General features: G+C 40.3%; 2 protein-coding genes across 4 annotated transcripts; both read left to right on the forward strand.

The window, feature by feature from the left end:
* The first annotated feature begins 1766 nt into the window (after positions 1-1766).
* On the forward strand, positions 1767-10545 carry cdk1 (cyclin dependent kinase 1). 2 transcript variants are annotated; one of them, XM_071534955.1, is made up of 8 exons: positions 1767-1821; positions 2218-2261; positions 2976-3132; positions 4323-4446; positions 5598-5768; positions 7445-7608; positions 9304-9445; positions 10298-10545. In XM_071534955.1, the coding sequence occupies exons 2-8, from the start codon at positions 2225-2227 to the stop codon at positions 10409-10411; spliced, it is 909 nt and encodes a 302-aa protein (XP_071391056.1). In that variant the 5' UTR covers positions 1767-1821; positions 2218-2224; the 3' UTR covers positions 10412-10545. The 2 variants fall into 2 exon arrangements, with proteins under 2 accessions (XP_071391056.1, XP_071391057.1); XM_071534956.1 differs by lacking the exon at positions 1767-1821 and having other exon boundaries at positions 2225-2261; positions 2976-3051; positions 4320-4446; positions 7544-7608.
* Positions 10546-16221: 5676 nt separating this feature from the next.
* Positions 16222-42774, forward strand: tm9sf2 (transmembrane 9 superfamily member 2). 2 transcript variants are annotated; one of them, XM_071534959.1, is made up of 17 exons: positions 16222-16440; positions 21231-21298; positions 22703-22796; positions 23265-23392; positions 26587-26716; positions 27991-28115; positions 28608-28719; positions 29426-29505; positions 29595-29703; positions 31610-31787; positions 32756-32875; positions 35660-35717; positions 35819-35978; positions 36685-36836; positions 37801-37912; positions 39386-39557; positions 41239-42774. In XM_071534959.1, exons 1-17 carry the CDS (start codon positions 16324-16326, stop codon positions 41304-41306), a joined length of 1983 nt encoding a protein of 660 aa, XP_071391060.1. In that variant the 5' UTR covers positions 16222-16323; the 3' UTR covers positions 41307-42774. The 2 variants fall into 2 exon arrangements, with proteins under 2 accessions (XP_071391060.1, XP_071391061.1); XM_071534960.1 differs by having other exon boundaries at positions 31655-31787.
* Positions 42775-72089: the final 29315 nt, after the last annotated feature.

The following is a 72089-nucleotide window of genomic DNA, read 5'->3' on the forward strand; positions in this document are numbered from 1 at the left end:
GCTGACAGAAGCTTCGGATTTTAATATTAAAGTCCTTTATTCTCCAAGAGTAGCTGAACTCTTCATATACTGTACATTTCAATATATTATGTTTACTGTTTTTGTGCGATAGGTTTTTATATTCGGAATAATGTAGTAGTGTGTATATCTGACTTGGCAGTTTTCTTCCATTCTTCTATAAAACCTTGGGCTTACCTTCCACTACATCCCTGAATATCAGCTCAAAATAGTTAAAGACATTTCAGCGTGAGAGCCTCCATAGGTATAAGGCTTTGGATTTATCTGATTCTTGTATGAAGGAGCCTTTCTTTACAAAGGAGGTTCTTACCTGGTTACAGGTTTTATGGGGTTTTATAATGCCTCACTACAGGGTGAAGTGCAGTTTCTAGTACTCAGTGCGTCTGCAACTATTTTTATTTGCTGGTTTATTTAACAGGGACAGTGCACATTAATAGGAAACCAGCTAGGAAAGCAGCTGTCCCTCTTGTACTGCAGCAGCATTCACAACAGGAACTTTAGGAATTTGCAGCACATGATGGTCACGTTACTCACAGTGTGATAAAGTGTGGAAGAAAGGACTCACTCAGGACGAGAGAGTGGCAGTTTGACAGGTTCATTCAATCTACAGCTTGGGAGTATAAGTGAGTAAAAGTATAAGGTCACATGAACAAGAATGAACAATCAATGATAAGTTATAGTTCTAGCACTTAAAGGAGATGTGTAATAAGAGACGACCACCTTCTTCTAGAAGTTCTTTTGTTAGAAGTTATTTTTATTTTTGGGTTGAGAAAATTCTACCACCCCTGGGTTTATAAAACCTTTTCAAGCCCCACTGGATGAACTCAGAAATGCATAGTGGTAAAGCTGAAAAAGAAAATACCATAAAGTACAATAAGATCACAATGAACACACTTTTCATTTGGGATGACATTGGTCACACAATCTCATGATTATACTGAGATTACAGCTAACGCAATGTTGCTTGTTGTGTGATTGTGATTCCCAGGAAAACAACAGACATGTTGCTTTCAATGTCTCCTCATAAGATCCATAAATAAGTTCTCAGTTGGGAACTTGTAAATCCCACTTGTTGAACATTCAAGTGCGTTAGTGACAAATGACAAACGTTTAATTCATTTATCAGCCAAAAGTCGTTGTACAGTATGTGACGTTTATGATGTCTTCACGTACTGTCAGAAATACGTAGGAATGCAACAAATATGACTGTGAAAGTTCGGCTTTGTTATGATACGCAAGTTGGGGAGTTGTGACAGTTTATGTGCAGAGAGCATGGAAGCCGTATCAACAACTGATTATAAATGTAATGTTTACACCTTTTTTGTGATTTACAACCGAAAGCACTTAAATGTGCTTAAAGTCCTATTTACGACTTTCCACGTTGAAAGCAGGCGCTTACGAGGAGGACTTGAAGGCAACATAACACTTTTACCATCTTTGTACTCCGCCATTTTCCCCTCAAAACGTCACATCTCGTCAACTCGACTATCTTGTAGAAAATTCCAAACTTCATCAGTCATCGTATTTACTACTTTGTTGGGTCGTTCGTGTGTGTATTTTGTAATTGTTAACATTTTGACAACCCCTGAAGGCTGCAGTACACCCGACACGCCTCGGCGCGTTCTCTCCCGCTCAGCCCACAGGACAGCCTCCTCTTCCTGGATTGGTGCTTTTGAAATACACCAAGGGATCTGGTTGGTTGATTTTGAACCGCTGCTGCGCCGCGGCCAATTCAAAAGACTCCATCATTCCAGCGGCACTCTGCGGAGAGACAGTACAGAAAACACACAGCACTACAGTAAGGTAAATATGATTCGCTTTTTTTGTTTTATTGGTTGTAATATGAGTAAACAAGATTATCAGTTGTCTTGCAAACGTTGACAATTTAACTTTGAGCGGAAAGCGGACCAGATATCACTAGGAGCATGGGAAGCTACTTTAGCCAGTTAGCAGTAAGCTAACTGAGTTAGCTAGTTTAACAAGGGGGCAAAATCGTCAGGGAAACAGCTCGCTACTTAGTTTTAGAAACGTTAGGCAGCGGTTGTTTTTAGCGAGTTTAACGAACTGCGAAACGACCCAAATGTCATATGAATCAAGCGAATTCATCTAACTTGAACGTTAGCATGAAGTGAAGTTACTGTGGCCTGTCAGAGATAATGTTAGTCTTGACATGACATGACATGTTTTTTTCTGTTTCAGGGGATCAATGGAAGACTACTTGAAAATAGAGAAAATTGGAGAGGGTAAGTCCTAATGTGTTGCCTTATCTTAAACTTGACCAAAGTGGAGTTATGCTGCTGAAGTGCTAACTGTTAAAGGTTTAACCTAAGTTATAGCCTACATTCAAATTATTTTCAACATCCTTTAGCTAATGTCATGATAGCCACTTAAACATTTATAATCCCTTCCCCTGCTTTCCACTACTGTATGTTGTCACTTGCATTTAATTCAGCATTTTTGGAGAAATTTACTAATCTATAATGTCACACACACCGTGTGGCTAGATTTACACAGATAGAAAATAACCCAAATTGCCCAATGTAGTAGAAATCATGCCATTATATACCATTCTATTCATTATGTATTATGTATTAAACACAATCTCATTCCTCAGTTGAATGCTGTCTCTGCCTTCAGTAATTTTCCATTCTCCACTAGTTTGAGATAAACAAAGGTTCTGCACAAACTTCTTATCAGAAGAATCTAAGATAGGGCCAGGCTTTCTGGGGATTCAGCTGTATGAGACAGAGACAAAGGCTTGGTTTCTCGCCCTTTGCTAATCACACCTGTTGTGAATGCATCATGCCTTGTCTGCAGGCAGTAAAGACAACTCTACTCTCCAAGTCTCTTTTTATTACAGGAAACTTCCACCACACCCAATAGCCCCTATCTTTGTATCATGGACAAAATATGGATGAATTATCAAATCGGGAGCACATTGTTGGTGTGTTTTGCAGGCACCTATGGGGTGGTGTATAAGGGCAGACACAAGGCCACCGGTCAGATTGTAGCCATGAAGAAGATCCGTCTGGAGAGCGAGGAGGAGGGCGTTCCCAGCACCGCCGTCAGAGAGATCTCTCTGCTTAAAGAGCTGCAGCATCCCAATGTCGTACGGTGCGTTTACTGTCTGTGTAACAGACGTGTTAGAGACAAGGTGTCTGCAGGCCCTGGAATGTCTGAAAATGCTTTCAGATGCAATGTGTAGGGTTTTTACTGCCCTGTAGCACAAAATGACAGGCTGGTAAGTGAGTTTTGAAAGCCAGAAACAGTCTCAGTACCTGGACAAGTAATCGACGAGTCATTGTTATTGATTGTCAACCCCTTGCAGATATATTAGGGCTGAGCGATTTTGAAAAAATATCTAATTGTGATTATTTTGACTGATATTGCGATTTGATGATTTGCGATATAAGAGGGAATGATAATTTTTTTTTTTCATATTTCTAGCTTTTATGTTGTTGTAGAGCCACTTTGAGTCCACAGTTTTTGTTGATGTGAAGAATAATGTTCAGATAGAGGGACGCTCTTATTACCCAGCCGCTGTCAGCATGCATTATATCAAATACCCACCAAAATCAAATCCAGTCAAGAACATAGGGTCTGGGGAAAATCTGGAATTTTAAAATGGAAACCGTGTAGGAACCCTGCCAATCATCTCACATATTCTGATATTTGTGGCTGTGAAGAACAATCTTCATCTATACAGTGATATGACCTAGTTAGCAGGGGCAAGATGTCTATCTGTGTAAATCATATTGACCACCAGACAAAATCTTCAAAGCAAATCAAGGTCTGGAAAAAGTATGGAATGTTTTAATTGAAAATGTGTAGGAACCTTGGTTTACTGTTAGTTCTTCTTTTCGGGAAGTCAATCAGCCGTCTTCTTAGCATGGAAAAAAATATCCCTCTCGCCCGCGTAGACATCCTGTAAGTTCTAGTTCTGTGAGAGGAGGAGGGAAAACATCTGCACCAAGATTTCATGCAAATATCTGTAACATCTTATTAGATCCTCTAATGTTACAGGTATTTGCATGAAATCTTGGAACAGATGGGCCAGCAAGGGCTTTCAGAGTTTTAACCAAGCTGTTCTCTGATTTTTAAACTGGTCAGAGGGTTGCATACTGAACAGGTTGTTCTTGATGTGTACCTTTCCACCTTTTAATTAACTGGCAGTGAAAGTCAGAACTCCCCTCTGTAGAGAATTAGTGCATTACTCTACCAGATGGCCCAGCCAAGGGTCCGGCATCATCCCAGAAACGAGCACCAGTCCCAGAGTGTGAGGTGTGTCTGTGTGTGTGTCCCAGGCTCCTGGACGTCCTGATGCAGGAGTCTCGGCTTTACCTCATCTTCGAGTTCCTGTCCATGGACCTGAAGAAATACCTGGACTCCATCCCATCTGGGCAGTACATGGACCCTATGCTGGTCAAGGTAACTGTGTGTCTGTGTAATGAATCAGTCCCCTCTGGACAGTTTGCGTTATGGATCCATTGCTGGTTCTGGTAACTGTGTGACTGTCTATTCTATGATTACAATAGTTGACTTATATATTTCAAAGAAAATTCCACCCTAAAACACTCTTCACAGCTATTGCTCGATACACTTTGAATATATCGGTCCATTTTGTTGTTTGGCGCATTTTAATTATTCCTGTATATAAAATTCCTTTTTTATTGTGAAATGAAGATGTACGGCCTCTTGACTTCTTTAAACTAGAATTTAGAACCTCCTCCTCTCCTCTCCTTGTCGCCTCTACTTGTCTCCTCTCCTCTCCTCTCCTCTCTTCCTCTCCTTTCCACTCCTCCTCTCCTCTCCTCTACTTGTCTCCTCTCTACTCTCCTCTCCTCCTCGACTTGTCTCCTCTCCTCTTCTGTCCTTGTCCCTCTCCCCTCTCCTGTCCTTGTCTCCTGTCCTCCTCTCCTCTCCTTGTCTCCTCTCTCCTCTCCTGTCCTTGTCTCCTGTCCTCCTCTCCTCTCCTGTCCTTGTCTCCTCTCCTCTCCCCTCTCCTGTCCTCCTCTCCTCTCCTTGTCTCCTCTCCTGTCCTCCTCTCCTTGTCTCCTGTCCTGTCCTTGTCTCCTCTCCTCTCTCCTCTCCTGTCCTCCTCTCCTCTCCTGTCCTTGTCTCCTGTCCTCCTCTCCTCTCCTGTCCTTTTCTCCTCTCCTCTCCTTGTCTCCTCTCCTCTCCTCCATGGTGGGACACACAAACCGCTCTCCAATTATAGTAATGGGATAATTAATCAAGAAAAATGGCCTAGAAAGGGAAACACTAAAAATCATTATTTGGTGGTTTGCATTCCTTGACTTCATGTCCCTCAACTATTAATTTCCTTTACTTTCCTTCCTTTCTTGTTCTGCTTATAATTTCACAACTTTGATTAGCTATGTTAAATCAGAAATTGGCTGCTTTTGACAGCTTTATTTCTTTATTTTGGTTTTTCTTAATTTCAATTCCCAGGAACATTTAACAAGGTCTTTGGCTTTCTGCAACCTCCAGAAAGCTGCTTAGGGTTTTTTGTCTCCTTTTTTGACCGCTGGTGTGTTTGCATCCCTCATCTCTCTATCTCTCTTCCCCTCTTCCTTTAGAGCTACCTCTACCAGATCTTGGAGGGCATTCAGTTCTGTCATTGTCGTCGAGTCCTCCACCGAGACCTGAAACCCCAGAACCTCCTGATCGACAACAAGGGAGTCATCAAACTGGCAGACTTCGGCTTGGCCAGGGCCTTTGGCGTTCCTGTCAGGGTCTACACCCATGAGGTGAGGATCCGCTCCACATCACCGCCAGGGTCATGGAAAACCTGGTCAGACACGCCTCCCCTGGGAATTTTATAAAGTCTTTGATGGAAGTAGTTGAATATGAGGGAATTGAATCATTCCCCTGCAAACACTCTGCTCCTGAAGTGGAAATCAGACTATCTATCCTTTTGAGAAATTTCCAGATCTTACAAAAGCATGAACATGCCAGGAAGGAATCAAGTTTAATTCATGGGTATTCATGACATTTTATATTAAACCCAGAGTGGGAAACCTGTTCATTAGGGCTGGGTATCGCCACTGATTTCCCGAATCGATTTTGATTCGATTCAGTATCGATTTGGTTAGGGATATTTCAGTTACAATACCAATTTTGCTTGGATATGAAAGAGATTCTCAGAGAACTAATGCTGTAAATTGTACAAGGAACCCTCTAACCTGGTGCATTATTAAAAATATTAATGTTTACATTTAGAATTGACCCTAAAGCAGTTACATTAATGTACTTTTTCTTTAACATGACCAACACACTACAGCAGTCAACACAATATAGTGCAAGTTGTGCAACTCTACAAACTCTACAGTCAGTGAGAGTGACCAGATAAGTACTTTCTTTAGTGCAGTGTAGCTTCAAGCTTCAAGCATCCACTGGAAAAGGCATATATTAAAAGATCGATCTCAGGATTCAAATGAAGATCGATTTAAATCGGAAAATCGATTTTTTTTTTTTTTAAACCCAGCCCTACTGTTCATAGATTTTTAAATTTGTGTTTTTGAGCCTTGAAAAGGTTACGGACAACGGAGCATGATAAAGTTTAGAAATGTAATGGAAATGGGTTCATCTTTGGAGAGGTTTTTTTTTTTTTCCAGAATCCGACATTTCCCATGATACAGCAATGCTACTACAATTTCATGCCGACTTCCTTCATCCAATGTTTACAGTTTCACTTAAAGGCAGACAATGCTCACTCTTCAGAAAGCATTTTGAATGCGTGCATTATTAAATGTTCAAATGTATTTGGATAGGAACTACTTTTGATTCACAAAGCGATGGTTTAGGTAGGAAATTAGTCGCATGATTGTTTTTCTGATACTAACAGCATGTAAAAATCCATTGGAAATTTTTTTGGGGGCGGGGGATGAGGGTACACTGGAACACATACTTAACATTGACATGTTGACAGACGATCTCACACTGGAGATGACTATGCTTGTAAATTGTAAAACCTGTGAATAAAAAGCGCTGGCTTCTCACAGATAGCTGCTAATTTGAAGGAATAACATCAGCTTCAAAATCAAATTCAGAATGGAGTCTACTGCATAGGGATGCTGAATCTAAACAGCCTTCCAATATTTGCCAATTAAATAGCCAAGCTCACTAAATTTTCCTCTTTGTTTGGGTGGTTGGTAGGTTGAGACCTTGGTATTATTATATAATGATAATATATAATATGTTATCCGGTTTCCATTACTCTGTCAACTCTCTGCATAGTCAACCCACCTGACTCAGTAACAGAGTATCTAAAGACACAGAGGTTTTGTTTGGAGCAGCTCATTACTTCACTTCAGTGGATGTGTATATGTGTGTGTAAACACCGTTTGTGGCTGTGTGTGCTTTCGCATGGTACTTTTCGTCTTGTTGTTCTGGCCTAGCGGATGTGGTGTGTGTGTGTGCCCAGGTCGTAACTCTATGGTATCGAGCTCCTGAGGTCCTCCTGGGCGCCCCCCGATATTCAACACCCGTCGACGTCTGGAGCATCGGGACGATCTTCGCCGAGCTCGCCACCAAGAAACCTCTGTTCCACGGAGACTCCGAGATAGACCAGCTATTCAGGATCTTCAGGTAGACACGCGTGTTTGTGTGTGTGTGTGTATGCGTGCAGATTCATTAGGGCCCGTCCGATATGTGATTTTTGGGTTCAGTGCGGATAATTGCGAAATTAAATTTCCGCTAAACGATATATCTGCCAGTGTTTTTACCAAGACTGGTTCTCTCTTCTGAGTAAAGCATTTACTCATTAAAGGATAAGTTTGTCAATTTTGGACCTGTATATGATTTGACACTTGCATACCTGTAGTACTTTAGTTACTTAGTACTGTTAGCCTCTTGCTGCTAACAGTACTCCAAATTAGGGCTGAACAATTAATCGAAATTTTATCGAAATCGCAATATGGCCTACTGCAATTTTCAAATGGCAGGAGGCGCAATATTTGTTAAAGGTGAAATGTGTGTCAAAATACCATTTTAAATGAAATATTGTGGTGCTGCAGAGATGTCCTGGCCTACACATCATGTTCTACAGACTTAAGAAAACATCTTTGTTTGGTACAGATCCCCGCAAAAATCGCACCATAATCACTTTAATACGTTTTTCAATGAAAATGAGAATAATGATGTAAAAAATTATCATTCCCTCTAATATCGCAAATCATATCGCAATTGCAATATCAGTCAAAATAATCACAATTAGATATTTTTGCAAAATCGTTCAGCCCTACTCCAAATGGGAGATGTCAAAATATCCCCAAAAAAGCCATTTATAGGCTCCATAGGGGAGTTGAGACTAAAAATGACACAATTCCACCATTACGCGCATTTTCACTAATCGGGAAATCACAGAACTATTTTTCTCTGCTGCAGCAGGGACTGCTGTGGGGTGAAAGTGTGTTACTGTGTTACTAAGTTATTTTGATAAAGCCCATTTGGACTCCTTGTTATCAACAAGAGGCTAGCAAAGGGAGCTGTTTCAACCGACGGCCGACTCAGGAGTTGATATTCTCTGCGGGTCCAAGTGTTGCAGGAATGTAAAAGACAAATAATATCTAGGTCCAAAATCGGCAAACTTATCCTTTAACTGAAGGGAAAACTCAAAAATGATATCAGGTATCCACAGTTTTAAATGATTTAAATATAAGACCTTTAAAAAGTATTAAAATGCATCTTAAATCCAGTTATTAGAGGTCTTTTTTACCATGTAGTGAGAAGTGTTCTTGGTGTTGCAGTTCCTCCCTCAGATGAATCCAGAACAGTAGTACTACCTGCATCTTATCTGCTTTACTAAACATCTGGACTTGATGTCCCTTAAATATTAATATCCTGCTGTCCTAGTTTCTTATTCTGTCCATTTACAGTTTGCGTGTTCAATCAGAAATAGTCTGGTTTTTGAAAGCTTTGTTTCATAATTTTGTTCTTAGAGTCTTAATTTTACCCTGTCTATATGAACCACTCATTGTACAAGTATGTAGGTTAGTAACGAATGACTTCAGCCACATGAAAAAGGGCTTGGTCTAATGGGAGCTCTGCCAGTTGCTCTTTGCAATGTAGTGTGTGACATCAGTTCACCATCTGTAAAATGTAACCTATAGTCCTAATGTACCAGCAGACTGGCTGGTGGTAATTTTCAATCCTGACTATAACCTGTTATCCCTTTCTGCCTGGTTACAAGACTTTTACAGTTTAGAACTGTTAAACCTCCCTAGCTCTTCCTTCCCTGCCCTTCCCCTTTTTTTTTTAAATCCCTCTGCCTTTTCTTTCCAGGACTCTGGGAACTCCCAACAACGATGTCTGGCCTGACGTCGAGACCCTACCAGACTATAAAAACACCTTCCCTAAATGGAAGTCTGGCAACCTGTCCTCCATGGTGAAAAACCTGGATAAGAACGGCTTGGACCTACTGGCTGTAAGGACAAATCTGTTTTTTCTTCTTTTTGTCTTAAGTTTGCTTTATTATAGCTTATTGTAAATTGACCTGGATTGTGTGTCACTCAGATGCCATCAATGTAGAGCATAACACTAAAACTGATGCCTTAACCAGTGCTGGCAAACAAAAATATTGCATTCTTGTTTCCTAGATGGGTTTGTTTTTGTTTTTTTGGATGTAAGGTATACTGCAACTAAATTAATGTAGTGGAAACACTCTTGTGTATCCAAAATGTAATGTTTAAGATAGCCTTTGAAAACTTAAATTCTACCCTTCTTAAAAGCACCACAATACATAGCAAAAGTCTATATATCACCAACATATTTCTAAACCCATTTTGCAGACTGTATGTCATCACTGGAGTCATAACTGATAAATCTCTTTCCATATTTCCTTGTTGGTGAAACGCAGGTATTGAGAGATGTTTTTTTTTATTGGAAGAAGGCTTCAAAACAGCTATATAAACACAACAAAACCAATGGTTATCATTTTATTAGATTTTGAAGGTCTCTAAAAAACATTGTTACATCTGTGGTGTTCCGGGTCAAATCTGACCCGGCAGAGAATATTAAAGAGTCTGGGTGGTTCTGTGGATAAAATTTTACTCAAACTCTTGGGGGAACATCTTTTTCAGGTTCCCATTATGTGCTATATAGAGCTGGGGAACATAGGACCTTGGGAACTTAGGACCCTGGGGACATAGGACCCTGGGGGAGCACATATGTAGAACTGGGGAACATAGGACCCTGGGAACAAAGGAATGACTCTGCATTGGCCATTTGGACCTTGATTGACACTTTTTATTTTTTTCCTCTTTCCTTTCTGGTGTAGAAAATGCTGATCTACAATCCTCCCAAGAGGATCTCTGCACGTCAGGCCATGACCCATCCTTACTTTGATGACCTGGACAAATCCACCCTGCCCGCCAGCACCATCAAGATATGAAATGCATACAGAGAAAACAATCCTATTTGTACCTATGTTGAATAATTATTCTGTAAATACTTTTGTGTGGGAAAGTAGTACAATGTAGTCAAGTTTGTCTGTCAACAATTTTCAATAAAGCTGTACTTTTTGAAATCCCAGTTACTTTGGTTTGTGTTCTCTATTACTGCAGTAGCCTGCTCTGTGTCCCTACAGGAGCACGCAAATATAATCATAAGGGGTTTTTAAACTTTGTCATACTGACAACCCCTGATATACATTTTGACAAGGACTCCCAAATACATACATTTCCATTTCCTAATTGAATAAAATCAAATCAGTAGACTCCCGCACACTCTTCACTTAACAAGAATTTGTTAAATGACACGTTTTGGTCAAGCAACCTTTGTCAGGTATCTGAATAAACAATACAATGGGGCCTGTTTATATAGGGGAACAGGAAATAAGACGGTCCAATCATAGGGCCAAGTTTTTAATTGGGGCGTCTTTCTCATACTTATTCTAATGTTTTGGCACCCCTCTTGCTATTATGTAGGTTTCTACCATCAGTAATCAGTTCTCTGAGCCTGACCAACTCAGTCTGCTGCCACCAGCTAACAGGACCTCACTCCTGTCCTTTTCCCATCTCACTGAAGAGCAAGTCTCCAAACTACTACTTGACTCTCGTCCCACTACCTGTCCGTTGGACCCCATACCCTCCAACCTCCTGCAGGCCATCTCTCCCACACTTATCCCTGCAGTCACGCACATCATCAACTCCTCACTCTCAGCGGGTGTGTTCCCCACTGCTTTTAAGCAAGCCCGGGTTACCCCGCTACTAAAGAAACCTACACTCAACCCATCTCAGGTTGATAATTACAGGCCGGTTTCACTACTCACCTTTCTTTCCAAAACACTTGAGCGGGCGGTCTTTAATCAAGTCTCTGAATTCCTTTCTGAGAACAACCTGTATGATCCCAACCAGTCTGGCTTCAAACGCGGACACTCTACCGAGACTGCGCTCTTGTCTGTAGTAGAAACACTGCGATCAGCTAGAGCTGCCGGTCAGTCCTCTGTCCTACTGCTACTTGACCTATCGGCCGCCTTTGACACGGTGAACCACCAAATCCTCCTCTCCACACTCGCTGAGCTCGGCTTCTCAGGATCTACCCTCTGCTGGTTTGAGTCCTACCTCTCAGGGAGATCCTTCAGAGTGTCTTGGAGAGGGGAAGTGTCTAAATCCCACTACTTGTCCACAGGGGTACCTCAAGGGTCAGTGCTTGGACCCCTTCTTTTTTCATTATACACCACCTCATTGGGTGCAGTGATCCGCTCACATGGCTTCTCTTATCATTCATATGCTGACGATACCCAGCTCCTCCTGTCGTTCCCGCCAGACGACCCCACAGTCTCGGCGCGGACATCGGCCTCACGCCTCGCCGACATCTGGGCTTGGATGAAGGAACGCCACCTTCAGCTTAACTTGTCAAAGACTGAGCTCCTTGTCATCCCAGCCAGTCCCTCTATACAACAACAAATCAGTATCCAGCTCGAATCAACTGAGCTCATACCCACAAAGTCTGCCAGAAACTTGGGTGTCATGATTGATGACCAGCTAACCTTCAAGGAGCATGTGACTTCTGTTGCTCGGTCATGCCGATTTGCTCTATACAATATCAGGAAGATCAGACCCTACCTGTCTGAGCATGCAGCACAACTCCTGGTACAGGCTCTTGTAATATCATGCCTTGACTACTGCAACTCCTTACTGGCAGGGCTCCCGGCCTGCACTTTCAAACCTCTGCAGATGATCCAGAACGCGGCGGCGCGTCTGGTCTTCAACCAGCCCAAAAGAGCACATGTCACTCTGCTATTCATATCCCTCCACTGGCTCCCAGTTGCTGCCCGCATCAAGTTCAAGTCCTTGATGCTCGCCTACAAAACAATAACCAAAACGGCTCCGACCTACCTGAACTCCCTCATTCAGGTCTACGCTCCCTCCCGCTCACTACGCTCTGCCATGGAGCGGCGCTTGGTGCTGCCACCTCAGCAAGGCCCTAAGTCTCTAGCCAGACTCTTCTCTTCTGTGGTTCCCCGGTGGTGGAACGAGTTGCCAAACTCCATTCGATCCGCAGAATCCCTCTCTATCCTTAAGAAAAGGCTAAAGACCCAGCTCTTTAGCGAATACCTCCTTTCATAAAAAAAAAAAAAAAACTTAATGCACTCTATGTATTACCTCATAGCACTACCTTGTAGCACTCCCTCGTAGCACCTATGTCCTGTTGGACCAGAACTTAGCTTGTTGCACTGTCTCGTAGCACCTTTGTCCTGTTGGACCAGAACTTAGCTCTATAGCACTTACTCTCGTTGTTCTCTCCTATCTAGAAACTTGCTTGTGTTGTATGCAAATCTCATGTGTAAGTCGCTTTGGATAAAAGCGTCTGCCAAATGTGAAATTGTAATTGTAAATTGTATGTATGCTTTGTATTATGATGTGAGCATCTACCAATGTTCTCACATGGTCCACTTGACCAAAGATTATCCTAACCTACTATACGGCTTGGATCTGCCTATCTCCCATTGGGATTTGACTCCTATGTAGCTACATCTTTAGGTATGATTCAGTTGTGATTGACTCTCCTCCTTTTGTATAAACCCACATTTCTGTGGTCTTTGCTCCTTTTTGATATATGTTGTTTGTAGTCGTGATATTGGATGCTATTTATGGATGTAAAAAAACTTTTCTGATTGTTAATTAATTTTTTGATTCCCATACCTTGCCACCTGGTTGGACCCTTGTACCTCACTAGGCACTGATTTGTACCAGGAGGTTCCCTGAGTAACTTGGGTTAGGGTTACTGATTTTACTTTGTCCTGCTCCTCCGACGCACCTGGTGCATACGGTAGTGCAAAGATCTTTTTTCTTTTTTTTTATTGAGTGAGTTAGGGTCTGAATACAATACAATCAATATTTCAACATGTTACATAAACGTCATTTCTTAAAGAAATCAAATTTCATGATTTGACCCTGTTTGAGTTGCTCATTCACAAGTATCATACAGTCACATAAGGTTGTCATCACAGGTAATATAGCATCCCCACCCACACAAACATATACACACTTATCACACATACACACACACACCAAAACAACAAAAAAAAACAAAATGAAAACAGGGTTCCTTATAATTTATGGATGCTGGGTGATTGTGATTTTGCGGCTCCACTCTACAGAGCTTCGTAAATTGAGCTCCAATATCTTGTGAAATTGTTTCTCTTTGTTGCTGTCCTCCGACATTGTCCTTTCAATACTCAAGTAATTCATGTTTTCCATTTTTGAAGTGTAGGTGCTTCTTTATTTTTCCAGTTTTGCAATATTAGCTTCTTATAAACTAATGACGAAAATAGAATTTGCCATCCAGTTGGGTATCTTATTTTCCCGACATTTTGAAAGAGACAAATCATTGGTGAACATGCTACTTTACAATTACAAGTTCTTGAAATCCATCTTTCAATGTTCTCCCAAGACTTTCTAATTTTCTCACAATACGGTAATGCAAAGATCACCTTTTTGTCTAATTGAATCAAATGACATACTTGAATTGGTAACACTTTATAATAACCATCATTCATAAATGGTAAATTGATAGTTAATTAAACTTTAGTTAATAGTTATTTTACTGTCAACAAACAATGAAATGATCATTAATAATGTTTACTAATTATTAGTAATGCTATAATTTATGTTATTTTATCATTTGTTTGTGTAATATAAAATCATTTGTTTATAAATTATATATTGTATCATAGCTTTTTACCCTTTTTACCGTCTCTTATCAGCTATGATACAATATATAATTTATAAACAAATGATTTTATATTACACAAACTAATGATAAAATAACATAAATTATAGCATTACTAATAATTAGTAAACATTATGAATGATCATTTCATTGTTTGTTAACAGTAAAATAACTATTAACTAAAGTTTAATTAACTATCAATTTACCATTTATTAATGATGGTTATTATAAAGTGTTACCCTTGAATTTTACTAGAACTCATTCACGAGACAATCCTGGCCTGGTTTACTGTAAAAGCTTCCATCAGCCCTCTGACAAGGCAAACTGGGTCAACAGCAAGACATTTTGTTTCCATGAGAACCACTGATGCAAATGTAAAAACGACCACTAGGAGACCATGTGAGCTCAAACTAAAAGTTTTGATACCAAACCCTGCCACTACCAACACCACTCCTCTTGGTATGCACATTAAATAGTACCAAAATTGAACTTATACAATCATACAAATACCTTTTTTTAACAGGTTATCATTCAAGAGCCATGTAGAAAGCCAAAACAAAATGTGATTTTTTTTTTGTACAGAAACAAAGGTTGTTTCTCTTTTGATAATGGAGAGAAACCACTGTACAATCACAGTCGTGTCTGTATTTGATTGCGGAGACATATTGCTTTTGCTTTGAAGTCATTGCATGTACTTTATCACAGCGCCTTGTGTTTTATTATAGAAGATACATTTTGCTCCTTACATTAAAAAGTTGGCTGATCATTAACAAGAAATGAATGTTGATTTGTATTTATTTTTTGGGGGAATTTTTATGAATGTGTGTTTTGTTGTCAGGTCTTTCTTTAAAAAGGGATCCGAGTTCTCAGTGAGATTACCTGATAAAATAAAGGATAAATGGAAAAAAAAAGTTATGCAACCAAATATTCATTATCATCAGGGATGTAGTGGAGGGTAAACCCGGTTTACCCATCTTTTTATTTACAGGAATACTGTAGTTCACCACCATTTTAGGCTGATATGAATCTATACGAGGGAAATTCAATAGTAAGTAGTATAAAACGGATGTAAGATATTTGAGAATAGTGTTTTTCAAGGGGGAAAAAACAGGCATGCTCTTCTGAGAAAAGATCAGTGGTCAGTAAGGTCGGTACTGTTGGATGTTTGCCTTATAATGATCAATGAATGGAGGTCAGAGTTTACCCTTTATTTACCACTGACATCAGAATCAGAATGATCAGATGACATGACACGTATACCCATGGGTATTTAGAATATAAAATGTCAGGGCTGAAGCCCTTGATTCTTTCTATGGGAGATATTTAGCATCTCTAGTCTCATGTTGGTTGCAGTGTGAACAGAAACGTTCATGTCCTGATATTGATGATGTTCTAACAGTTATAATAAGATGTTACAACAGTTTTAAGGACATTGATGTGGACTGCTCATTTTGTCAACTGGTACCAGAAGATTTATGTCATTTATTTTGGTCTTCCCCACTCTTGTATTTTTTGTCTGTAAATTCATTTCCCAATATATCGATTCTGAATTTTCCCTTTCCTATGACAATGTATTGTTTGGCTTTTTTACTTACACTTCTACCAAAGCAAATCAATACTATATCATTGATTCTATTATTTGCAAAATCACATATTCATAAATCTAAGTTTTCCAATCATAAACCATCTTTTTTAATTTTTGAAAATGAAATCAAACAATACATTACAACAATCCTATATTCTAAAAATAGGAAAGCTATTAAAACCATAAATGTATGTACCCTGTATAACATTTTTTTTAACTGATTTATTATTTCTGTCAGTATTCTGATCCCCTGGCTTTATCTGTTTATGTGTTTTTCTATTTGTTTACCATGCTGTTTGTTAATAAATGAATAAAAAGTAAAAAAAAAAAAAAAAAAACAGTTTTAAGGGTTAATTTTAGCTGCCCTCCAGCATCCCACAATGCCCCTCTTCATGAAGCGCGACTTCCGGCAGGTGACGTGTCTGCCTGCTGCAGGACAGGACGGTATGCTGGCTGTCCAGCCTGCGGATGTCAGATGCAGTGTAAGCCGTGAAGACGAGTAGATATTCCGGGTAAATCAGCGGTGAAGAGTCGGTGTGAAGATGTTGCTGTGTCTGCTGGGAGCGGCGCTGCTGGCCGGAGCGGCGGGCTTCTACCTCCCGGGTCTGGCGCCCGTCAGCTTCTGTGAGCCTGGAAAAGACCAAGTACCAGACTGCAAGGTAAACACATCATATAACTGAGTAACTGCAGAACTAACAGATGCCATAACTCACCAACTATATTGCTAACATACAATATATCCAGTAAGTAAGCAGACGAGAGGCACTGAAATTGATTACTTCCTAAAAACAACCTTAAGAGCCAGCTAGCCTAGCAAGCAAAGCTAACGCGTCACAGTGGATAACTAAAGGGAATGACAGCGCTAGCTAGCTAGCTAGCTAGCTAACCGAGCCCAGAGCCAGCTGTTTCTCTTCAGAAAACAAAACGCCCTTCCAGTTGTTTTGCTGGACCCAGTCTGGATGCACAATATAACAGACTGTCTGCTGCCTGTCCACTTACTGTAGAGAAATGCTGTTCACATGGGACAATATGGGTATGGAGGGACTAGCCCCCCACCCCCCTTCCCCTCCCCAACAACTAGAACAGGCTAGGCTAGATTAAACTTTATTGACCCCTATGGGTAAACTGCATGGTCTGGTGCAGCATACAGCAAAGAAGAGCAGGATAAGAATACAACATATATATATATGTACAGCTCTGGAAAAAATTAAGAGACCACTGCAAAATTATCAAAATTATCAGTTTCTCTGGCTAGTAAAACCAGGTATATATATAGGTATGTGTTTGAATAAAATGAACATTTTGTTTTATTCTATAAACTACTGACAACATTTCTCCCAAATTAAAAAATAAAAAATAATGTCATTTAGATAAAATGTATAAAAAATATTGTCATTTAGAACATTTATTTGCAGAAAATGACAACTGGTCCAAATAACAAAAAAGATGCAGTGTTTTCAGACCTCGAATAATGCAAAGAAAACAAGTTCATATTCATTTTTAAACAACACAATACTAATGTTTTAATTTAGGAAGAGTTCAGAAATCAATATTTGGTGGAATAACCCTGATTTTCAATCACAGCTTTCCTGCATCTTGGCTCTCCACCAGTCTGTCACAGTGCTGTTGGGTGACTTTATGCCTCCTGGTGCAAAAATTCAAGCAGCTCGGCTTTGTTAGATGACATTCCAGAGGTTTTCAATGGGGTTCGGGTCTGGAGATTGGGCTGGCCATGACAGGGTCTTGATCTGGTGGTCCTCCATCCACACCTTGATTGACCTGGCTGTGTGGCATGGAGCGTTGTCCTGCTGGAAAAAACCGATCCTCAGAGTTGGGGAACATTGTCAGAGCAGAAGGAAGCGAGTTTTCTTCCAGGACGGCCTTGTACGTGTCTTGAGTCATGAGTCCTTCACAAAGACAAATCTGCCCCATTCCAGCCTTGCAGAAGCACCCCCAGATCATCACCGATCCTCCACCAAATTTCACAGTGGGTGCAACACACTGTGGCTCGTAGGCCTCTCCAGGTCTCCGTCTAACCATTAGACGACCAGGTGTTGGGCAAAGCTGAAAATTGGACTCATCAGAGAAGATGACCTTACTCTAGTCCTCTACGGTCCAATCCTTCTGGTCTTCTGCAAACCTCAGCCTGGCTCTTCTTTGCTTCTGAACTCTTCCTAAGTTAAAACATTAGTATTGTGTTGTTTAAAAATGAATATGAACTTGTTTTCTTTGCATTATTCGAGGTCTGAAAACACTGCATCTTTTTTGTTATTTTGACCAGTTGTCTTTTTCTGCAAATAAATGCTCTAAATGACAATGTTTTTATTTGGAATTTGGGAGAAATGTTGTCAGTAGTTTATAGAGTAAAACAAAAATGTTCATTTTACTCAAACACATACCTATAAATAGTAAAACCAGAGAAAGTCATAATTTTGCAGTGGTCTCTTAATTTTTTCCAGAGCTGTATATATTTGATAACAACAATATAGTTTTCTGTTAAAGCTGTTGCTAGCTAGCGAAGGAGCCATCAAATGCAGGACAGATAACATCAGGCCACCAACATTAGCCTTGTTGCTATTTGGAAGATGAATCCAAGTATTTGTTAAATCCATCACTCAATAAAATGAACACTCCTGAGTCCTGGACCCAAGATACTAAACCAGCTTCTACATGAAAGCCAGGGTCAACTTTCTGGTCCTGTTCCAAAGACACCAGGGCCCTCATTTATCAACAGCAACCTTCCATTTAAAGGAATAGTTCACCCAAAAATGAAACTTCTGTCATCATCTACTCACCCTCATGCCAAATGAAGCACAGGTGAAATTTGTTAGTCCATATAACACACAGGGAGGTTGCCAGCACAACTTGGTAGCAGCCTTCTCCAAAACAACTGAAGTCAATGGGGACCTGTTCTTTAGAGCTCCAAAACAAAAACAGCCAAACAATCACACTGTGAATAGAAAGATCTATACACCATTATTTGTTGCAAATCAATCAGCTGTAGTTAAGATTTGCACTAAATGATGGTGTAAATATACTGTAGGTCTTTTTGGAACTCTGAAGAACTGGTCCCCACTGACTTCAGTTGTTTTGGAGAAGGCTGCTATGGAGTTGTGCTGCAGCCTCCCTGTGTGTTATATGGACAAACTTCACCTGTGTTTCAACTGGCATGAGGGTGAAGGGGTAATAAAATAAAATGGGCAAAATGGGCAAAATAAAATGTAGCTAATATTGCGTTACGTATTGTCACATTTTTGTATTGCGATGTATCGTCCCATCCATAGCGGTTGATCATTCTGTCTCAGCAGTCCACAGTAGGCCAGCTCCTATGTGTTCTTACCTACTGCCGACGAGTGTGTTGATGTGATGCCCAGCATCTCCAACGCTGCTTTCTGCTCATGACAGATAAAGCTGTTGAGCCTCTGATTGTGAACAGCTCACAGGTGTGTCCAGGTGAACTGGCCAGTTGGTCCGAGTACCTCAGCTGGAAAATACCTCGCCTCCAGCATTCCCTCAAGGGAGTCATTCCTGTGTTCCCAGGGTCCTATGTTCCCCAGATTTATATGGCACATAATGGGAACATGACAAAGGGTCCTATGTTCCCCAGTTCTACATATGTGCTCTCCCAGGATCCTATGTTCCCAGGGTCCTATGTTCCCAAGGTCCTATGTTACCAGGGTCCTATGATCCCCAGCTCTATATAGCACATAATGGGAACCTGAAAAAGATGTTCCCCAGCTCTGTATTCGCTTAATATGGTTAGTTAGGGTTAGGGTTAAACATAGGACCCTGGGAACATAGGACCCTGGGAGAGCACATATGTAGAACTGGGGAACATAGGACCCTTTGTCATGTTCCCATTATGTGCCATATAAATCTGGGGAACATAGGACCCTGGGAACATGGATACATAGACATAGACATTCTTTCCTATTTTCAACTCAATGTGAGTGATAAAACAATGTGTTCAAGTGAATTTAACTTGTTTCTATGAAGTAGTTCCGTTATGAGTGAAGCTAGGCTGCTGTATTTCTGCCATCAATCCGTCAATTCTGTCCATTTTCCGACGGATCAGTGTAGGGCTGAATAATTAATCTAAATTTTATCGAAACCGCAATATGGCCTACTGCAATTTTCAAATTGCAGGAGGCGCAATATTTGTTGAAGGTGAAATGTGTGTCAAAATACCATTTTAAATTAAATATTGTCGTGCTGTAGAGATGTCCTGGCCCACACATCATATTCTACAGACTTAAGAAAACATCACCATAATCATTTTAATACGTTTTTCAATGAAAATGAGAATAATGATGTAAAAATGATCATTCCCTCTAATATTGCAAATCATATCGCAATTGCAATATCAGTCAAAATAAGAAATGGGTTGTGGTCCAGACAGAACCGTCACTGGGCCCGGATCCGGCCCGGAGTCCGCCAGTTAGTGAAGCCTATTCTAATGTGTTCATAGTGAGAGGAGTGGGGTGGTTGTGGGTGGCCAGTCTAGGTCAAAAGTCCAGGACAGTTTTTTTTTTTTTAGTCCGCTCATGCTCAGTACAGAAATACAGTCTGTGACTTTCAGTAGAAAACTGCTGCAGAGTACTAACTTTGACAGAACTGGGTTGCCGTATGCAGGATTACTGTTTTTAATTTTGTTTATTTGAGAATGAAAAGCAAGATGGACACGATAAACAAAATGCATCTCAGCTTAATTTGACAAGGATAACACAATGAAGTCAACAGATTTATTTCCATTGTGGTCCTTGATGTGTTAATGGTAAGATGGCACAGATAGAAAAATCAAGGCAGGCAGTGACCTCAACAACAAACCATTACAAACTAAAAGCACATATGGCAAAACAGCTTCAATTATCAATAACCCAATTAATACAACCAAACAACACAGTACCACAACAATTCAATCTGGGTTATTCCTAGGCTAACTATATTTCCAAATGGTGCACATACCAACTCCATCTCATATGAATGCATGGCTTCAATCCTCCTTGAGGATGTGGCAAGCGGTGGTCAGCTTTACATTATCTGACTGAAAATTTTAGATGGTGGTGCGGCACCACTCCTACACTGCTTGGGGAGAAACCCTGAAATACTGGAGAGTACCCTTCTTATTTCACTCAAGAAAGATTTAACTGTACACAGTTAAGAATTTCATCAAACCTTCATGACACTCGTCAGGTGGAAACTTGGGTTTTCTTCTTCAACTGGCCCTAGTGACTGGTTGAGTGAAACATTCAACAATTTACCAGCCACAGTAGACAAAAAATAGAATAAAATATGACAGAATAGAAACGGTGAAGGCTGGATGGAGGAGGTCAATGTCCTGACTCCTGACTGATGCTAAGCTTAAGAGTTTAATGGCAACTGGAATCAAGCACATCAAATCTGCTGCTCTGTCTTCCTAACAATTGTCTGTCCCTCTTTTGTCTTCTAGTCTACCATCGAACTGTTTGTGAACAGGCTGGATTCAGTGGAGTCAGTCCTGCCATACGAATACACTGCGTAAGTAGCAACGAGTAGCCTATGTGTTTGTTTGCTCTTGTATGTTTTTGTTGTAATATTTCATTTCATGTCCTCTTGTCAAAGGCATTTGAGTCAAATATTATGGACATTCTACTGTATATGCGCGAGCTCAAGCCACTCTTTGGGTCTCGTTCTGGGTTTACTAGCAATAACTGAAAAGATGATGAGTGGCGCTCCATGACTTTGAGCAGTGCTGGAAGTTGGAACTTCATTGTAAACAATGGTTTTGAATTTTTGGACGTTTTATGTCCTCCGGCAGACGTGTCCGGTATGCAACCCCCTTCAGTCTAAATCACAAAGTGGAGCTGCAACAGAGAAGAGCATCCCATCCCCAGTAATTGAGATGCCGTAGATTCACCCTGTTTGCCCAGATTAAATTCTGGTGTCAGCATGGTCACTGGTGGGAAATCTTCTCCACACAGTGACGAATCAAAACTTGATAATGAAATCCAAAAGTTTCACTTCAAGGAGAACAACCACAAAATATCAGAATTAAAGTTTTGTGGCATCCAAAGGATCACAGGTGATTTTGAGAAGAAACTCATACAATGTCAAACAAAGTGGATTTATTATCTTTGCACTGTTCAACCTGAGGGATACAATTTTAAAAATGCTTCTGTTTCTGCTTCTTATAAAAAAAAAGTGTGACAGAATTCATTTTCATTGTCAATTTTGATATTTATGTAACTATAATTTGCATTTGCTATATATAGTAGGGATGGGACGATATGCTTCTCTCACAATACGATTGGATACGCAATATGGGGTTCACGATTCAATACAACCACGATACGATGTAATAAATAAAAGTTCAATGCCAACAAAGTCTGACTGCAGAATTCTGTTTATTTCTGAGACACAAATCTTTCTAGCGATGGCATTGTCTTGCTAAAATGTAAACAACAATTTCAAAATGGCATTACAAAGTGCAAATAATAGAATTTCAATGGAGAGTTTGTGAAATTGTGATGGTCAAGCCGTCTCATTACTACAACTGATTACTACAGCAGAATAAAATGGAGCTAATATTGCGATTCATTTTTCTGACCCACGATATGCATTGTCACATTTTTGTATCACGATATATTGAATTTCGATATATCGTCCCATTCGTAATATATAGTATATAAACTATATTGATATTCATTGAGCAGTTGTGCCACGTGTGGAATATTTTCTGTGCCACAATCCAGCAATAAATTATCACATGTAATGATAAAAACTTACAAACATCAAATAATGAATATTCACGTCACGTCGTGTCAAGCAAATGATTTGTGCTTTGCCGAATATGGTATTTGAATTTGGGAACATCCCTACTCGTTTCATCTAAGTTCTGCTTGGGCAAAACCAGAGAATAATATTACATATCTGTCTGTCCAGGTTTGACTTTTGCTCAGACAAAGCGGAGAAACGTCCGTCAGAGAATCTGGGTCAGGTCCTGTTTGGAGAGAGGATTGAACCCTCGCCCTACAAGGTAATACACTATCTACAATCTACAACAACACACACACTAACACACACACACACTCTATACAGTGTGTAAAACTCATTATTCATACTGACTTAGCTGTAGAGCTTTTGCAGGGTGTCTGCAACTTCTGAAAACACCTTGTCCATAATAATAGTCTCTAAACTGCAGACCTTAAAAGGTCTTCAATAGAGTTAAATAAAGAAATCAGTCCAGTTAGACAGATCTATACTCCTGTCCGTCGATAACTGTTTTCATTTTCACATTTTGTGAAAAGGTCTTAAATTAAACATGATGGAACCTGTTTCAGAAGAGGGTTTTTTATGTTGAGTTGAATTTCTTTATTTTACATTAAATATTTGCAATATAGAGAAGACTTGGGCTTGTTAATATCAAAGATGACAAAAAATCATACAGCACCAACTGTGCCAGTGACAAAGCGCACACATGCTAACCATTTGTACTGTGTCTTAGTTTGAGTTTAAGACACCGGAGGTGTGTAAGACGGTGTGTACCAGGGCCTACAACACCAACAACCCACCAGACAAAGCCAGACTGGACTTTCTCAAGAAAGGCATGCTGCTCAACTACCAGCATCACTGGTATGTAGCACACACACACATTCATAGAGTGAATAAAAACACACCTAAATGAATGGATGCATTAGCGCTACAGCGATGCTATTGAATGTTGTAACGATTAATTGAGTAAACATTACAAATCCTTCATTGAAAATAAATCACTGCTGGTCATCGCCGCAGGTAGAAATGTCATCGCCGCAGGTAGAAATGTCGTCATCTCAGGTAGAATTGTTGTCACCACAGGTAGAAATGTCATCGCCACAGGTAGAAACGTCACCACCAAAGGCAGAAATGTCATAATTTCAGGTAGAAATGTCATTATTGCAGGTAGAAATGTCATCACCACAGGTAGAAATGTCATCACCACAGGTAGAAACGGCACCACCAAAGGCAGAAATGTCATCATTTCAGGTAGAAATGTCGTCACCACGGGTAGAAAATGTCATCATTGCAGGTAGAAATGTCATTATCACAGATAGAAATGTCATCATTGCAGGTAGAAATGTCATTATCACAGATAGAAATGTCATCATTGCAGGTAGAAATGTCATTATCACAGATAGAAATGTCATCATTGCAGGTAGAAATGTCATTATCACAGATAGAAATGTCATCATTGCAGGTAGAAATGTCATCATCACAGGTAGAAATGTCGTCACTGAACCTCCTACTAGAGAAGGAAAAGTAAATCCTGGCTGCCATGTTAGTTTTTGTTGCCTCCTCCCCACCCACTCACCTAGTTTGCCAAAAGTGAGATCCTATCACAGTGCGGAAAGAATGCACAACACAGTTGCCTGGGTCCAGACTTTTGAATCCGCCCACTCCACCGAGTTGACTGATTCTGGTCTGGCATCGTGACATGAAACAGCGGTTTCTCGGGTGAAAAATGATCGGTCCAATGAGCGCTGGGGGGGACTAATGATTAGCCAATCAGCGCCACGGGCGGGACTAACGCTGTTGTCAAGCTGTGCGCCGGAACCAAGGAGGAGTAATAACAACAATGGCGACCGCTAGACAAGATAGTCGCTGCTTAGATGGCATAGACGGCATGTCTTCTCGATATCGCCCGACATCGACATCGTTTTTACTTCGCTCCGTGTTGTCAAAGATGCTCTATACTTTCTTAACCGTCTCTGGTGTTGTCATGGCTACGCATCAGTGTCGACTTAGAATGACGTTAGAATCAGGTGGATACGTTGGTCTCTAGTGATTGGTTAGGGAAAATCGACTCCCCCTCCCCCACGGAAGTCGGTTAGAGTGGAGGCAATGTCAGACTGAAGATGGAAATGGAGTGTAACGAGTTGACAATTCTGTCTGATAACAGGCAAACAACACAGAGTAATACCAGGTGGGATTGTTGAGTATCCAGATAGCATATTCAGATGCAAATCACATTATGATACCAGATGAACATAAGCCCATTGCACAATAAGAAATGATAAAAACAGAGTATAAGGGCTAGGGATGTCAATGGTTAACCGTTAATCGGTTAACCACCGAGAATATTTTTGACCGGTTACACATGTCGGTCTGTAGGTTAATTTGCATACACACTCCGCTCAACTAAGTCTGAGCAGGGCTGCCAACTCTCACCGAGAGACTCACGCAATTGACACTTTTCACACGCTCTCACGCCACAAGTCCATTTTCTCATGCAGTGAAAAACAAATTCATAACTGATAACTGCACCCCACGAAAAGAGACACTGACAGCAGCACAGACAAGACAGAGCAGCACCGTGCAACAGAGAGTTATTCAGACCATCGGGGGAAAGTGAGAAATATACACAAATCTATTATATTGTACATTATTACCATGCATGCTACTCAGAGTAATCTCAGTCAGCGGCTATGGTTACGGGGACGCTCTGTGTCTCTGTCGCTCTGAAACTTTCTCGCTGCTCCCAATAATAGGTTTTTAGGTTAGTATGCTTATGCAAAATCATGAATGTAAGTACCTCAATCTGAAGCTGAAATCTAGTAATATAATATAATATAAAAAGCTCATCGAGTCAATGGAGCGCCGGACTAAAAGGAAAGCGCCACTTTCTTGTATTTCACGTCATTAAGTGTTTTTTCTTAAAAATGAACCGGTTAGTTACCGGTTAATGGGTGTCGGCCTATCGAAAGCAAAATTCACCGAAACTGACATCCCTAATAAGGGCTAAAGCCTGGCTACTAAGATTGAGCTGCTACTTAGAATGTAAGACAGCAAGTTTTGCCCCTCTTTCTGCTCTCAACAAAAAGATATCTCACATTAGTCTAATAACCTATTTCAAGGTGAGAAATCCTACGCTAGAAATAAACAAAACTGAAGCTAGACTTTCTGAATTAGACCTAGAAATATCTTGTATGTCAGTATGGCCACTTAAGGCAGTGTTAGCAACACTCAGTCGATGCTTGAGGCTTATGCTGCTGCTATGCAACTATTGAAAACCCGGAGTTGAAAATGGCTACAAAAGACAAAAATGAAGACAAGCAGGAAAATTCAAATCAGGATTTTTGAGTAACTTGAGGAATCATTTCAAAACTAGAACACATCATAGTCTCAAACACACAGAGTTCCACACACATACACTTTGTAACAGTCAAAAAACACACATACGTGTGACCACTAGATGGCAGTCCTCACCTGTCACAGCCCTCCTCAAGACCTCTCCATTCCTAACTCTTTCTGTTGAGTGTGTTGGGTTTTGAGTTTGTAGAACTATAGACCCATGTTGGGCAATTTGTGTCGTTTGCAAATCATTAAATTCCCTATTCTTTGCTTTCATTTTCGCAAGAAATACTGGCTTCATGCACCCACGTTTTCACGAAATATCGCGCCTGTCTTGATAACCGGGTGTGTCGTTTTCGTTCACAACAGAGCTTTGATTGACAAGTTGATGGCCAAGCATACACTGGAAGTGACCACGCATGTAAATTCTGAACAGTGCTGTACGTGTTGGACAGACGCTAGCAAACGAGAAAAAAAACAACTTGATGATTTATAATATATCTGTCAGTGTTTCCGGTCCATAGTACCATCACAGCAAAACTTAAGCCGCTGATAAATGGCAATATGGTAACAGGTTTATTTACAACAGAAGCAAATTACCAGCAATTAAGGCTTTACTTAGGATCGGCATGGCCTCACCTATAAGTGGACAAAATAATGAGATTTACATACAAACAGGCTTTATTTTTTGTGTATTTTATTATTTTGTGTGTGTGCAGGATTGTGGACAACATGCCCGTCACCTGGTGCTATGATGTTGAAGAAGGACAGAAGTTCTGTAATCCTGGCTTCCCTATTGGCTGTTACGTTACAGAGCAGGGACGACCCAAAGACGCCTGCGTGGTTAATGTGAGTGGGACACACACACACATACACACACACACAACTGAGAAAGTTACCGGCTCAATATAATTTGGTATAGATTACAAATTGAAGCAGGTAAATGGTAATCAATTACAATGATCGGATTCCTTGGTTACATGATCACTGCAGATTCATGAAGAACTTACACACATCAACCCCATACACGCACATACATTCTACACATCTAATACACACACACACACACACACACACGCCATTTTCCTCTATTTATATTCATATATGATCAAAGATGTTTAATGAAGACATCGAGAAAATTTGATTTTATTTGAGTGGTTCAATTTAAAGTTATGGCATTTTCCAGGCAGTTTGAGACTAACTCCAGCAAACGCATCACAACTGGACTTGGTCCTGATTGGCTCCCTCACTAAAGAATTCCTGAAATCTTTCCAATCAGGCCAGTTTGCACTATTTGAAGTTGAAGTTTGCAGTTGTCAGCCAATCAGCATCCATTATTGTGAAGACTTAGTCTTAAACTTCATTTAATAAATACCCTTTTAACTGAACTACATTTATTTATGTAACATCATGAAGAACATTATTCTCATTCTGAGCCATAATATAATTGAAAACAAAATCATGAAAAACTGAATAATATGAGACCTTTAACAAACCAGAAGAAAGAACATTTTTAGATCATGGAAGCGCTCTGACATAGTTATGGAAAAGTCATGGAATTTTATGTCAGGGCCATGGTGGGAATCCTCAATATCTTTTTACAGTATATTTGTCGTGTAGATGGTCTGCCAGTTCTTCCTCTGGCAGAATGGAAACTTTAAGATTTGATTTATCAGCTGTAGAGAAGAAATTCCTTGTTCAAAGTAAGCACAGTACACAAATCTGTGTTCTTTTCAGCAGCTGATAAAATGTGCAGACTTGGAACCTGATATGAGTACATGTAAGGAAGACTGGCCTCTAGAAAGGTGAATATGTAGTCAAGCGCTCAAGACACTAGAAAGAATGTTGATCACCATACACCAAACTTGCTCTTACTCTAGATCAGCCGTCTTATCAGTCTAAATGTGGCTGCAAAAGAGAAGAGCGTTCCATTTCCACTAACTGAGGGGTGTAACTATTCTCAAAATTCACGATTCGATTTGACTTTCGATTTTGAGGGCATGATTAAATTTTCGATTCTTTACGCTCCACACTAACAGCTATACTATCAGCCTTGAACTTTAAAGAAGAACAACTGTTTGTAAACACAGAAAATATTGTGTGTGTTGGGTTTTATTTTTCAGTCTGACTTTAATGAAAAGGACACTTTCTACATCTTCAACCATGTGGACATCACCATCCACTACCACGTGGTTGAGAACGAACAACTTGGAGCACGACTGGTCGCTGCCAAGATGGAACCCAAGAGGTAACCAATGAAATTGCTAGCTGGTACTGAGCTATCCTGCCAAAACATGTTCCTGACAATCCTCTGACTTTTACCCCTTTTCCACCAACATGGATCGGGTTCCGTTCCGGTTCGCGCACCTGATTTTGAACCGTTTGGAGCATTTCGACCAAAAATAAATTGGTTAGGAACCCGAAAAGGTGGTTCCCAGCTGGAACCAAAAAATAGCAGGTTTTCAAGTGCAAACGGTGACGACATCACATCCTTGATTACAATGGTTCCGCTCAAAACTGGTGGAAACCCGGGCCGGTTCGCTAGATAGCACCAAGGTTCCAAGAATCCTGAATGGAACCGGTTGAAGAACCAGAGCTAATTTGGTGGAAAAGGAGCATGAGAGGACAAGTGCATATTGACCATGTTTCATCCACATAATTTTTTTTCTTCTTGTTTTACTTTGTTGTGAATAAAGTTTTCTCTCCCTCTGCTCCATCTCGTCCCCTTCTCTCCGTCCAGCTATAAACACACCAATGTAGATACTCCAGATTGTTCCGGGGGTCCGATGTTCCTCAACAACAAACACAATGGAGAGTTCAAGATATCATACACCTACTCTGTCAGCTTTGTGGTACGTACACTAGTGTGTGTGTGTGTGTGTGTGTGGGTGGGTGTGTGGGTGGATGGGTGGGTATCTTAGTGTGTTTGCTGTGTTTGTCTTTTCCTTCTCTGTTTGTGTTTTGTGTGGCTCTGAAGAGCAAGTAACACTAATTAAAGTGTTTGAATTGAATAAGACAAGTGTATGTGTATACCGTATTCTAATAGTGGCCGGTAGTCAATTAAAAGCCGGGTCTCCGATAATGGCCGGGGCCGTGGTCGACACAAACAAATAAAGGCCGGCCCCAAATACAGGCCGGGGAAAAAAAACAGAGGAAAAAACAACGGTGGATACCGGTAAACTCCTGGTGCCTGTTATATAATGTAACTGTAGTTTGTAGTAACGTACAAGTGCCACAAGATGGCAGTATGCCACAAGACGGCTCGGCCGGCGGAAGTCTCTGGAGCGTGCCGTCCTCGATTACCGTAATTATCGGTAATGCATTGCGGTAACAAAAAAACGGCTACCTAACGAACCCCAACAGAAGCAAATCAGAAAACAAGGAGGCTTCGTACTAAAATATGAGCAAATATACAGAGGGAATTAGAAATAAAGGCCTGTCTCTAATATAAGCCTGCTTCCGATAAAGGCCTGGTACCCTCTGCAGCTGAGGTAAATAAAGGCCTGGGCCAATATTAGAGGGAATACGGTATTGACATTTCTGTGTGTGTGTTTACAGGAGGATAAGAATATTCGCTGGGCGTCTCGGTGGGACTACATCCTAGAGTCCATGCCTCACACCAACATCCAGTGGTTCAGGTGAGACTCAGACACACACACACTCTCATACTCTCTCTCACACACTCACACACACACTGCTAACTACGTTGTCTCTCCTATGTTCCCAGTATAATGAACTCGTTGGTGATCGTGTTGTTCCTGTCTGGTATGGTGGCCATGATCATGCTGAGGACTCTGCATAAAGACATAGCCAGATACAACCAGATGGACTCTGTGGTAAGAACCTGTCTGCCTGCCTGTATGTCAGTATGCCATTTGCTCTGATCAAGAGCAGGGTTCAACCAATTGAAGGCAGATAGTGATATTATTGGATTTAAGCTATTGACCATTTTCATGCCAAAAAAATTCAATTTTCCAAGTATTCCTCCAGAATTACATTATTGTCATGGTAGGGCTGCACAATTAATCGTATATTAATCGAGATTACAATTACATTCCATTTAATAGGCTACTCCCGCTGTGTCTAAATCAAGTTCTTCAAACTTAGTTTCAAAGTGCTCTAAACCAGTGGTTCTCAATGTGGGGTCCAGATACCACCAGGGGTCCCCAACCAATCGATGAAATGTTAAACTTAAGCATTATTTCAAGTATTATTTCATTAGTTAAGTTAACACAATTAGAGAATGCAGAAGAATGACTATTTCACTGTTATCTCTCTATCAACAATACAGACAGTGAAATCTGGACAAAATCATATCTAACAATAAAAATATTCTCAGATTTGGGTCTGAGAGAAAAAATCTCATCAAATGGGGGTCCATGGCCCTAAAGTGCACAAAATTAGTGGTCCTTGATATAAAAAAGGTTGAGAATCACTGCTCTAAACCACCGCTCTAAACAGTAAATGAGCGTTGTAACCAATCACAGACATATCCGTTGAGCTTGTTGACTGCACTGGCGAATCAGAGGCATCCAAGTATGGATTCCTCCTCCGTTTGCAGTAGCCTCCAGAACAATTTGAGAGGTAGGCCTCGAAACATATTCACGTTGATTTATTGATGTTTAAAAGTGCAACTAAGTAATTTCAGTGGCGCACCGCTAGGGCTGGGCGATATGGTTGAAATTAATATCATGATAATCATAAGGATTTTTCTCGATATCAATATATATCACGATATGGTTCATGTATGCAAAATCACGTTAAATAAGCAAATTAATGTTCATCTCATTGAACCGAATGGTGATGTTAGGTGTGATGTCAAACAAAACAGAAATATTCAAATAATATTCCTAGCATACCTCATTTTATGGGAGTTTTTTTTTTTTTAAACACTATATTTATAGATTTTCAGTTTACAAAATAAAAACAAACATTGGCAGCATAGAAAAACCACCCCCGCACCCACCCACCCCAAGGCTTTATGAGAGTTTTTAAGTAAAATTTGCTTGTGATCATCAATTTAGACAGCAGAAATGTGTGTCACGATAATTAAAATATCTTCATATCATCACAATATGATTCCACTGAAAGAAGATAAACAATAATATTGAATTATCGCCCAGCCCTACGCACCGCCACAATATCGACACGGCCACCACAAAACCAGAAGTTGGTCAATGTATAGAAAGTTATCTTAATCGATCCCTATTGCGACTAATGTGCACATCACATCATGTGTGTTATTTGCTGATACACAGACCAGCAGCATTGTACTCAATCTGACCGTCTCCTGTTGTGAAAACAAAAGTGAAACTTCAAATTCCACAATTTGCTCCAAACCCGCATGTGTTTGTAACGGTATTTCTAAACAGTAATCGGAGATGTGTCAAACCGCTCAACACAAGATAGAGAGTTAACATGAGTGCAGAGCAGAGACTGGCATGGAATATGGTATGGTATATATTAGTATATGGATAGAATCATAAAATATTCAGTATCATCTTGTCATATCTCCTCCCACTGATATTTTGGAGGGATCTGTAGGCCTATAAATGTCAATGCTTTTCATGTAAACATGGATTGAGAGCTTTTGCATTTGTGACTCCATGTCACAAAACTAGTGATTGTGGCTGAAATCAAGACAAAGTGACCAGAACAACTAGCCAGATTTCTGTCAAGATCTCAAATGTCCATCTGTGGTTAGTTTTCTGGGATGAGGCTGGTAGATGGAGGTGTGTTGAGCCTGTCGTTTACCTCCACCCATCTGTTGATTCCGGTGTTTTCCAGGAGGATGCCCAAGAGGAGTTTGGGTGGAAGTTGGTCCACGGAGACGTGTTCCGACCTCCCAGGAAGGGAATGCTGCTGTCGGTTTTCCTCGGCTCAGGAACTCAGATCTTCATCATGACCTTCGTCACCCTCTGTACGTCTTTCTGTCTGTATGTCTGTCTGTCTGTCTGTCTGGTACAAGAAGGGAATAGTCACCTAGTAGAAACAGTGTTTGATAGATTTGTTACCTCATCACATGTTCTTACCATGCCATTAATTTAATTGAATGTCTTGTTGTGCTTCCCTCTCTATCCACTAATGCAGTGGTTCTCAACTTGGGGTCCGGGGACCACCAGGGGTCCTTGAGGGCATTCCAGGGGGTCCCCAGCAAATTGATGAATTGTTAAACTTCATTATTTTGTAATTTTAGAATGATTATTTTGATCATAGTTTCACTGTTATCTCTCTACCTACAATACAGATAGTCATGGAATTCTGGACAAAATCATATCTGACAATAAAAATATTGTCAGGTTTGGGTCCGAGAGACTAAATCTCATCAAATGGGGGTCCATGGCCCTAATGTGGACTAGATTAGGGGTCCTTGATATGAAAAAGGTTGAGAATCACTGCACTAATGCATTAATACTCTCTGTTTCTGTCTTTGCAAATAAGCAAAACAAGGTGAATCAAGACCCCCTACGCAAAGTGATTGTTCACTGTACATAATTCTGCTTATTGCAAAGCTACTTCTGAAATACTGGTTTAAAATTACTTTAATACAAGCTTAAGTGACTTACAGGCTTTCCACCAAAAACCTAATCCAGCAGTCTGCAGCAACCAAGGAGTAACTTCTTTTTGCCACAAGGTGGCGCCAGTTAATTTGATGAGAAATCAACAAGATGGAGCAGACTTCCTGACATGCTTATATGTGAAGGTGGTTTGTAATTCAGAGATAAGACCTCAGAATGCCTTCATTGGCCAAGCAGAGCTGAATATTCAACAAGGCTGTTTTTGTTGTGCTAGTACATCAATTATTGTGATTTATTATGTACAACATGTAATATAAAATCATCTCCCTTCTGTCTCTCTCTCTCTTTACCCCCCTCTCTCTCTCTCCAGTCTTTGCCTGTCTCGGGTTCCTCTCCCCGGCGAACCGCGGGGCGCTGATGACCTGTGCCGTGGTTCTCTGGGTTCTGCTGGGAACTCCTGCCGGATACGTCGCCGCACGCTTCTACAAATGTAAATGAGAACGAAAACAATACAATGACCCCACTTAGAAAGAAAGAAAGAAAGAAAGAAAGAAAGGAATGGGGGGGATTACAACTGATACTGCTGATTTGTTAAGGTCTGTAGCAATTGATAATGTAATAATTTGATGTACTGATGTAATAACCTCCCTGAAAATAATAATGATATCCCTCTAAATTAGTCAAAAATGTAATAACGGGTATTATCGCTCGATAATGTAATAGGGCTGAACAATTAATCGAAATTTTATCGAAATCACAATATGGCCTACTGCAATTTTCAAATCGCAGGAGGCGCAATATTTGTTAAAGGCGAAATGTGTCAAAATACCATTTTAAATGAAATATTGTGGTGCTGCAGAGATGTCCTGGCCTACACATCATATTCTACAGACTTAAGAAAACATCTTTGTTTGGTACAGATCCCCGCAAAAATCACACCTCAATAATCATTTTAATACGTTTTTCAGTGAAAATGAGAATAATGATGTAAAAATTCTCATTCCCTCTAATATCGCAAATCATATTGCAATTGCAATTGCAGTATCAGTCAAAATAATCGCATTAGATATTTTCTCAAAATCGTTCAGCCCTATAATGTAATAACAAAAGTTTAAAGAGTTTTGTATTTGCCACTTAATGTAATACTGTATTGCATTATCAGGAAACAAAATATTATAATATCAGGTTTTATTACATGTTTCCTCCTTTTACATGGATAGTTTTTTCCTGATAATGTAATACATTATTACATTAACTGGCAAATAATTGTAAGGGGTGTAACCTTTTTCATTATTGCAATGTCACTCTGAAGATATTACGTTATCTGGCAATTTATTACATTAACAGGTTGAATTGCATTTTATATGCATTAAGGGGAATATTTTATTGCATTTTGACAAGCTATTACATTATCCAACATTATCAGTTGCTACAGGGTCCAGTCTGCAAAGTTTAGAAATCATAACGGACAACATCGAACAAATCAACAGTGATGAGTTTGAAACTCAAAGAAAATCCGGAGTGAGTTTGAAAAAAAAAAAGAAGAGACAGAGGAGGAAAATGAAAGAGAAGAGTGGTGGAGATAAAGGACAAGAGAGGTCATGATCTGGTAACCTACCGGGTCAGTAACCAGACCGCTGGGTTCGTTAGCTCCAATCAGTGTCAGCATGGAGTTGGACTAGCATGACACACACACACACACACAGTCACTATGCAAGGGTCCCTTGACACTGACGCACAGGTCAGGGTTACCCCAACACACACACACACACACACACACACTCACACACCTGCCAGGCCCATCTGTCCTGTTGTATTTCCAGGAATCCACAGTGGGACCAGCAGCAGTCAGTGAAGCATGGCTCCAAAACTGGGCTGGCTTCACCCAAAGCAACTTTTTTTGTGTCAAAGGAGTTGCCTCCACACTGCTGCTTTACTCACATAAGGACAAAGAAACATTTAAAGCTGCACTAGGCAACATTTTGCAGCTGCTGTATTATCAGTCGATATCAGCTGATCAGTTGACGGAGCTGCAACAGCGAAGAGTGTCTCATGCCCACTAATGGAGACACCATAGAATCACCCTGTTTACTCAGATTAAATTCTGGTGTCGGTGGTGTGGTCACCGGTGGAAATTCTCTCCGCACAGGAAGAGACGGATCGAAACTTAACGGTGAATTCCAAAACTGCTTCTCACCAACGATGACTGAACCCCTTCACCTCCACCCTACCACACACTGAGACATTTAGTTACCTCAAACTGTTTCCTCTCGCTGCTATTTAGAGCAACATGATAGATTGACCTAGTACAGTTTTAACCAGTTATTTGAGGCAGTTACTCAGAGTTTTGTTACCTTGCTGAGAGTCCTGCCCATCTACATTGTCCAAAACATCGGTTATACAGAGTATACAAAGGCCCTGATACATATGTAATATTATGATATTATTATATATATTATTATGATAAAAGTTGCCTTTAGCAGGTACAATATTAGGCAAAGGCAATAAAGTCAGTGTGGATAACATATGTCCCATATGAAAAGGTCTGGACTGGACTTGAGCACACTCATGCTCCCTTGGCTTTCTATGGAAGCCCATTTCCGCCAGTGTGATGAAAAAAACGGTTCTGTAAGTCATTAAAATGAGAAACTTTCTCAAAATAATGAGTTAGTATCTCAAAATAATGCCTTAGTATCTCAAAATAATGAGTTAGTTTCTCATTATTCTGAGATACTTTCTCAAAATAATGACTTAGTATCTCAAAATAATGACTTAATATCTCAAAATAGTGAGAAACTCAAAATAATGAGTTAGTATCTCAAAACAATGAGTATCTCAAAATAATGAGTTAGTATCTCAAAATAATGAGAAACTTTCTCAAAATAATGACTTAGTATCTCAAAATAATGAGAAACTTTCTCAAAATAATGAGTTCATTATTTTGAGATACTAACTCATTATTTTGAGAACGTTTCTCATTATAATGACTTACAGGATATTTTTTTTTTTCATCACACTGGCGGAAATGGGCTTCCATAGCTTTCAATGAAACATGATCTGAGGGTGAAAAAAAAAAAGTCAAACCAATTAAATCATCAGTGAAGCAAATGTGTCTCCTCCCACCTGATGTGGAAGAGATCTGTAGCCATGGAAACACAGAGCTCGGTTAGATTCCAAGCTTGATTTTTCACATGTACATGGGGAAAAAATGCTTTGCCGTTTAATTTGACGTCTTTTCTGACAAACCCTCTCCTCCTTTCTCTTTGAATCTCAGCATTCGGCGGAGAGAAGTGGAAGACCAACGTTCTGCTGACAGCCTTCCTCTGCCCCGGGTGAGAGAGACACTCGCACTCAACCTCTCTCTACCACTCTCTCACTCATCTGCTCGCTCAACCTTCTCACTCTCTCTCTCTCCGTCTGTCTGTCTGTGCAGGGTGGTGTTCGCAGATTTCTTTGTGATGAACCTGATCCTGTGGGGTGAAGGCTCCTCGGCGGCCATGCCCTTTGGCACCCTGGTAGCCATCTTGGCCCTTTGGTTCTGCATCTCGGTGCCCCTCACCTTCATAGGCGCTTACTTTGGCTTCAAGAAGACCGTGAGTAAACACACATACATACAGGGACACAGCGCTTCACATATATGAGGCATTCTCTAATTCTCTAAACGTATCCTGTTACCTTCTGTTATAATGATTTCACTCTAAGTTGTCTGAAAATTGATTGAAATTCTGAGATAAACTAAATTACCACACACAGGAATATATAGATATTCATACATTTTCCACATAACCCAACTTAACTTAATTGTATAAGTGTATTGTTTAATCTATTTTTTGTTTTTTGAGTGACTGATTAGATAAACTGTAGTATTGTCTATTCAGTCACCGTATTGTATTGTCACAAAAATGTGACAATACATATCGTGGGGTAGGGCTGAACAATTTTGAAAAAATATCTAATTGCGATTATTTTGACTGATATTGCAATTGCGATATGATTTGTGATATTAGAAGGAATGATAATTTTTATATCATTATTCTCATTTTCATTGAAAAACGTATTAAAATGATTATGGTGTGATTTTTACGGGATCTGTACCAAACAAAGATGTTTTCTTAAGTCTGTAGAATATGATGTGTAGGCCAGGACATCTCTGCAGCACAACAATATTTCATTTAAAATGGTATTTTGACACACATTTCGCCTTTAACAAATATTGTCCCATCCCTAACAAACTGTTTCCATGTTATCCATTTATTTGTTTGACTCCCTCGCTCTCTCCTCTGTGATTGGCTGTTTCAGGGTATTGAGCACCCAGTGCGGACTAATCAGATTCCTCGTCAGATCCCGGAGCAGTCGTTCTATACGAAGCCCCTCCCTGGTATCATCATGGGAGGAATACTGCCTTTTGGATGCATATTCATTCAGCTGTTCTTCATACTCAACTCTATCTGGTGAGAATGATCATCAGGTTTGTCTGAAGGAATGAATTATTCGTCTTTCCAGGAACTTGGGTCTGCAAGAGCAAGAGCTCTTGCAGGGGTTAGGGTTTTTCTGTTATAAAATTCAGTAACAGAAAAAAGTATTCATTCCCTTTATTCACTTGAAAAAAATATGTTGGAATGTCTGTAACAATGAAAGGATATGTTGTATTTCTGAATAATTTAACCTAGTGGAAGCATGTACAGAGAAAACAAGAGGGGGCCTAAGATTGAACCCTGAGGAACCCCGCAAGGAGTATAGGCAGGTGTGGAGGATGAGTTGCTAATGAGTTCCTATTGGAAATATAAGAGTCGAGCCAATTGAGAGCTGACCCAGAGATGCCTACCCAAAGATGGGTAGCAGTCGATAAGGATCGTGTGATCAACAGTATGGAAGGCATGTTGGCATGTTGAAACAAGACGGGACGGAGGCGGTAGCCAGGGAGCTGTTTATGATAGCCAGTACGCTGGGGCTAATGGCTTCAAAAGCGTCCTTCAAGAGCCTAGCCAGGATGAAGTCAAGGCAGCTGGAAGTGCCGGAAACCCCGAAATATTGGCCGTCGCCCCCAGAGTCTATCAGACCGATAGACGATGGGTTCAGAGATTGTGTTCAATCTAATGTCGTCAATCTTGTTTAGGAGGCGGAATCGGGAGATGGATTAATTACAGAATGAAATGACACTGAAAAGGTCTCCGGAGTTATGACAGCTTCTGGAGATAACATCTGAGAAATATTTTGCTCTCGCATCCTCAACTGACAACTGATATTTAACTAAAAGATCTTTAAAAATGCTGTAGGAAACTTGGAGTTAGTCTTTTTTCCCTTTACGTTCGGGTATACGTTACATTTATGTTCTTACGAAGTTACCTTCTAATGGACCGTGTAAGATCAGCGGTCCTCACAAAGACTCAGACACGCCTCTCTCTTTTTGTCCAGGTCCCATCAGATGTACTACATGTTTGGCTTCCTCTTCCTCGTCTTCATCATCCTGGTCATCACCTGCTCTGAGGCCACCATCCTCCTCTGCTACTTCCACCTCTGTGCCGAGGTAAACAGCACAAAACCTCTAACATCATCGTAGAAAAGAATATCAGCATCATCGAACAAATATCAACACTAATTATTCATATATGCAGGAATTCCAAATAATAACTTGTAATAATAAAACATAGGCTATCACTTTTTCCATCAGTTGCTGCTTCACCCTCTAAACGTCACGTCTCAACTCTGCTACCATAGAAAAGTAGTAACAAACTGACAAGTAGGGCTTATACTCATGTTCATCTCATATCTGAGTGTTGGGCAATTTTACACATCTAAGACTAAAATGTGTCATATTATTGTCTAACATACATCGTTGCAAATGCATAGAGTCTGTCACCAGTGGAAAGTTAGTTAAGTGTGGAAAACACTATGTCTCAGGAGGGGGATTTGATTTTAGCGGATTAGAAAAAAAAAAAAGTTGATGTTTGACTGGCTAGAACAGAAAAGACTCAAAAACAAGTTGCACCAAGTATGATTTATAGTATGATTTATATCTTGCAAGCAGTACTACTTTGTTAAGATATTGAAAAATCTTAGATCTCCAACTTTACCTCCAACCTTCTCTGTCTTCAGCACTACAGTTGGCAGTGGCCTTCCTTCCTGACCAGTCAGTTAGGTGTAAAAATCCGGAACAGTGGATTTCCTGCTCAGTGAAGACATTTCTAAACTCCCAGGGGCCGGATTCACCAGTGTGTTCTTAAGATAGATCTTAAGAAATGACATAAGAGGAAAATTTAGGAAGTTCTTAAGAAGGCTCTTAAGTGCAATTCCTCAATATTTTCTTAGTAACAGTCTCATTTCTTACGAATATCTTTAATTTTCCTACTTGAGAACTTCTCAAAATAGGGCCTGAATTAATTCTGGTTAATAAACTTTAGGCTTACTGCCACTGAGGCTAGGAGACAAGGCTAGGAGGCTAGGAGACAAGGCTAGGAGGCTAGGAGACAAGGCTAGGAGGGAAACTAGAGCAAAGATTTAAACATTGGTTGCTGTTGGTAACTGTAAAATTTGCAGCTTATTTCCAACAGACATGAGACAGAGGCCTACCTGGCCCTACACCAAATAAAGCTTTACAATAAATGTTCCTCTTAATGTTAGGTGTAGGGGAACCTATGAAGACTTTGAACTATAACCTACTTGTCTAAAATGTGTTCAAATATATGATATTAGAGGCTTACCTTTTCACTGTAGGAGTTTTAAGACAGGTGAAGGGCCGTCTTAAAGTTAAGAAAAAAATCAAGATCTTTCATTTCAAGAAGACCATTTATTCGTAAGTTCTTTCTTAGGAAGAAACATAAGAAGAAAGTTACGAAAATATATAAGAACTGTTTTTGAGAATAGCATTTTTTCCTTTTTTTTTTTTTCTTAAGACTAAAGTTAAGAAAAAAATGGCACTTAGAAGATTTTTTTTTCTTAAGAGGGTTTTGTAAATCCGGCCCCAGATCTCCAACTCTGGCTGTGCTTGTGCCCCCTGCAGGACTACCATTGGCAGTGGCGTTCCTTCCTGACCAGCGGCTTCACTGCTGTGTATTTCCTGGTCTACGCCATCCATTACTTCTTCTCCAAGCTGCAGATAACCGGACTGGCCAGCACCATACTCTACTTCGGATACACCACCATCATGGCTCTCATCTTTTTCCTATTCACCGGTAGGTATATAAGGAAGGAAGGGAGAGAGCAGAAGCCTTGTGTTTGGAGGTTTAAAAAAAAAAAAAAAAAAAAAAAAAAAGCTGAAGGGTTTTTGAAAGCCAATGCCGATATTTTTGTGAAGCAGTGTCTTTAAACAATTTTCATGCCGACTGATATGTGATATTTAGTAATATGAGGCCAATATCTGCAAATATCTGGGAATATCTGGGAATTTTGCACATGTGCGACTTTACAGGAATATAGCAAATTATTTTCCAACCTCATTGAAACAATTGGAGCGGAAACCAGACTGAAAAACCATATTAACAAACCAGCAACAATTCCAGGCGAGTTCTCCGTGGGTTGTTGAAAGGCATTCTGGGAAATGTAGGAAATCACAAAACTGAAGTAGAAGTAGACGAGGGAGGTTGAGGGAAAGCGGTACACCAAAAGTCGCAGCGCTTCATCTGAACATCACAGACTTACGATATAGAACGGGATCTGAGGGTGGAATTTTACTTTAAGTTAGTCAAGTTTATTTGTGTAAGCCTTAACACCGCATTATGTAATAACTCGAGAAAATGTAATACATTTTCACTTCATTATGTAATAACACCCGCATTTTGTAATAATCTGCCGCATTTTGTAATACACAGCCTGAACGCAATATGTAATAAATTTCCCCGTATTTTGTAATAAATGATTACATATTGCGGTGGTTATTACAAAATACGGGAGTTGCACTTTTTTTTTTATGAAAATGTAATAATATGGTGCATTATGTAATAACCAACCAAAATGGATGTCTTCATTCATAAAAATAGTTATAACATTATAACAACAATGTTTATTTTATGCATTATAGCATGAATCATACTGACTCAAAATTCATTTTAAAAAGATACTATTAGTTCAGTAGATTAGTATCTTTCATTGGTCAAAACTACATTAAGTGTCACTGTATTCCTTAGCTTCATAGAAACTGTACTTGAGGGTTCATAGAATTTAAATTAAGTGAAAAACAATCACAGCATAAAGCCTAACAACACACTGACCTGCAGTGGATTTCTAATATACAAACAGTTCAGTTTTAACTTGCAAAAACTACTTATCAAGTAGCCACGATAGAAAGAACCATAGATGGTTATTAAATAATGCACTGTATTATTACATTTTCATCATAAAAAAAGTGCAACTCCCGCATTTTGTAATAACCACCACAATATGTAATAATTTATTACAAAATGCGGGGAAATTTATTACACATTGTGTTCAGGCTGTGTATTACAAAATGCGGCAGATTATTACATAATGAAGTGAAAATGTATTACATTTTGTTGAGTTATTACATAATGCGGTGTTATTACATAATGCTTTGTTACAAGCCTTAATCACAGTTACAGTCTCAAAGGACTTCACAGTGCCAACATTATGAAATGATAAATGAATTAGGAGTGGTCTTGAAAAGTCCAATGGGCCGGGGGAGATTTTGTTCCAAAACGGAGTACAGGCCGAAAGTGAGTTTTGAAAGCCAGAAATCTCCGCACCTGGCCAAATAATTGTTAATAATTGTTGAGTTATTGGTATTGATCAACAACCCTATCAACCCCGAGCAGATATATTATGGTCACTATGTGCTACGGGCAGGATGAAACTTAACGAATGTGCCTTTAAGTAACTGTAGATTCTCTCTGTTCTCAGGTACGATCGGCTTCTTTGCCTGTTTCTGGTTTGTTACCAAGATCTACAGTGTCGTCAAGGTGGACTGAAGACTTCAGACACACTACAGACCCCCCCCCCCCCACACACACACACCACCACCCCCACCACCACCACCACCTCCAGCATACAACACCGAACTGAAATATTGCAACCCGAAGACAAACTTTGCTCTTCGCCTCCCCTCCGTCTCCTCAGCCCAGACTGAAATCTCTCTCCCCCCCTCCTCCTCTCTGACAAACACTATACGACGTTCCTTTCGTTTTTTTTTTTTTTTCTTCCTTTCGCGTGCCTGACGTCTGCATATAATCAGAATGACACGTATCAAGAGAGGCAGGGTCAAATGCCGCCAGAGTCTCATAGCATTTTGCTTTGCGGTCGCTCCAGCAGTTTGCGATGCGTTTGTGTGCTCGAAATTTCCGAGGAATAAAGCTGCGAGGATCTGCTTGTTAACAGCTCCTTTTTTCCCCAGACCATTTGTGTTCAAAAATGTGCTCATTTGTAAAAAAAAAAAAACGTACAGTCCTTGTCACTGTTTTAAATGATAAGAGGTTTTTATGCAATTTGTTTGTATGCGGGCAGATTGCTGGAGCAGCTTTAGCTTTCCTACAGCTTGAGACGGTCTGACGGTCTCCATCATGCCAGGCGAGGTGAATCCATTTCAGGAAGAAAGTAGCCGAATCCTGATCCGATTGTCATTTGACCCAGTTCTGTTGTCGAACACAGCAGCGAAGGAGTGCTGTGCATTTAAAGGGGCATCTGTAACCTCCATTGAGCTCTAGTGACGACTAGTAGGAATTGCAACAACATTGATGGAACGCTCCTACACAGGTCTCTGGCATAGCTCCCCCTCCCATCCTGTCTTCTTGAGTTGCGGTATGGTGCCTGTAATGGACAGAAACAATAAAGTTTATGTGAAACTCCACTGGATGGGAACATTTTATTTCAAAACTGAGTGAATTTCGAACGGCAGAAATCTCAGCCGTTATGGTAATGGTTGAGCCATTGGTGTAGATCAGCAACCCTATCAACCCCCTGAGATGTACTATGGTCATTTTGTACAAGAAAAATCTTACTTATTGCTCCTTTAATACACAGTAGCGGCCAGAAACAAATGCATTGCATCACTTTGCTGTGAATTAAAAGCAGCGAAAATCATTTTTGTTAGAGTCTACGTTAAATCGATGTTCTCAGTGTTGAAGCTCTGCTGTCATCTTGTATTTGGCAATTGAGATAGGAGATGTTTTCAGGCCAGCTAACTGACGGACTGATATTATTTTTCAGCTGGTATTTCTTTGGTTTGTACGAAAGAGGATTAGGGCCACGTGTGAAACATTTATCTGAGTTCTGAGTTTAAAGACAGAATTCTGAGATTGAAGTCAGAATTCCGATTTTTTTTCTCAAAATTCCGACTTCAATCTGAGAAAAAAGTCGGGATTCTTACTTAAATCTCAGAATTCTGATTTAAATTTCAGAATTCTGAGATTTAAGTCTGAATTCTGACTTTTTTCTCAGAACTCTGACTATAATCTGAGAAAAAAGTTGTAATTCTTACTTAAATCTCAGAATTCAGATTTAAATTTCAGAATTCTGAGATTTAAGTACGAATTCCGACTTTTTTTCTCAGAATTCTGACTATAATCTGAGAAAAAAAGTCGTAATTCTTACTTAAATCTTAGAATTCTGATTTAAATTTCAGAATTCTGAGATTTAAGTCCGAATTCTGACTTTTTTCTCAGAATTCCGACTTTAATCTAAGAAAAAAGTCGGAATTCTCACTTAAATCTCAGAGTTCTTACTTAAATCTCAGAATTCCGACTTTAAACTCAAAATTCAGACTTTCATCTCAGAATTCGGACTTTATTCTCAGACCTCGGACTTTAAACTCAGAACTCAAATACATTTTTCACATGTGGCCCTAATCCTTCCGTAGGCTTGCTCTCACTGTCGGAGCAGCAGTTTGGCATCCCGCCCGCTGAGCTCTCTGTAGAACTGAATCAGGTTTGTGAAGTGGCTCAGCGAAGCAGCCCACTCATTAGAGGCTTTACCTTGACTTTAAAACTACGGTGTTGGAAACCTTGATTTGTAAATAGCTAACTTTTTTCTAATGTTAAAAAGTTTTGTGGAACTGGGGGCGGGAAAAAATGTAAACGATGTGAATGAACGGACTTGTACCTGTTACCATGGAGACACTCTTCTAATGTTCATGTGTTTATGGGACTTTTTGGTTTGTGGTTTTCTCTTTTTTTTTTTTTTTGCTTGTTGGCGGATTATTAACCAGCTTGGTTTCTGTTATTTATCTGAAATTTTCATGTTTGTTTTTTCATGTGATTTCTTGGCCTGGATTCTGGTGCCTCATTCTGAGCGGCTTTAGAAAACGATTTCTCCTTCCTGCCTTCTTTCCCTTAGTCCTCATTATCTTGGAGTACTTATTGATTGTACATGGCTTCATATGTGAAAGGCATGAAAAGGAAAGGAAAACGGATTCAAGACGGCATAAAACTAGTCCCTGATCAGCAGTATTACTGTTCCTAAAAAAAACAAGAGGAAGGAAAAGACTTGTAAAAACATCTAAACCGAGGTGGTTGAGTTTTTATCAATTACCATTCATCTCTCCATCCATCCATTTATTCACCCTTTCAGTTTGTGGGATGTTGGCATCCTGTGTCTATGTATATACCTGTCTATCATAAGTTATCCTAGAGTGATCTTTAGACTGTTTTTTTTTTTTCTCCCTTTTCGCTGAGTTTGTTGAAGTAATAGAATTTAAGATGAAAATGGTAGGGGAAAAAAAATAAATTAAACAATTTTCCAACAGAACAAAAAGGTGTTTTGTGTTAATTTTGTCCCATCCAAGGTTATTATAGTTTTGCATTTTTCATTAGTTTTTATTTTTATTTCGTTTTGACTTTTTGTTTTCAATTTCAGTTTAGTTTTAATTAGCTTTTAAAGCGGGTTTGCTAGTTTAGTTTTTATTAGTTTCAGTGTTAGTTTTAGTCTTTTTTTTGTAATATGGGGTATTTGTCAGGAGCAAGATTCAAAAATTCAAAATACTAGGCTTATGTATGAAATAAATTGACAAAGACGAAAACTAAAGACATTTTCTCTATAATTTTAGTTTATTTTAGTTAGTTTTGTAAACACACAATACAGTTTCAGTTATCGTTTTTTTGTAAAGCCTAGTTTCAGTTAACGAAAATGTTTTTTCACACCTAGTTTTCGTTATTTTGTTAGTTTTTGTTAACGATAATAACCTTGGTCCCAGCTGATTATAGTGTAAGCTCCTTGAATTTGGACACTACACAAAGTCGCGCTCTTTTCTTCGTCTGTTCAGCCATGGCGGCTCTCGCTGCTCATGCGAACTACCCAGTTCTTCTTCTACTGATTCCAAACACACCGGAAAGGTAAAACACCGCATCACTTCCTGTGCAGCAGAGGATTTTTCCCAGGAAAGAGCGACCTGACACCGGCTGTTTAGAACAGTAAATGGAAAAGTTTTTTTGTTACTGCAATGCATTACCGATAATTACGGTAATCAACGACGGCACGCTCCAGAGACTTCCGCCGGCTGAGCCATCTTGTGACATACTGCCATCTTGTGGCACTTGTACGTTACTACAAACTACAGTTACATTATATAACAGGCACCAGGAGTTTACCGGTATCCACCGTTGTTTTTTCCTTTGTTTTTTTCCCCGGCCTGTATTTGGGGCCGGCCTTTATTTGTTCGTGTCGACCATGGCCCCGGACATTATCGGAGACTCGGCTTTTAATTGACTACCGGCCACTATTAGAGGAAATACGGTAGTTAAATGGACATTTATTTATATGAAAATGTCACAAAAATGTTGGATTGTTGCTTTTATAGAGTCAGAGTGATGAATATACATTCTGCATATATGCACAGACACTTTTGGTGTAAGACTTGTGGATGGTAAATAAGCTTTTTCATTTAAAGCAATGCAAGGAGCCTCAGTGCTTCATCATGTCTGACTGACAACAGAGGTCAGGGCTGAAGCTCCCATCATGCTCTGCTCCACAGGAACCAGCAGGATTTATTACTATTGACACAATTCTCCTTCCGCTCTATTGACCTGGCCCAGGCAGGGGTGTGTGTGTTTGTGTGTGTGTGTGTGTGTGTGTGTGTGTGTGTGTGTATTTCGGGGTCTGGAAATGTCAGCCAATCTGGTGTAAAGTCTTGAAGGCCACGACCTTTTGGCCATCCTGAGCAACCCAGCAAGACCATCACACACACACACACACACACACACACACACACACACACACTCCCTGCCAAGTGGTGTGTGGGTCATGGACATCACATCATCATCATCACAGTATCATCATTGGATTCTTTTATCAGTGAAATCCTGCATAGATTGATGATCCTGGGTTCATCATAGTAAAATCATAATGCATCATAAAAAAAACAAATCAATCAGGAAAGGGGGAGGGGCTTAAATTATGTCACAATTATTCTGTCCTAAGTAAATGCATGCTCATACATGCATACACTATTTATGGATATACTTTAAATGAACAAAATGAATCAAAAACAATAACACAAAATCTACATTACGGTTTGCTAGTTAATGCTAATTCTGTTAATTATGTTGTTAATGAATCATTAATTAACTACTAACTGATATATTAGTTAACTACTCACTACCTCTTAGCCACTATTAAGTAATACGCTTCTAAGTGATTAAACACTAATGAATGAAGAATGACATCATTAACTTTATTAATTTATCATTACATCACAGTTTATGTATTCATTACCTCTCTAATTATAATGCTCATGAATTATGTAGTATGTAAAGAAGTAGCATGGGAACATACCAGTAGTTAGTTCCGCTAATTACACTAATCATATGTGGCTGCATTTGCTCCTCCATGTGGAAGACAGTCCTGCCTACCTGGTTAATCTTTCTCTCTCTCTGTCTCTCTCTCTCTCCTTGTCTGTCTGTCTCCATCTCTCTCTCTCTCTCTCTCTCTCTCTCTCTCTCTCTCTCTCTTTCTATCTCTCTCCATATGGCCTTTTCTCCTGCTACGTTGTCGTAAACATGTCAGCGAGGGGAATACAATCAGCCTTTGTTTCTCTCTCTCTCTTTCTCTCTCTCTCTCTCCACACACACACACACACACACACACACACAGGGTTAACGAATGAGGTGGACAGTCTTTTGGTGTGCTTTGTGTCTTTTAAAGTGCCAGTTGTCTGTGGCAGACTGATACACTGATCCTATTTCACGCTTCCAGTGTTTTCATGCCTCTTACTGACTGATCTATTGATCTATCTATCTATCTATCTATCTATCTATCTATCATCTATCTATCTATCTAGCTTTATTGATTACATTTACTACATTCCATTCTTCGAACCAGTGATGTAGTGGAGGGTAAACCCACCTACACTCAGGTTCCTGCCTTTTTATTATTTATGTGCTGTTTACTTACCTTTACTCGCCTTTTTAGGCTTCATTTACTCAAGTACTGTACTTAAGTGTTTTGAGATACATTTGATGCTACTTTATACTTCCACTCCACTACATTTCAGAGGGAAATATTGTACTTTCTACTCCACTACATTTATTTGACAGCTTTAGTTACTTTTCAGATGGAGATTTGACACAATGGATAATATAACAAGCTTTTAAAATACAACACATTGTTAAAGATGAAACCAGTGGTTTCCAACCTTTTTGGCTTTTGACGTCTTACAGAAAGCAGAGTGTAGTCGGGTCACATTTCAGATGTCTATGAGTTGTTAACAGCTCCACCAAATAGTGATTTTTCCCTCTAAACCTCACATGGTTTCATTTCAATAAATGTTAAAAAAAAAAGCAAAGATTAGAGAAAAAGTCCAAAAACTGAAAACAGATTTGTGTGTCAGAACTTTGTTTTTTCTTCTTTCCTCTCCCATTAATCATCTCACGACCCCTCAGATTTATCTGGTGACCCTTTGGAGGGGCCCGACCCCTAGGTTGGGAACCACTGGACTAAACTAGCTAACTGTATATAAAGTAGTTCAAACTAGCTCCACCTCCAGCAGCTACAACAGTAACATGCTGCTTACACACTGATGCTTCAGTATTAATAATCTAATGATGTCATATATAATAAAATATCAGTCAGAGGGACCAAACCACTACTTTTACTTTCATACTTTAACTACATTTTGCTGCTAATACTTATGTACTTTTACTTAAGTAGGATTTTTCATGCAGGACTTTTACTTGTAATGGAGTATTTTTACATTGCTGTATTGGTACTTTTACTTAAGTAAAGGATCAGAGTACTTCTTCCACCACTGGCAATCAGTAACAAATACTGTATGTCACCTTGCTTTGACCCATAATTACAGCACCCCCGTTAGGCCGATCAGTAGAATTTAGAACATGCTGGAACACGGTGGTGAGATGCATCATTCCCCCCCAAGTTTCATCAGAATTGGTGGGTAACTGAAATATCAAGCATGAACGAACAAATGAACGAACGAACAAATGGATGAACGGATGGAGACTGAGCCGTAGGAATGCCAACTTGATAATCACCTCATCTCTTAGGCCGGGTTCATTTTAAACGAATAGTTCACGCAAAAATGAAAATTCAGTCATTATCTACTCACCCCCATGGTAGTTGAAACTCTGGTGAAGTTTGTTTGTCCATGAAACACACCTGGAGCTTGCCAGTAGCAGCATTCTCCAAAACAACTGAAGTCAATAGGGTCTGATATTTAGAATTCCGAAAAGAGCAAAAAATGACCAGAAATTGACTCCATACAGCTTGTGTAGCATAATCTAAGTCTCCTATCTTCTTTTAAAAGCAGACTAAAAACACATCTCTTTTCGCAAGCTTTTAGTTAGGTTTAGAGTGGGTGGTTAATGGGAAAACTTTTATTTTAGAATCAGTATTATTACTATTATTCCCCTTTTAATAATAATAATAATACCTTCTTATCTTATTCCTTTTTATTGTAATACCTTTTTGTTTTTCTTTTTTTTATATGTTTTTATTTATGTAATATCTTCTTATCTTATATGTTCCTATCTTATATGTTTTTGTCATGTATGATCTTTTTGCTTTTTATTTTGAAGCACATTGAGTCTACGCCTGTCGTATGAAATGTGCTGTATAAATAAACTTGACTTGACTTGACTAAAGCCAACGGTCACACAGTGAGTGGAAAAGACTGATATTTATGCCATTATCAAGTGCAAATCTTCACTACAGCCAGATGTTTTCAGAAAGCGGTCGTGAAACTCCTCCACTTCCTGTTTACAGTCCTACAGATAATGATTGAATTGAACTAGTCCTTTAATGTTATTTCATGTGACTCCGAAACTAGAACAGCCAAGGGCATGTTCAGTCAATTCATTCCTTCACAAGGAATCAGCTGAGTGTAATGCACCAAGCAGCTCATTTTAGGGTTTTAAAGTCATATCCGACAGTTTCACAAGGTTCCTTTGTTGAAGAGATGTAGCTTTACTATTGCTACTTGTGGTGGTAAAATAGGCTAATACGTCTGGCTTTATTAAACCAAAAAATCTATATTCCAGCGCACACCAGGATACTAGGATTGACACTTTTTTAATTAACAGTGTCTTTAAATAATCAGGTGCTGATTAGCGGAGAATCCAACAGCTTCACATTCCCCAATGCAAATGCACTTCAAAAAGTCAACAATAATAGGCAATAGCAAATATAATTCTACCGTACAAAATTAGATATAAATATTACATTAACATTAATTGTATCTCATTATCTTATGGAAATGGAAGAGTACAAAATACATAGTCTGGCTATTTCATTACTACAGAGGATATAGATCCAGAATGCATACATTTCCATAAGATAGAGTGCAAAGTAATATATCGAAAATAGAAAAAAGTAGAAAATTATATATAAGATTGAAGAAAGAGGGTACTATACAAAATACATAATACATTTCACCATGATACATTACAAAAGTCGGAAAAGGTGATTACTATTACAGAGTAGATATTAAATATACCTGTCTTAATGAGGGAGGGGAGGGAAAGGGGCTGTGCCAGAAGGGGTTTAGTTAAATTTACCGGACTTCTTTCTGCGGATTGATATGATTGGACGTGGTCCTCCAGAGTCTATGATCAGAACTGCGTCCATAGCAACGGTCTGTTATTCATAGCAGCGGCCTGCTATTCAGAAATAACAGACCATAGAATGCCGTAATTGACCAATCAGAATCGAGTATTCAACAAAGCCGTGTAATAAATGTAGTTAAGAGGAGACGATGAGGTGAATCATGGCGTACTGTAACAACAATAAAGACCTGATGTTCACACGCTGTTTGTTTTCCAGTCCCAGTGAACCTGATCTAAAGATGCTGCATGTAGAGATTTTTCATTAATTTTGAGATGAGGTGTGATGTCCCATTTAATTCAGACCTAAAATGTTTACAGAGAGTAGTCCAAATGATCTGCTTTGTACTTTCATTTGGTTAGGAGCTTCTGCCGATGAGTTAGGCATCAAAAGCAGCACTGAGGGAACTAGCCTTTTCACTCTATTCACATGGTTTAGTATAAACTAATCCAGTATTTGGACAAAAACTTTAAAATAAACACAAAAAATATCCATCAGCATCGTCAACTACAGCAACTGTACTGATATTAATCCATAATGTTAGCTAATCATATTGTTAACGATATATGTTATAAGGATGGGACAATATGCTTATCTCATGATACAATGCGATATGGGATTCACGATTTGATACAACCATGATACCATGTTATAAATAAAAGTTCAATGACAACAGTCTAACTGTGCAGAATTCTGTTTATTTCTGAGACGCAAATCTTTCTAGCATTAGCATTAGCTTGCTAGAGTGTAAATAATGTAAAAATGTCTTTTCCAAAGTGCAAAAAATATCATTTTGATGGAGAACCTGTGAAACTGTGATGGGTAAGACATCTCATTTGTGATTACTACAGCAGAATAAAATGTAGCTGTTTTTCTGCCCCACAATATGTATGATATTGTCACATTTTTGTATTGCGATATATTGAAGTTCGATATATCGTACCATCCCTGATATACTATATATCTAATTGTGTAAGTTGCAGATGACAAGTCAATTTAAGGTTGTTTAACTGTAACAGTTTTAACAGGCAAATGTCACCTAAAGCTAGTGTGAGCTAGCAGACGAAGCTAACATAAACAATTTGAAGTGTCACTCAGGATATGAAGCATAATGTTTGCATATTACGAATACTAAAAGTAATTCTGACAATTAAAAATACCTAGTTGGTTTGGAGATAAATATAACTTTAGCTTAACTATAATTTTAGCTTTATCTAAAAACATGAAGTAGCCGATATTAGCTAAAACAGCTAATAGCTTATCTCAGCGCAAAATCACCTGTGTTTGCCTCTTCCATCTGCTTTGCTGTCTTCCAGGTAGGTGAGTATGAAAATCAAACATGGCCGCCATGTGAATAAAGTTTTTTTTTTTTTTTTTTTTTGAGTCTTCAAAAAATACAACAAATTGGCAATGACAGTTCTTTCTATAACACCAGAGTAAGATAATAAAAAATTCTAATAATAAATTAATTAATTAATGAAAAAAACAAAAAGAAAAAGAAGAAATGAACAATACTGTGTAAATATACTGTAATATACTGTCATTTTTCATACATTTTAGAGATTTGGAAAATGTTGCCAATTCTGTCAGAGTTGTGTTTTGCGGTATTTATTATTATATTTGTGCATAAAATATTTTGCCAAGATAATTAAATTATTCAAAAATTATATATTTCTATCTTCTATAAACATTACAAATTTAACATTTTCGAACGGAAATGGTGGTAAATTTGTATGTTCAAATTAGAGTCTATATGGGAATTTTGAGTCTATATTAAATTTTAATCTTGGAAATTCTCTGGAGGGATAAATTTCATTAAGAAGAAAACTTTAAGCCTCTGCATACAAACACTCAGTCACACAGAAAATGATGAAGCTCTACATTCCTGTCATTCTGTGACATTTTAGGGTTTTTCCCATAAACCCCTTCTGTCACCAGCGGACTGATGGGGGGACAGAATGAGTGTGTCGCACACACACACACACACACACACACACACAGAGGCACACAGGCATCCCGGGGAGGTGCATTGTTAGGAATAAAGAGCGTGTGGGAGTCCTTTATGTGTGTGTGTGTGTGTGTGTGTGTGTGTGTGCGAGGGAGAGAGAGAGAGAGGGAGAGGGAGAGGGAGAGAGAGGGAGAGTGGGTGTGCGTCCCATTGTATGTTTGACTGTCCCGTCTTTGATGAGGCCTGTTGCCTTGGGGCTATCCTGTCTCTCTCTCTCTCTCTCTCTCTCTCTCTCTCTCTCTCTCTCTCTCTCTCTCTCTCTCTCTCTCTGTTTAAGTCCTTTGTTTCTTGGAGTCTTTATTGCAGCTCAGCCTTTGGTCTTTAACTCCTGTCTCTCTCTCTCTCCTCTCTCTCTCTCGCTTAATCAATTACACACAGCTAGAAGCTGACCTGTGACCCAAGCTACAGGCTGTGTGTGTGTGTGTGTGTGTGTGTGTGTGTGTGTGTGTGTGTTGTCTTGAAAAGATGGCTGTTCAGTCTGTGATGGAGGAAACCATGAGGAATCTGATATTGCACTAGTTAAACAGCCAAGAAAAGACCAGATGTACTGTATCTGTGTGTGTGTGTGTGTGTGTGTGGCTGAATTTACACACACACACACACACACACACACACACATGCGTGCCAGTTCAGTCCATTATTCCTCAATCAGTGTCTCTGAATACGTCCATACTTGCACTCCTCCTTTTATTATCTTCTCTTTTCACACACAGACACACACACACACACACACACACACACACTGGGGAGGAGTGTGAACAGTTGTGTGTGTGTGTGTGTGACCGTGTTGTTCCGGTCAGATTCCACTCAGCAGGGTTTCCCTTTCAGCTCAGCAGGGGCTCTCGGCGGGGGAGCCGATTGGTCGACTGGCTCTTTCAACTCTCTCTGGAGTCAAGATGCATACACACACACACACACACACACACACACACACACACACACACTCCTCCTCCAAGCGCTCTTCCGAATGTCCTTTTATTCCTTTCTTTTAGAGCTGGTGAATGAGTGTGACTAACAGCCTGCTGGATGGGAAATGTTTAGTGTTCAGCAGTCGGAGAGGACGCACACACACACACACACACACACACATACACACACACATACACACAGAAATTAGTACACAAAGATTTTGTCCCATTGGTCGGCTAATCCAATAACTGGTGAGATAAGCGATTCAAACTTAAACACCAAAATCATCCATGTGTCCCCAGTAGATCCCTGGCTCCAGTGCTCCATGCCAACACTATGATGAGTGATAGCAGGGACTACTTTTTCATAGGAAGTGAAGGTAGTGGGTGATGGGATACGGTGCACAGCTATCCCATGCAGCGGATGAATACGGTTGCTTACCCGAAATTTTCCAAAATGCACATGGCTACATCAGTTACATCGAGTTAACCCTCTAAACTCGGATAGGCCGTAATAAAAAAAAAAAAACATAATAGCTAATATCATAATTATTATATCTCCGAAATGGGTTTCGGGGATATTATGGATTCACCCCACTGTCGGCTCCGCTCTCGGCTGCGCTCTCCCCGAAATGTCTCCTGCCACCGGCCGTCCCACCCTGGCGAAGAGGATAACCGATGTCTGGAGAAACATTAGCAGTTGACTAGCCAACTGCTAATATTGGCTAGCCAAACACTAATGTGTCTCTCTCTGGCAGAGAGGAAACAGAGAGCGGGCAGATGTCTGACAGACACCTTTGCACTCTGCTCACAAAAAACATTTTGGAGTGTTGAGAAGTATTTTGTTCATGTTCCTTACATTTACAATTTCTGTGGCTAAATATGTTTAGTGTGTGTATTTGGCAAATTTTGTCCGATTTTTAATTTATGACACAATTCCAATGTTTTTTTTTTCCAGTTTTTAGCTTGGGTTGTGCAGATTTTAGGGATATGAAACTTTTGAAGATACTCAAAAAAATGAAATCACAGTAAGCAGAAATACCAGTGTAAGCTCTGGTGGACCATTTCTATTGCAGAGTATAAAGAGTTAAAGATATTTCATTTTTACCATTTATGAATCTAACTTAAAAAAAAACTGCTAACAGCGTTTTATTACTGAAAGGTCAGACTTCTTACTTTGGATAATGCTAGTGGCCTACTATCACTCAACATAGTTATGCTAAAGTGTTAGCATGGAGCCTACTATCGCTCAACATAATGTATGCTAAAGTGTTAGCATGGAGCCTATTATCGCTCAACATAGTTTATGCTAAAGTGTTAGCATGGAGCCTACTAGCACTCAACATAGTGTATGCTAAAGTTTTAGTATGGAGCCTGCTATCGCTCAACATAGTGTATGCTAAAGTGTTAGCATGGAGCCTACTATCGCTCAACATAGTGTATGCTAAAGTGTTAGCATGGAACCTGCTGGAGACAGAAATCAGCTTTAGCTGTAAATAGAACCAAGTCAATGTAGGCAACTTAGTGGGCTATGAAGAACTAAAGATACTGGTCATACCTAATAGGCCTTTAAGTACTCTACTGTATTCTATTCTATTGTTCTCTATTCTATTGTATCCTACCTACTCTACTAAACTCTTGTCTACTCTACTCTATTGTACCCTAGTCCAGTGATTCTCAACCTTTTTCATATCAAGGGCCCTAATTTAGTCCACATTAGAGCCACAGACCCCCATTTGGACAGTCCACCATTGAGATGTTGTCTCTCGGACCCAAATCTGAGAATATTTTTATTGTTAGATATGATTTTGTCCAGAATTCCATGACTCTCTGTATTGTAGGTAGAGAGATAACAGTGAAACCATGATAAACACAGTCATTCTTTTACATCCTCTAACTGTGTTAACTTCTTGTAAATGAAATAATGCTGAAGTTTAACAATTCATCAGTTTGCTGGGGACCCCCTGGAACCCCCTCAAGGACCCCTGGTGGTCCCCGGACCCCATATTGAGAAGCACTGCCCTAGTCTATTCCACTCCACTCTACTGCACCCTACTTTGTACCCTACTGTACTGTACTGTACTGTTCTACTACTATTTACTCTATTCTGCTTTTTTCTAATTTGTACTCCTATTCTATTCTATTCCATTCTATTCTAATGGAGTCAGTGATTCTCTGTCTGGCGTCACCAGCTCTATGGTGGATGGGGGGGGAACAAATTGGCAACAAAAGAACCATCTTCCCACCCCAGCTCGTCGCCAGGGCAACCCGTCAGCATGCCAACGATGAGCCTCACTTCTAAAAGCCCCCCCCCCCCCTCCCTCTCTTTCTTTTTCTGTCATCCTTTAGTCTATCTGTACGCCGTTTTTGTATTTGCAGTTTTTGTTCCACCTCGTTCTGTTGGTTTATGCTATTAAGGAGGCCCTTGTAAAACACACACCAGAGAGAATCCAATTTTCAACGTAGGAAGTGATGAAACAATAAGGAGAGCAGGGAGGACTGACACTACAGGGCAGTCCCACTGGAGCTTTAGAATGTTGGAGAGGTCTGAGGATATGTTTTCTGTGTGTTTTCTTCACATTACATTACATTATGTCATTTAGCAAAGTGACAATAAGTGCATTTTGTCAACAGAAGTCAAACCAACTCTATTGTATCACAGTCTTCATCAGCTAAGCCTTCAATAGGAATAAGTAGGATTTGTAGGATCAGAGGTTGTTGTTTTTTTACTTACTTTTATCCCCAAATTGTCCTTAATTTCTTATTACATCAGCATTATACATTAAAAATAACATAGCTTTAAAAAGTATGGTTGGTATCATTTTTAAGGGACTTATTCATGGGTTGGTTTACAGGTTATTAATGAGTTATTAATGGAAAGTCTCCCTCGATTTTACATTTAAGGGGTGTTTAAGGTGGTTTTGATGGGGTCTCCATCAGTAACTCACTTAACTCATTTTAAGGGGATTTTGCACGAATTACGGGGTGAATTAATGTAAATGTGAGGTTATTTTAAGGGATCACTGGTTTTTAGAGAGAGTAGAAGGGGAAGAAGACCTTTCTCCATCGTCAAAATCAAAATAACAAATAAGAAGAGGAAGAGGAAAAAATGGAAAAAAACATTTTTGTGTGGAAAAAGGCTGCCTGGAGCACTACTTGTGAGGAGAAATAAAAAAAGTGATTTGTAAGAAAAAAACGGAGGGGGGGATATTTTTGGAATGCAGTTTTGCTAGGTGATATGTTACACATGCAGGTCTGAAATTGAAATATACAAGTGCAAACACCTATCATAGACGTATTATTGTTCCCCAAAGAATTCTATCCATATATGTATGTCCATGTATGTATGAGACACAGAGAGAGAGAGAGAGAGAGAGAGAGCCGGCTGTGCAGCGCTTTTTCGAGAGTGGGCGAAAAAAAAACAACTTTTTGTGTGAACATAACCTAGGGGAGGCCGGATTCTGCCTTCTTTCAAGGGTGTTAATAAAATGATGAGGTCCAATGCTAATACTGATTATTTTAGCTTCAAGGGTTCCTCTGTTCCTCTACATTTCTTTATTTGTGGAGGTGGATTCTGAATACTTAGCTTAGCATTTCACGGCGGAGGAGGATGACGCAACATACGCCCCTGGTTGTTAGCAAAATAACAATAATAACAAGAGGCATCAAACTGAGATTTTATAGTATTGCACAAAATTTTCCATTTTTCTATTGTTGATTTTGAATTAGAATATCAAACAGACAAGCATTATACAGATTTTTAAGTCAAGGTACCACAGGTGAAAATGGTGAATTTGACTTTGAGATATCATAATTTTTTACTTCAATGACCACTGTATCAGATGATTGTTTTGTAAAAACAATCATCAAAAATAACTATAAATAGTTAATATTTTTTATACCAGGTGCATCAATTACACCTATCACAAAACAAAAATAAATAAATAAAAAAATTCGACTTTGATTTTAAAAATAGCTTTTTACAGAGGCTTTTTTAATATCTTTTGTCATTTTTGATTTATTGGGTATATTAGATGACAAAAATGACAAATGTGAGATTTTCATCATATACAGCATTTGTAGATAAGTTTTACAAATCCCTCTGCGACCAACAATTTAGTTATTCATCAGAATGAAATGCACTCTGACTTTATCCACTGAGAAATTGTTCTGATATGCAATAAATAAGTCATGACACAAAAATTGTTTGTATATGTGTCCATATTCAACATATAAAATGGGACAGGATGAACGTATTTATTTTTTATATATCATTTGATATATAGTTTCTGATAACCTGTGGTGACCTTTAAAGTGCTCTCTCATCCACTGCCATTCACAGACAGGCCTTTTAACTTGAACATGCATTTTGTTGTGTTGGTGAAAAAAACACCTGTACTCCAGTACAGGATTACAATAGTCATTCTTATAGCTTGTATAATTGGGATCATTTCTAGTGTATCAAATTATAGTGAAATTAAACTGTTCCTTTTTTTGCTGGAACCCCCTCAAGGACCCCTGGAACCTCCTCTTGAATCCCCTCAAGGACCCCTGGAGCCCCCTCTGTAACCCCCTCAAGGACCCCTGTGACCCACTCAAGGAGCCCTGGAACCCCCTCTTGAATCCCCTCAAGGACTCTGGAACCCCCTCTGTAACCCCCTCAAGGACCCCTGTGACCCACTCAAGGAGCCCTGGAACCCCCTCTTGAATCCCCTCAAGGACTCTGGAACCCCCTCTGTAACCCCCTCAAGGACCCCTGGCACCCCCTCTTGAATCCCCTCAAGGACTCTGGAACCCCCTCTTGAATCCCCTCAAGGACTCTGGAACCCTATCTGTAACCCCCTCAAGGACCCCTGGAACCCCCTCTGGAACCCCCTCAAGGACCCCTGCGACCCACTCAAGGAGCCCTGGAACCCCCTCTGGAACCCCCTCAAGGACCCCTGGAACCCCCTCTGGAACCCCCTCAAGGACCCCTGTGACCCACTCAAGGACCCCTGGAACCCCCCCGGGAACCTCCTCAGGCACCCCTGGAACCCGTGCAAGGACCCCTGGAACCCCCTCTGGAACCCCCTCAAGGACCCCTGTGACCCATTCAAGGACCCCTGGAACCCCCCCCCTGGAACCTCCTCAGGCACCCCTGGAACCCGCGCAAGGACCCCCGGAACCCCCTCTGGAACCCCCTCAAGGACCACTGGAGCCCCCTAAGGCACCCCTGGAGCCCCATCAAGGACCCCTGGAACTCCCCCCCCGCAAGGACCCCTGTAGATCCCTGGACCCCACTTTGAGAACCACAGTGTGTGCATATTGCTATCGTAATTGCTTCTACAGCAAACAAATGTGCTGTAGGTCCGATGTCTGTACATGAGAGTGAGTCACATAGGTTTTGTATGTTAATATTTAATGAGTCAATAAGGAAACATCTGGAACCCCCTCTGTAACCCCCTCAAGGACCCCTGCGACCCACTCAAGGACCTCTGGAACCCCCTCTGTAACCCACTCAAGGACCTCTGGAACCCCCCTGTAACCCCCTCAAGGACCCCTGCGACCCACTCAAGGACCCCTGGAACCCCCTCTGGAACCCCCTCAAGGACCCCTGGAACCCCCTCTGGAACCCCCTGAAGGACCCCTGGAACCTCCTCTGTAACCCCCTCAAGGACCCCTGCGACCCACTCAAGGAGCCCTGGAACCCCCTCTGGAACCCCCTCAAGGACCCCTGTGACCCATTCAAGGACCCCTGGAACCCCCCCTGGAACCTCCTCAGGCACCCCTGGAACCCGTGCAAGGACCCCTGGAACCCCCTCTGGAACCCACTCAAGGACCCCTGTGACCCACTCAAGGATCCCTGGAACCCCCCCTGGAACCTCCTCAGGCACCCCTGGCACCCGCGCAAGGACCCCTGGACCGCCCACTGGAGTCCCCTAAGGCACCCCTGGAGCCCCATCAAGGACCCCTGGAACCCCCCCCCGCAAGGACCCCTGTAGATCCCTGGACCCCACTTTGAGAACCACAGTGTGTGCATATTGCTATCGTAATTGCTTCTACAGCAAACAAATGCGCTGTAGGTCCGATGTCTGTACATGAGAGTGAGTCACATAGGTTTTGTATGTTAATATTTAATGAGTCAATAAGGAAACATGGGAAAATAGATTTGAACACAATAATAAACGGTCATAAAATATCACTGCAACCACGCAGCAGGTACAGGCCAGCTTGTCATACATACACACTGACACACACAACAAGAACAGGCGGAATAAGCAACCAAAGGCAAACACAGTCTCATATCTCTTAATGGCAATTATTCAACATAATACATAGTATACATACACTTGCATACGTGTACACACACACACAAATGCACACATTCATTCTCAGTTTCACACACATCCATGCTTGCTTGCTCACACACACACACATACTGTATATGCTGTCTGTGGGAGCACGAGTAAGTCAGCATTTTTTCATTTTCAGTCTAACACACACACACACCTGTCATGACACACTCACATTAAAAGGTAAAGTCCAAACATACAGGTAGGCTAGATTTACACAGGAAGACAAAATCTGATTTTTAACCCTTTGCAACTCAAGTCTAAATAGTTTTCCCCCAGCAAACCTGTGTATATGCATCCATGAAACATGTCCTTCACTGCAGGTTACATTTTCTCTCCACTGTACAATGACTGATAAAGCAGAAAAGCCATAAAAATAATTTGAAAAAAAAAAAAAAATGAATAAAACTACTGGGCCGCAGAAAAATCAGATTTGCTCGTGTCTGTGTAAATCTAGCATAGTCCGATCTGGGATTCTATGGATGCATTTGACTTGGCTTGTGCATCAAAGTCTTAACAACATCATCATGAGCAAAGTACTGTGTGTGTACGCTGTATCTTTTGAGACTACAGGAAATGTGTGTTCTTCTATATTGAGGCTATCTGAAGTTCTTCTTTAGAGCAAACGAATGAGCAGCACTGCTAACATACATCCTTCTTAAAGCAATCCTGTGAGTTTTGGGTGGATTGTCTCATTGGTCAACTTATCTGTAAAGTGATGAACGATGACACCAAAATCATCCATGAGACCACGGTAGACTGTTGACTGCGGTGCTCCATGCTAACACTTTAGCATACACTATGTTGAGTGATAGTAAGGTCCATGCTAACACTTTAGCATACACTATGTTGAGTGATAGTAAGGTCCATGCTAACACTTTAGCATACGCTATGTTGAGTGATAGTAGGTTCCATGCTAACATTTTAGGATACACCATGTTGAGTTAAAGTAGGCACCATGCTAACACTTTAGCATACACTATGTTGAGTGATAGTAAGGTCCATGCTAACACTTTAGGTTACACTATGTTGAGTGATAGTAGGTTCCATTCTAACACTTTAGGATACACCATGTTGAGTGAAAATAGGCACCATGCTAACAGTTCAGCATATTATGTTGAATAATAGTAGGCTCCATGCTAACACTTTAGCATACACTATGTCCAGTGATAGCAGGCTCCATGCTAACACTTTAGCATACACTATGTTCAGTGATAGTGGGAAGTCTGACCTTTCACTAATAAAAAAAAAATATTACTTGGTATTTATTACATGGAATGTAGATTTATAAATTGTAAAAAATAAATATTAACTCAATGTAGCTGATGTAGCCAGGTATATTTTTGGAGCTATTTCAGGTGAGCAACCACATATCCATCCGCTGCGGAGGGATTTTTTAAGCTGTACACAGTCTCCCATCACCCACCACCTTCAGTTCCTATATGAAAACAGGGAAAGTAGTCCCTGGTAGTTTTAAACAGTGCGTTATTTTTTTTTATCATATTTGTGTCAATTTCAGCAATCTCCATCACCAAACTACCACACTTAGCTAGTGCTGGCATGGAGCCTACTATCATTCAACATAGTGCTAAAGTGTTAGCATGGAGCACCAGACTCAACGATCTACCAGGGACACATGGATGATTTTGGTGTCTAAGTTCTCATCATTTAACGGCTAACTTGACCAACAGGACAATTTCCACAAGACTTTATGGATTCCTTTAACTCTCCAATATCCCTGTTATAGTGTAGTAACAAGTGCTGGGGTCAGTTGAGTCAATTTCACTGTAAATTGAAAGTGCAATTGATTGGCTTATGATGAAGCATCCATTCTCAATCATCTCTTAATAGGGTGGGTATGACAGCCTTCTCATGTCAAAGGTTTTTTCAGTGTTTCAGTTTTTGAAGAAAAGCCACCTCCTCCAACATCTGAATTGAGGTGAACTGACCCCTATCCCGGTAGTGATGCATAGTAATAAACGTTGTATGGTGTAATCTGGAACTTACACATCGCTGCCGTCCCAGGAAAAACCTCACAACTAGAATTGTACTTTTTTTTAAATTAAACTGAAACTTGATATAGCTCTTTATGTGCTGAATACATTTTCCTAACCCCAGGCCCCATGGCAGGCAAGCAGAATCTGCTTTGAAATTTCAAAAATGTCCAGGGTGTTTTACACAGCAACACACCGCCTCTCAATCAACTATTATTTGCTTTCAACTTGACGTCAACTTGGGGGGAGACATGGCACAAAGCAACTGATGGGATGAAATGAAAATAGTTGCTGATGTCATTTCATTTGATTCAACCGTCTTCACCAAATCTGATCGTTATTCCTTTACAACTTGCTGCCCAAAATTGATTTTGGGCCATGGACAGTATAAAGTGGGCAATATGAAGAGCACTTGAGATTAGAGATTTTGTATTGCATAAATTCTAATTTGTCAAGCTCATATTGAACCGTTAAATAAAAAAAAAAAAATTGTATGGTACAATTTCAATGGCTTTAAACTGAATGTGATTATTATTGAATTTAACTTATTTATTTCAAATTCGGTAAATAATTTAATTTAGATTCAGCTGTGAGATGCACATCTCGACACAAGAGACTTTTGTTGCTAAGTGCTGAGCCCTCCTCCAAGGCTACCAACAGTGGGCTAATAGTTTTCACTTAACCAATCACAAGCCATGCAGCACTGTGCCTTGCTCCTCTCTTCAGCCAATGGTTGAGCCTTGAACTTCCCACTTGGTGAAAGAGTTACAAATCACGTCCTAGCTACTAGCACTGGGTTGGACAGAAGGCTCAATACATTGGTTTGCTAGCTTGCAGACAGCTAGTATTGTTTAAAAACAGTGTATTGCAGCTATTACGTAAGCATGTTTACATACATAATCACTACAGTGAGGGATACAACATGGAATTTCTTTTGATAGAAATCATGTAAATTATCACTTTTTTCAAATATTCAGCTGCCCAGCAAGCTAGTTAGCCTACGGTGACCAGACGTCCCGGTTTGTCCGAGATTGTCCCGGTTTCAAGATGGGTGTCCCGAGTCCCGACTAATATCTGTAAAACAGTAAAATGTCCCGGTTTTCAACATTCACTACCAAATTGTCCCGGTTTTCAACACAATTAAAATAATAATAATAGTATAATACTTGTTTTCAGCGCTTACATAGACGTTTATCATGTTCTGTCCCGCTCATTATTACCTAACCCAATCAAAAAGCATAAACAATGCACCACGCCTCTGAATTCAACACTGATTTCTCTGTATGTGTGTCAATCAATCAATGTGTCCTTGTCAAGGCTGTTGCTAGCCTATGACGCTTGTGGCTCTGTCTGACAGAATCTGTCAGTATGCTAACGGTTAGCCGTCATGCCGAAGAGAAAGTGGGTCTTTTCTAAAGACTCCAGAAGGCTTACTCTTTTCTTCGTGAAGTAGCTGGCAATGAAAATGCTGCACACACTGCAAGAATACATTTTTGGTCGCGCACGGTGGAAATGCCGACATAAAAGATCATATTAAGACGGCCAAACATTAGCGGTGGCTTAGCGGTGTTTTGTGTTTACTAGTGTTATTATACAGTTTTCAAATAAACTATTTTTTGGTGGATTTTTGCACATGTGCGCGTGCATGAACGTGCGGTACACTTAAGGGTCCCAGTTTGGGGGTTTGAAAATGTGGTCATCCTAAGTTAGCCGTTAGCCACTACCTAGCCAACAGCTAGCAGCTAATGAGGCCACATGTTCACTTTTTTTAAATGACAGTCAAATTTAGCTTGATTTGTCAAGTTGATGTTCACTAAAACAATAAAACATGAGACAATCTGACACTCTTTCACGAAGTGGGAGAATAAGACGCAGCCATTGGCTGAAAGAGAGTAACAGGATACAGTGCCACATGGCTTGTGAAGAGTGGGGCAAGGCCACGGTTGGCAGGCTTGGAGGACCGGATCCTTCTAGTCGACAGACACACAAAGGTCCTTTGTGACTGGATGTGTGCCACAGAGAGCTCAATCTGAATTAAGAAAACAGAATTTGAAAAAACTAATTTGAAATTACAGTTAGTTAAACTCAACTGTAATCACTTTCAATTTGAAGCCACTGTTTTCTATTTGAAATTGTTGTGCCTTCCAAATTCAATTTCTGAATTCAGTTATTCAGCAAATTAATTTTGAATTCAACGGTTCAATATAAACAAATTTGAATTTATGAAGTTCAGATACAATGTCTGCTGGCACTAATCTCTTTCCATACACATGGTTTTTATGCGCACGTTTTAGGCTGTTTTAATGTCTGGGAAGATACACCAAGCACACTTCATATAGCTGACAAAATTTGAAACGATATTCTAATATATTTTCTGTCCAGATCAGTTTGGGACTCAGTTTGTCTGGTAAGAGGCCTGTGACTGCTATAACAACTCTATGGTCATAAGATCATTATAACATAGAAGTCTAAAGAAGAATGCATTGATGGTTAGCTTGAAAGACACTGTACAAGGGGAAATTTTGTCATCAAATTATGGCCAAAATAATGTTTACGGTAATCTTGCCCATCAACACTGTGTCATTATGTTCATGTATCATCACCAACATACGTGTACTAGCTGTCCAACAATACCGATAGGCCTTAAAGGGGATTACAACTAAATTTAACAGTTCATATCTGTTATTCCTATAGTCTAAGGTGGTCCAAACAATATTTCAGAAATTAAACACCACTCTTTAGGAACCAGTAATCTAGACCAGCTCCATATAGAATGATCTGAGAAAGATGGTAAAGGTGACTCGGGGGGGTAAGGGCATATATTCTGGTTCAGAACTCAAGAATAAAGCTATTTAGGTATAAAATCTCAACCAAAGATAACATTCTGTAGGTCCAAAAAGTCAGTCTCCTATTGTGTATGGACAGCTCCAGATTTTGCATCCTCACTACACAACATTGTACACTGGTTAGATGTTTTAGATGTTTGACGGTTCCTACCCTGGCATGGTACACCCTCCTACAATTTAGGGACTCCAATCCTCCTCCTCCTCACTATCTCCGAGTTGTCAGCTACAACAGCTTTCCCAGACTCCTTTACTTCAAGGTGAACTGACACAATCAGGGCAACTTCTCAGAAATACAAATATATCATATAACCAGAATCTCAACTGCAGAAGGGAAAGTGAGGAAAAACAGCATTTCCATGATAGACTTTTTAAATTTAGAATGATGCAATTTTACTATCTTAAACAATCTTCAGACTAATTAGGGCTTATTAATTAGAACTTTTGTTAAAATAAATAAAATAAAATGAGTGTGGTTGTGAGCACTGATTAGGCTCTCTGGTGTCAGAAATACATTTTAGTCTTCTACTAGCTGTCTCTCCATATTTGATTGGAGCAGCTCTGCATGGAGGACCAGGCAGTCACCATACAAGTACAAACTGAATCCTACATTCTATGTCTGCGTTTTGGTGACAATGCCATACCTGCAATCCATTTAGAAATCCCACAAAATTGCAATTAATTATCATGATTCTGGTACATCTTCAAATGCTGCATTCCAGAGATGTTAGAAAGTCAGAAATTCTGAATTCTTACTAGGAAAACGAATGGAACGGCCCCTCAAGTCGGAATTCCAAGTAGGAAACTCGGACAGGATTACTCAACCCCGAGGTTTCTGAGATAGTTATCTGACACCACATTAACATGGCGGCATACACTGTACAGCATTACATTATGTTTAGAATATTAATACCAAATACCCTGAAGTTTGATTTTCAGCATAGCATGTCCTTATATCTATCAACACTGTGTGTTAAATGGTTAAACATTTAAATTTGAAATGTAAAGTTGCACTTGCAGTTGCTAATGTTCTATAGTAAGTAGCTAGTTAACGTTGCTAAATATCATTGATATAGGGAGCCGAAGTTGATGTAATTTCCGTCAACCCTAGGGTTTACTTTAACCTATGTCAGCATATGGACCGTTACTTCATGTAAGCAATCTAAAAAGCATATTGCTTTAATTTTGAAAAATGTTGGTTGCAGTAAACATCAACGCATCTCGCTTGGATTAATTGGTAACACTTTACAATAAGGGTACATTAATTAAGGGTTAGTTAATGCTTAATAAGCATTAACTAACCCTTAATTAACAGTTAACTAATGTGTCTGGTAATAATTTAGTAATGTGTTCATGTTAACTAAGGTATTAATTTATACATTATTGAATAGTTTATAAAGATGACTATTAAATAATGTATAAATTAATACCTTAGTTAACATGAACACCATTAGTAAATGATTACCAGACACATTAGTTAAGGGTTAGTTAATGCTTATTAAGCATTAACTAACCCTTAATTAATGTACCCTTATTGTAAAGTGTCATCAATTAATTTAACAAAAATCCATTCAGTATTATTTAAATTAACAACAAAATGAATTACTGAACTACCAGGCAGGCTTTTAGCCTGGCTGCGCTAGTTGGAATGTTCCATCTCCCAGAAAGGGAACAAGCTACAACAGTAGCTAGCTAGCTAGCTTCACAGGCTACTGTGAAAAGATTTTGGTAGTTACTATTGTGAGCTTGAACTCAAACTGCATCTCAAATGGCAAAAACATACCCATGCACTCAGGTGGATCACCCCCGCTATCTACAGCTGGTACACTCTATATTGTGATGAGGTTACGTAGGTTGTAGTTCCCCATCGTTAGAAACAAAGTCTTTTCTTTAAGTCTCTATGCCTAGAATAACAGAAACGTGCAAATCATCTGAAAGCTTATATTATGGAGTGTGCTGGACAGGTGAATCTCAACACCATTCATTGCTTTGTTTAGTTGCAGTAAGACATAGTACTCTGCGTTAACTGAACATCACGCTAGCCACTTAGCCACTCGTCAACACTTCTGGCCTACACTTCTGCTTTGGCTCCCTGTGACATCAGCTGTCACATGGGGAACAGAATTCTACACGGGCGTCCATGTTTCTCCACTGACTTTTCCGAGCTGGACCACTGGGACGCACGGGTCGTAATTACGACCTGGCGGCTGGGGAATTTCTGACTTCCGACTCGCAATGGAAGGCAGCATCATTATTAAAGCTATCCCAGAATAATTACTATCATTTTGGATGTTTTTTTGGCTGTAGTTACGGCACTGCAGCAAGCAGGGTGGGGATTGAGTTTAGGTTAGGAGGCAGGGGGAATCAGGGATCCAATTAACCCTCACCTATATCTGTCTATACCGGTCTAAATACCCGACTTGTGGGGGAGCTGTCTGAAAAAGGCAGTGTAAAGTTTCAGACTCATCCCCGAAAAAGATTATTAATCCTAGCACCAGTAGTGAGTATTTTGGTTTGCTTGTTTTTAGTGTGTGGTGATAAATACACTATGGCCAGCACCATAACCTCTTCTACAGAGCCCTTCCATAAGAGACTTAACAATCCACAGACATTATTCAACTAGTGTTAGATATACTGCTCCTCCCTCATGACTGACTGTGAAGCCTGAACTTGAAATGTATTTTAATCCACAATCGCTCTTCGGACAGGTATGTGTAAAATCTCTGGACCGTAACTCTTCTGATTTTAGCAATTTTTTCTTTTTTCTAATATGTCCTGTTAACTATCATGACAACCAAGGTCACTTAGAGGACAGACTGACGCTGTAGGAATGTCTTACAAGGCTGACTTGGCATTTTGAGGGCCTGAAAATCTGGAGAAATGCTATTTCAAAACACTGACAATAAGGCGGATAAAAAAAAAAAAAAAGTTCCATTACTATTTATCAAATATCCACAAAATATTATGATGAAAATGATGTAAGCCTGATAATTGGATTTGACATATTAATGAGTAAGAGGGTTCAGGGCGGAAATGTTGGACAGAAGAGGTCTGTAGCTTGATCTTATTGGAGTAAATTCCAGTTGAGTGGATTTTAAATTGAATGTGTTGTCCTGAACCCATGGATGTATTAAAACAAGGGAGAATAAATGGGCGAGTGAATATATCAGTATCTGAATCGGTCTTCAAAGATCCATTATCAGTCGACCTCTACTTCAAACTTGTCCTGGGGCTGAACCAAATTCTGTGCAGAACCACCTGCCTTGACATCATGACGGCCAAAGGGGAACGCAAAGGTCTACTAGCTGAGCGATCATTACCTCGGTTATGTCTGCCCACCCTATCGTGAAGTGAAATCGTGACTAAAAACAATTTCTCAAATCACCCGGTTTGTAATTTGTATGATTTTAAACGGAGTTTTAAAACCTGTGTCAGTATACCTAGAAAACAATCTGCTTCGGGTTGCATCCAAGGTTCGAATCCAGTCGGAAATGGACTACCGCTGGATCGCACGACCTCTGTATGGCTAACCCGACTAAGGAGGGACTTCATGACCAGCACATAGAGGGAACAGCCCCACTGTCCTCAACCTGATGCCAGCTGTGTTGGATTAGGCCGTGATCACATAGGATGCTTTTTTTTTTTTTTTTTTTTTTTCCTGTCATTTTCAACGGTTCAGGGGGCGGCATTACATCACTGTGAAAACAGCCCTCGACACGTCCTCTTATCTAGGAGGAGCTCTTGGATGAGACGGACCAACCTGTGGATGCTCTGTTCCCTCTAGGAGGAGGGCGTGTACCCGCATCCCGCTTCACGAGGAGCCGCTCGTCCTCTTCCTCACTAACTTTTAGAGCTGCAACGATTAATCGATTAGTTGCCAACTATTAAATGAATCGCCAACTATTTTGATAATCGATTAATCGGTTTGAGTAATGTTTTAAGAAAAATAAGTCAAAATTCTCTGATTCCAGCTTCTTAAATGTGAATATTTTCTGGTTTCTTTACTCCTCTATGACAGTAAACTGAATATCTTTGGGTTGTGGACAAAACAAGACATTTGAGGACGTCATCTTGGGCTTTGGGAAACACTGATCCACATTTTTCACCATTTTCTGACATTTTATAGACCAAACAACTAATCGATTAATCGAGAATATAATCGACAGATTAATCGACAATGAAAATAATCCTTAGTTGCAGCCCTACTAACTTTCTCCGGTCCATTTGTAATTTCGACGTTGTAACCTTCGTTACTTCAGGGTTAGCTAGCGAACACGAATGATGTAACGCCCCTCGTGCCCTCTGACCTCTTGCTCTCTTATTAGCGACACTCACGGCTAAGCTTTGCGTTGAAGCAGGAGGGGAAAAAAAGCTCCTATCTGATCACAGCCTGATCCATCGGAGAAGGGCGACTAACGTATGATCATACGACCACTGGTTCTAATCCACTTAACTGAGAGTGGTGCTGAACCACTACTGCTACTACAAGGACCATATTGGAAATGAGCGTAGCAAAGATGACTTCACACACCGTCCTCTGGCTGGACCTGCGTCTGATGATATTCAATGTCAGTTTTTCCAATTCCCCAACTCGAGCCCTCGGTCGGTCCTACGTGTTGTACTCGTCCTCATCGCTAGGTTCTGATTTGATATGGTCCGGGTGCAGTAAAGGGAAGTGCTGCGCTGTAGTCCTGGTACAGACGTACCACTCCTTAATGTTAGACACCTGAGGTAAGGCCGGGTTGACCGACCGCTGGCTCCTCCGCGGGGTCCTAGTGCCCTGCTGCTGCTGCTGCTGGGCCAGCCGGCTCTTCAGGCCGGAGAGCGAAAGGTCGAGAGGCATCGCCATGGGAGACGAGCTCCGCAGCAGGAGCTTGCGGTCCGCCTCTCGGGCCGGGCCGCCGTCCGGGCCGCGGTCGGACGAGGGGGGGAAGCGGGCGGCGAGCGACGGCGAGTGGCGGTTCATCTTGAGGTCGAGCGGCTCCGGGAGAGCCTGGCGAGGTTGTCGGTGTTGCGGGCGCGGGGCGGAGTCGTAAGGGTCCTGGGGGTCGGAGGTAGGCGACGACTTGACGTGGACCTTCATGTGTTTGCGGAGGGAGCTGGGGTGGGTGTAGGACTTGGTGCAGCCGAGGGCCTTGCAGTCGTAGGGCTTGGAGGCGGTGTGGACCTGCGAGTGTTTCTTCCGGTCGCTGCTGTTGGCGAAGCGGCGCTCGCAGAACTCACACTGGAACGGCTTCTCACCTGGGAACACAAACGCCGCATTCACCATTATCAAGGTCCGGGACTTCTCTATGACTATTCATTGACATATAACATATGATTTTAAGTAGTAATCCTAGAAAACACGTGAAAATAGTTTTTGCACTATAATCACTCCATAGTTTAACCACTGAATCACCTGAAAATGAACAGTGGAGTAATAATGATACACAATATCTATGAAAAGCCAATATCAGTGCACCAATATATCTGACTCCCCCAAACACACAACTAGGACTACTGCTATTACTATTACTAAAAGTTTAGTTTAGATTGTTTTTATTACATGTTGTGTTGTACAGGGTTCCTACACATTTTCAATTAAAAAATTCCAAACTTTTTCCAGACCTTGATTTGTTTTGAAGATTTTGTCTGGTGTTCAATATGATTTACGCAGATAAACATCTTGCCCCTGCTAACTAGGTCATATCACTGTATAGATGAAGATTGTTCTTCACAGAGACAAATATCACAATATGTGAGATGATTGGCAGGGTTCCTACACGGTTTCCATTTTCAAATTCCAGATTTTTCCCAGACCCTGTGTTCTTGACCGGATTTGATTTTGGTGGGTATTTGATATAATGCATGCTGACAGCGGCTGGGTAATAAGAGCGTCCCTCTATCTGAACATTATTCTGCTCATCAACAAAAACTGTGGACTCAAAGTGGCTCTACAACAACATAAAAGCTAGAATTATGTGTGTATCGGACCTGAACCGCAACATTTTCCATACTTTTCCAGACATTTTTTCAAATTCCCAAACTATTCCAAGCCCTGGAAATGATCAAATTCATTTTTAATACTTTTCCAGACTTTCCAGACCTGCGTAGGAACCCTGTCTAATGTTGTAGTACTGCAAAAGTGACTGTAAATTGACAGATTTTTTTTTTTTACCTGACCTGACTTCAATTCGAAAAATAATAAAATGGCTGCATATTGCTGCACTGATTCTAATGCAACCAACCATGCACTAATGAGGTATATCGTTGAAGTCTGTCAGGCTGTTGCATCACTGCCCTTCAACTTTTATTCTACTCTAAGGTCTGTGTTAAAATAATAACCACATCAGAGTGGACCACCACCATTATAAATACAAACCTTTACATCCTTTAACTACAATTAAAATTCATTCATGTTTACCCTATACTGTCGGCCCTCTTTCAATCAATTTGATGACGTCCTACTGTTTTGTTTTTCTAATACAAATGCAAATTAGAGATTGCAGATTTAAATTGCTATTCAAGTCATCTTTTCGTGTTGATAAAGCCTGAAATAAAACGACATCTTTGATCATGTTGACAAATGAAATGTATAATGTATGCCATCTGAACAAGCTAAATTCACATGATCAATCAATCAATTTCCCATAATTATCACCATCATCATCTTCATCCTGCTCCTGACTCATTAAGCATTCATAGCTGTGATTCCTCTGGGAAGGGAAGAACATATAGGCCTATGGTTTGTAGTATTAATATAGCATTAAATATTAATTTTAGCTTTCTCTCTGTACATTAAGTTGCTATGGAACTAATAATTCTAATTATATTCTGTTTGACAACATAGGCCAGTGATTCTCAACCTTTTTCATATCATGGACACCTAATGTAGTCCACATTAGTCCCACGGACCCCCATTTGACCCAAATCTGACAATATTTGTATTGTTAGATATGATTTTGTTTTCCATGACTATCTGTATTGTAGGTAGAGAGATAACAGAGAAACTATGATCAAAACAGTCATTCTTCTACATTCTCTAATTGTGTTAATTTCTTGTAAATGAAATAATGCTGAAGTTTAACAATTCCTCATTTTCCTGGGGACCCTCTGGAATCCTCTCAATGACCCCTGGCGGTCCCCGGACCCCACGTTGAGAACCATTGACATAGGCCACGCGATTTTAAACGAAATTTAAAAAAAAAAAATCACAGTAAACACAGTAAATGCACGCGGGTATTTGAGTTGTGCAATCATTCTAATTCCGCAATCGTCAGTTTCCTATCATCATCACCATCCCAATGATTACAGCTGGCTCCAGTCACCTCACATGACTCCAGAGCTGCAGTCAGAGCCGTGATTCCTCTAGGAAACAAGGGAGCAAGGAAGGACGGATATGAATCAGTACTGAACTGAGCCCATGTAAACATGGAGGGGATTCCTGACAGACTCAGAACATGATCCCTATTCATCCCTTTATGCACACTCTCTCTCAGTAAGCAGCTGTCCTAACTGATGACATGGCTGTACAGAATATAATGTCTATATCACACTGCTGTGGGTTTTATCACGGACACATGACACCCTACCCGTGTGCGTGCGCGTGTGGATCTTGAGGTTCTCGGAGCGTGCGAACATCTTGCCGCAGTTGGGAAACGCGCATGAGAACGGTTTCTCCCCGGTGTGCACGCGGATGTGGTTGATGAGTTTGTATTTGGCTTTGAACGCCTTCCCGCCGCGCAGACACTCGTCCCACATGCAGACATGGCTGAGGGCCTCGAGCCCCGCCGCTACGTGCTCGGTGGTGACGTGGTCCACCAGCTCGTGCATGGAGCTGAAAGTTTGGTCGCAGACGGACGTCGCCGTCCGCTCGAGCCTCTGTCTCGGGGAAGTTCGCTCGGTCCATTTGCAGATCAGCTCGCTCTTGATGACGGGGCCTTTGGAGTAGTCCAGCAGGCCGTCCACTCCTCCCCCGGGAACGTTGTCGGCGGAGGCGGTAACGTTGGTAGCGCGCTGCTGGGGCGGCGAGACGATGTTGGAGGCCCCGGAGTTGTTGTTCCCCAGCGGAGAGACCAGGCCATTGTGCCTGGCCACAACAGCCACCCGCTTCATGCTAACCGCGGCGGGCTTCCCCCGCTCCAGCCGCCGACCAGAAGCCTCACTTCCTCGGTAAAAAGCGTTTAAATCCGAATGGGAAACCGTTCAGTGGCGTCTTCCCTCCTTCCTGCGTGTTTTGGTGAAGGGAAGAGCGCATGCGGCAGTGTCGTTACCCCCCGCTGCTCGGTGTTAGATCCCGGGAGTCAGAGCCTCCATGCTGCTATTCACTGTGAATGGAGGGGGAACGGAGTCATAGGAATACAACGGGCCGCGTCCCAACACTGTCACGCGGCGCCCTCGTCTCCTTCCCTTCTCCACTCCTCCCTTCATTCCTTTTCTTATCCAAACCAGAAACCCACATAAAACATGCAACTACCAACACACATGTTGAGTGAATATGACTACAAATGTACATAAGCCCCTTTCACACATGAAACCTGTAAAACTGCTGAAACCAAACCCCCTTCATTTTATCCCTGAAATGTCCTTAATTTCTCATTACATAAGCATTAATTATCCATCAAAAATAACATAGCTTTAAGAAA

The sequence above is a fragment of the Centroberyx affinis genome, unplaced genomic scaffold (assembly GCF_046629955.1).
Source record: "Centroberyx affinis isolate AG114_WGS23_722 - 3 ecotype Tasmania unplaced genomic scaffold, CSIRO-AGI_Caff_v1 ptg002639l_1, whole genome shotgun sequence".
Lineage (NCBI taxonomy): Eukaryota > Metazoa > Chordata > Actinopteri > Beryciformes > Berycidae > Centroberyx > Centroberyx affinis.

What these genes read in the sequence shown, in the direction of transcription:
- cdk1 (XM_071534955.1), top strand. Translation starts at nt 2,225, where the DNA reads ATGGAAGACTACTTGAAAATAGAGAAAATTGGAGAGG. An exon ending in TCAGGGTCTACACCCATGAG is followed by an intron (nt 5,769 to 7,444) that starts GTGAGGATCCGC and finishes GTGTGTGCCCAG; the next exon opens with GTCGTAACTCTATGGTATCG. An exon ending in CAGCTATTCAGGATCTTCAG is followed by an intron (nt 7,609 to 9,303) that starts GTAGACACGCGT and finishes TTTTCTTTCCAG; the next exon opens with GACTCTGGGAACTCCCAACA.
- tm9sf2 (XM_071534959.1), top strand. Translation starts at nt 16,324, where the DNA reads ATGTTGCTGTGTCTGCTGGGAGCGGCGCTGCTGGCCGGAGCGGCGGGC. An exon ending in CATGACCTTCGTCACCCTCT is followed by an intron (nt 31,788 to 32,755) that starts GTACGTCTTTCT and finishes CTCTCTCTCCAG; the next exon opens with TCTTTGCCTGTCTCGGGTTC. An exon ending in ACTTTGGCTTCAAGAAGACC is followed by an intron (nt 35,979 to 36,684) that starts GTGAGTAAACAC and finishes TGGCTGTTTCAG; the next exon opens with GGTATTGAGCACCCAGTGCG.